We start from the raw sequence: 60,948 nt of genomic DNA, 5'->3' as shown, positions 1-60,948 counted from the left end.
TTGATCACCTTGGTAGGGAGGAGATGAAGGTGGAATTATGCCAAAAGAAGTGATCATATCCTCCTCTCTGCTGACAATAGAGATCTACCAAGCCCAACTAAGGTGTCACCTTGGATAATCACCTTGCCATGGAACACTGACCAGACTTACTTGGCCACACCCAGCACATGCCTCTGGGTATTCACTGAAACAGCAGACACTCCACTAAGCCACAGAGGAACAGTTCAAAGATAAAAACCATCAGAGAGGGAAAAAAACAAGTATTTCAATAAATACCTAAAAATAAATGCAGAAATTTAAGAAACAAGAATAAAGAAAACAAAGTGACTGCAATTAGGAACACAACACTTCAATATTAGAATGTGAAGATGAAGAGATTGATGAAATGCCTGAAATGGAATTCAAAATATATCATAGGATTACTCAGAAGCAAATAGAAGCAAATTCACAAGTTAAAGAAATCCATACATGACATGGAAAAAGAATTTTCCCTGAACTTGATATTTTTAAGATAAATCAAACTGAAATGTTAGAAGTGAAGAATTAAATATGTCAAATAAAAAATACAATGGAAAGCCTTAACAATAGACTTGGTGGGCAGAAGAAAGAAAATCCAAGTTAGAAGACAAATCTTTGGAAATATCTCAGTCAATGTTTTAAACAGCTTGAGAAGAATTGGAATTAGTTCTTCTTTAAATGTCTTGTAGAATTCAGTAGTGAAGCCATCCAGTGCTGGGCTTTTCTTTTGTGAGGTTCTTTTTTACTGATTCAATCTATGTATTGAAGAAAAAAAAGAGGAAGAAATTAGAAAAATAAAAACAGTGTTGGAGATTTATGGGATACTTTCAAGCAACCCAATATATAGGTCTTATGAGTAACTGAAGGTATGCAAAAGAAAATGTATTAGAAGGTCTATTCAGTGAAATAATTTCATAAAACTTTCCTAATTTAGAGAAAGAAAGGGGTGTGCAAATACACAAGGCACATAGAACTCCTAGTAGATATGCCCAGAAAAGATTTTCACAATGACACATTGCAGTCACACTTTCAAAAATAAAGCATAAAGATTCTAAAATGTGCATGAGAAAAATGCCAGATTTCTTTCAGAAGATCCCCATTAGACTCACAGCAGACTTCTCATCAGAAACCCTATAGGCTAGGAGAGAATGGCGAGATAGTTCAGATCTTTAGAGAAAAAGGCTGTCAGCTCAGAATACTGCACCCTGCAAAGCTCTTATTTATTAGTGAAGGTGCAATAAATACCTTTCATAACAAACAGAAATTAAAGGAACTTGTCACTGCTTGTCCAGCCTTACAAAAGATGCTTAAGGATGTGCTACACACAGAAACATAGAAACATAGTCATCACTATGAAAGAATGTGAAGGCAGAAAATCTCCCAGTAAAAGTACAAAAGAAATCCAAAATAAACAATGGAGTATTTATGGAAAAATGGCAGGGCCAAGTTATTACTTATCAAGGTTATTAACAATAACCTTGAATATAAATTGCCTAAATTCTCCAATTAAAAGACACAGGCTGAGGGATTCCAAGATGGCAAAATAAGGAGAGGGTATACTGCTTTATGCTAGGGGAAAACAGTAAAATACAAGTAGGAAATACATTCTCAGGGTTGAGTTGGAGAGAAAACTGCAGAGGAAATTCTACAGAAGGAAAAGTGATGCCGTGGATCAGTGTGGAAGGTGTAGACATGCAGCAACAAGCATAGACACAACACATGTCTCAGATAGCCAAAAGCCAGAGGAAGTGCCCACTTTGGAGAGTGGGGTGAGATCAGACTGCAGTGGCCTGTGCCACTGGTGATACAGCCAGAGGAAGAACCTGGCAGACTACACTGTTTTTCAGTACAGTCTGGGGATACCCATTCAACCAGTGAATAAAAGGAGCACATTTGGTTTTCCTCATTACCACCACAATGGCACCAATGGTAACTGGCTGAGAGAGGGGAGGCACTATTCAGCTAAACAAATTTGATACATCATGGGCCCAACTAACCAAACAACCAAGATCTAAATCAATTATATAAGATATGTAAATTGGGAGACCAGGAAAAGCACCTGGCTCCTGGCTCCTGCCATCGGATCAGCGCGGTGCGCCGGCCGCAGCGCGCCGGCCGCGCCGGCCATTGGAGGGTGAACCAACGGCAAAGGAAGACCTTTCTCTCTGTCTCTCTCTCTCACTGTCCACTCTGCCTGTCAAAAAAAAAAAAAAAAGATATGTAAATGGACATATAACAACAGATAGCACAGAAATAAAAACAATCATCAGGAATTACTACAAAGAGCTGTATTCCAACAAACTGGAAAATCTACAAGAAATGGAGAGACTCTTAGACACATACAATCCCCAAAATTGAGTCATGAGGACATAGAAAACCTAAACAGACCAATAACCAATACATAGATTGAATCAGTAAAAAAGAACCTCACAAAAGAAAAGCCCAGCACTGGATGGCCTCACTGCTGAATTCTACAAGACATTTAAAAAAGAACTAATTCCAATTCTTCTCAAGCTGTTTAAAACACTGAAAGGAGGGAATGCTGACAAACTCCTACTATGAAGCCAGCATTACCTTAATTACTAAAAACAAATAGATGCAACAGAGAAAGAGAACTACAGACCAATATTCCTGATGAACATAAATGCAAAAATCCTCAACAAAATACTAGCTAATTGAATCCAATAACACATCAGAAAGATCATTCACTTGAACTAAGTGAAATTTATCACTGGTATGCAGGGATGGCTCAGCATATGCAAATCAATAATTGTGATAAATCACATTAAGACACTGAACAATAAAAACCATGTGATTATCTCAGTCGATGCAGAGAAAGCATTTGATAAAAGACAGCATCATTTCATGAAGAAAACTTTAAGAGAATTGGGTATAGAAACTTTAAGAGAATTGGGTACAGAAAGACAAGGCAGTTTCAGAAACCTGAAACTAGATTTACCATGTGACCCAGCAGTTCCGCTCCTGGGAATATATCCCAGGGAAATTAAATCAGCATATGGATGAGTTATCTGTACTCTCATGTTTATTACAGATCAAATCTACAATAGCTAAGATATGGAATCAATCCAGATGTCCATCAACTGATGACTGGTAAAGAAATTATTATATATATATATATATACACACACACATACACACACACACACTATATGTACTACTCAGCATTAAAATATCCTGTCTTTTGCAACAAAATGGATGAATGCACCTGAAAACCATTATACTTAATGAAATAAGCCAATCCTAAAAAAGACAAAGTATGTTTTCCCTGACCTGTGGCAAGTAATGGAGCACCTAAAATGTAATGGATAGGAATGAAATTGGCATTTTGGCCGGCGCTGCGGCTCACTAGGCTAATCCTCTGCCTAGCGGCGCCGGCACACCGGGTTCTAGTCCAGGTCGGGGCACCAGATTCTGTCCCGGTTGCCCCTCTTCCAGGCCAGCTCTCTGCTGTGGCCAGGGAGTGCAGTGGAGGATGGCCCAAGTCCTTGCACCCCATGGGAGACCAGGATAAGTACCTGGCTCCTGCCATCGGATCAGCGCGGTGCGCTGGCCGCAGAGCACTGGCTGCGGCGGCCATTGGAGTGTGAACCAACGGCAAAAAGGAAGACCTTTCTCTCTGTCTCTCTCTCTCACTGTCCACTCTGCCTGTCAAAAAAAAAAAAAATTGACATTTTGAGATTCAAAGATTTTTTTTAAATCTCTTGTCTCTACTGTTGAGGAGCAGTGTTTTTTTTTTTTCTTCTTACTATTTGTTGACCTTTTAACTGAGTGTAGGGTTAATATTATGAGTATAATGTAACCTGAAAGTAGATCATTGTAAAAATTAAGAGAGTGAATAAGAGAGGAATGAGGAGGAAGGGTGATAGTGTGGGTGGGAAGGGGGGTAGGGTGGGAAAGTATCACTATGTTCCTAAATCTGTATATATGAAATACACAAACTTTGCCTTAAATAAAATAGCATAAAGTTTACTAGAGAATTCAGCTTGAACCTAAATTTTGTTTACCACAGAAATCAAATATATTTAAGGGCTTGGGGGATGAGGTAAGAGAGTCTTTGGTGATTAATGGAAATGTGCCTTTAAAAGATAATACTAAGGAAAGAGAGTCATAAAAAGCAATGTGGGCCTTAGGATGATGGGCAAGATCAGAACAGGAGGGAGAATTCTGATCATCTGAATTTATGATACAGTCCCAGAACCAAGGGGCTGAATCACAACAGCTGGGTGTCAATAGTGGCAGTTTTATTCCCAGCTGATAGAACCCCCTGCTCATGACACTTGCAGCAAAGGGGTGCCTTCTAGACAGGCACAAGTGCCCTATGCATGAGACCGGGGCAGCTTTTAGACAAACACAAGTTTGGAAAACATCAACAGTGAACCAGCTGCCAATTTCACCATTTACTATAGGAAGAGACTTTCCATTCTGATCTGTAGCAGAAGAGCAGATGAACATGGGTTCCACAAGGAGGCCAAGGGAGCTAGTTTATGGAGTCTTCATAAGACATTTCTTTGAGACTCCCAAGACCATCTGGAAGGAATCAGAGAGACTAAGATTCCAACAAAGTGTTAGATGTGGAGGCTGAGCTTGGGAAATTGAGTGTGGGCTCATTTTCTTTCAATTGGTATTAAGTAGACTTGTCATTTTGCAGTATTAGAAGATTTATGAAGTCTCACTCTATGTATAAAATGTGAAATAATTAATAATTTTTTTTAAATTCCAGAATCTCATAATCACAAACTACATGACCAAGTGAATTTTATGTTGAGTTTATCCGCTTGCCATATCACACAACTGTGTTAGCTATGAAGCAGAAATAATGTTCCTATTAGAATCTTCATACGCATTGTGAATTACACAAGTCTCACGAGCTTTGTTGCTATTGTATTCACCTATTCAAGGATGCTTGGCTTACATAGACTGTAAAAACAAAGAGATTGATGAATCAGATATAGCCATTGTAATAAATGAAAAAAGTGCCTTTTCATTCCATTCCAATAAAAAGTATATATAGAGAGTTGTTAATACTGTTATTCTCTTGCTGTTTTTGTATTTCAGTGTCTGTAGTGATTTTACTGTTTTGTATTAGATATTGGTGTTGTGTCTTTTTCTTTTTGTCTTATTAGAGGTTTGCTAATTTCATTGATTGTTTTAAACAACCTGCATTTTGTTTTACTGCTTTGCTCTATAGTTTTTTCTTTTCGTTTTCAATCATTTTTGCTCTTACCCTTCTTATTTTTTTCCCTTCTACTTTTTGGGCTTATTTTCCTCCTCTATTCCTGAGATCAGGAAGTATGATTTGGGGTTAGTGATTTGACTTACATCTTTGTGATGTAAGCATTTAGTGCTATATTTATGTGATTTTGTACAGTATTAGCTGTATTACACACATGTAGGTATATATTTTAATCTTTGATCAGTATAATTTTTTAAATTTCTTTTAAGTCTTACCCTGTGACTATCTAAAAGCATGTTGTATATATAAACACTGTTTTCAGTTTTTCTAATTTTTTCTTCTTCTTTTTTTTAATCTGAGATATTTCCAAAGCTGTGTCTTTGAGTGAGATTTTGTTTCTTCTGCCACACTACACTATTGTTAAGGCTTTCCACTGTGTTTTTATTTGAGATATTGAATTCTTTATTTCTAATATCTTATTGTTTTTTTAAATTAGTTAATTTATTTATTTGAAAGAGTGATAAAAAGGGAGACACAAAGAGAGAGTGGTTCTAGAGTTGGGGAACAGAGAGTTAGGCCACCTCCTGTGATGCCAGAATCCCATATAAGCATTTGCTTAAGTCCCGACTGCTCCACTGTTGGGATCCCATAATTTGTGGTCTTGGTTTTTTGTTCCCTTGGTTAAGTTAACAAAGCTTTTTCTCAGCTCAGTATGGAAGAAAAAGAAATGAAGAGAGGCAGGCATTTGGTGCAGCAAGTAAGTTAATTCTCGGGATGCCCGCATCCCATATTGTAATACCTGATTCAAGTCCCAGCTCCACTTCTTTTTTTTAAGATTTTATTTATTTACTTGAAAGTCAGAGTCACACAGAGAGAGGAGAGGCAGAGAGAGAGAATCTTCCATCCGCTGGTTCACTCCCCAGATGGCTGCAATGGGGAGCTACGCCAATCTGAAGCCAGGAGCCAGGAGTTTCCTCCAGGTCTCCCACCAGGTACAGGGACTATGGACTTGGATCATTTTCTACTGCTTTCCCAGAAAGCTGGATCAGAAGTGGAGCAGTCGGGACTTGAACCGGCCTCTATATGGGACAATGGTACTGCAGGTGGCAGCTTTACTTGCTATGGCACAACGCCGGCCCCCCAGCTCCACTTCTGATACAGATTCCTGCTAATGCACAGCTGGGGAGGCAGCAGGTGATGGTTAAAGTATTTGGGTCTCTACCACCTATGTGTGAGACTCAGGTAGAGTTCTAGGTTCCCAGCTTTGGTCTGGCCCAATTCTAGCTGTTGCAGGCATTTGGGGAGAGACATAGTGGATGAAATGTACCTCCCTTCCATCCCCTCCACATTCAAATAAATAAATAAATATTTTTAAAGTTTTTAAAAATGAGGAACAAAAAAACAAGACCACAAATTATGGATACAGTTCAAGCATTTAAGTCCATTAGGGTCACCAAAAATGACATGACCCCAATGGCATTTCTTCCCTAGGATTTTGCTTCTGAGACACACAGGGGTCAACATACAAGTGGGATCCCTAATTTCTAAATATATGAATAATCTGCTTTCTAGCAGTTTCTACCTTTGAAAACAATCCCTAGCTCCTAATGCCTTTGATGTAGAATTTTTTTAAGCCCCAATTCCTCTCCCTTAACTTAGAGTTCCTCTGTTTTCACTTAGGATTACAGAATTCCTTGCTAGATATTAACTCACTAATTAACAGAGTGCTACAAGGCTCAGGCCAGCCTGGTAGGACTCTGAGTCACAAGATTCAGAATTAAATTATCACCTCTGTAGTTAACATTCTGATGCTAAGCCCTGTTCTAAGATGCTTTATAGCGAATTCAGGCATGATCAAACAATATAATAAGCAATCTATCCAAAGACACCAGGCAGGCCAGAGCTCTCATCCTATCACAGCATTTTCAGAAGAACATGCCAGCTGCCTAGCATTGACCAACCTAAGGAAGGTCACAGCACTGTGGACCAACCAGCGACCTGCACATAAGCTGATCATGTTCTGCTCAACCTCAACTTTATGGTATTCACCACCCTTAATACCTTGTAGGGTTCAGGAGCTGAACAATAAATTCCTGAGTCCTTGTTCTGTGCATTGCGAAATAAACTCCCACTTTCTTCTACCATCCTGGTGTGAGTGATTTGCGTGCTGCGTGTTGGGTGAGTGGACCCAGGTTTGGTGTTGCATAACAAACTGGTGACCACAAAAGGACTCCAGAACTGAGAGAGTTCTCATGCGTGGCACACAGACCCCTACCTGAAAGTCACCGTTAGGGACTGTTCTGAAGATGCCGGAGCTCTTGGTAGCCTCAGGGATTCTCCTCTGGCTGAATTTTAGCCAGATATCATTGGTCTAAGATGCTGTTCAAGTGGAATAAACTAGACTTAGATTTAGCTTGAAATTTGAAGAAGTTTTTTAAATGTTTTTAAACTTTTATTTAATAAATATAAATTTTCAAAGTACAACTTTTGATTTATAGCAGCTTTTCCCTCCATAACCTCCCTCCTACCTGCAACCATCCCATCTCCCACTCCCTCTCCCATCCCATTCTTCATCAAGATTCATTTTCAATTATCTTTTTTTTTAAACTTTTATTTAATGCATATAAATTTCCAAAGTACGACTTATGGATTACAATGGCTTCCCCCCCATACCGTCCCTCCCACCCACAACCCTCCCCTTTCCCACTCCCTCTCCCCTTCCATTCACATCAAGATTCATTTTCGATTATCTTAATATACAGAAGATCAGCTTAGTATACATTAAGTATGGATTTCAACAGTTTGCTCCCACACAGAAACATAAAGTGAAAAATAATAGATGATTTTTTTAAATGATGATGAAATCAGAGCAGACCTATTGTCATGTTTAATCCCAGTGAGAGTCAAGTTGGGAACTGATAATTTCTTTTTTTTTTTTTTTTTTTTTTTTTTTACAGAGGATCAGTTTATTATGCATTAAGTAAGGATTTCAACAGTTTGCACCCACACAGAAACATAAAGTGAAATATATTGTTTGAGTACTCGTTATAGCATTAAATCTCAATGTACAGCACATTAAGGATAGAGATCCTACATGAGGAGTAAGTGCACAGTGACTCCTGTTGTTGACTTTACCAATTGACACTCCTGTCTATGGCATCAGTAATCTCCCTATGCTCCAGTCATGAGTTTCCAAGGCTATGGAAGCCCTCTGAGTTCTCCGACTCTTATCTTGTTTAGACAAGGTCATAGTCAAAGTGGAGGTTCTCTCCTCCCTTCAGAGAAAGGTACCTCCTTCTTTGATGACCTGTTCTTTCCACTGGGATCTCACTCGCAGAGATCTTTTGCCAGAGTGTCTTGGCTTTCCATGCCTGAAATACTCTCATGAGCTTTTCAGCCAGCTCCGAATGCCTTTAGGGCTGATTCTGAGGCCAGAGTGCTATTTAGGACATCTGCCATTCTATGAGTCTGCTGAGTATCTCACTTCCCATGTTGGATCACTCTCCCCTTTATTTACTCCATCAGTTAGCGTTAGCAGGTACTAGACTTGTCTATGTGCTCCCTTTGACTCCCAGTCCCTTCACCATGACCAACTGTGAACTGAAACTGATCACCTGGAACAGTGAAATGGCATTGGTACATGCCACCTTGATGGGATTGAATTGGAATCCCCTGGTATGCTTCCAACTCCACCACTTGGGGCAAGTCAGCCTGAGCATGTCCCAAATTATACATCTCTTCCCTCTCCCATTCCCACCACCATGTTCAACAGGGATCACATTTCAGTTAATTTTCAACACTTAAGAATAACTGTGCATCAATTACAGATCTAAACCAGTCATATTAAGTAGAACAGATAAAAAAACTACTAAGAGGGATAATGTATTAAGTTGTTCATTAACAGTCAGGGCTATGCTGATCAAGCCACCATTTCCCATAGCGTCCACCTCACTCCAACAGGTTTCCCTCTTGGTGTTCATTCAGTTGTCACCGATCAGGGAGAACATATGGTATTTGTCCCTTTGGGACTGGCTTATTTCACTCAGCATGATGTGTTCCAGATTCCTCCATTTTGTTGCAAATGACTGGATTTCGTTGTTTCTTACTGCGGTATAGTATTCTAAAGAGTACATATCCCATAATTTCTTTATCCAGTCTATCGTTGATGGGCATTTAGGTTGGTTCCAGGTCTTAGCTATTGTGAATTGAGCTGCAATAAACATTAGGGTGCAGACCTCTTTTTTGTTTGCCAATTTAAATTCCTTTGGGTAAATTCCAAGGAGTGGGATGGCTGGGTCGAACGGTAGGGTTATCTTCAGGTTTCTGAGGAATCTCCAGACTGACTTCCATATTGGCTTGACCAGCTTGCATTCCCACCAACAGTGGGTTAGTGTCCCTTTTTCCCCACATCCTCTCCAGCATCTGTTGTTGGTAGATTTCTGCATGTGAGCCATTCTAACCGGGGTGAGGTGAAACCTCATTGTGCTTTTGATTTGCATTTCCCTGATTGCTAATGACCTTGAACATTTTTTCATGTGCCTGTTGGCCATTTGGATTTCCTCTTTTGAAAAATATCTATTGAGGTCCTTGGCCCATCTCTTAAGTGGGTTGTTGGTTTTGTTTTTGTGGAGTTTCTTGATCTCTTTGTAGATTCTGGTTATTAACCCTTTGTCTGTTGCATAGTTTGCAAATATTTTTTCCCATTCTGTCGGTTGTCTTTTCACTCTCCTGACTGTTTCTTTTGCAGTACAGAAACTTCTCAATTTGATGCAATCCCAATAGTTGATTTTGGCTTTGACTGCCTGTGCCTCCCGGGTCTTTTCCAGAAATTCTTTGCCTGTGCCAATATCTTGAAGGGTTTCTCCAATGTTCTCTAGTAACTTGATGGTGTCAGGTCGTAGATTTAGGTCTTTAATCCATGTTGAGTGGATTTTTGTGTAAGGTGTAAGGTAGGGGTCTTGCTTCATGATTCTGCACGTGGAAATCCAATTTTCCCAGCACCATTTATTGAATAGACTGTCCTTGCTCCAGGAATTAGTTTTAGATCCTTGATCAAATATAAGTTGGCTGTAGATGTTTGGGTTGATTTCTGGTGTTTCAATTCTGTTCCATTGGTCTATCCATCTGTTTCTGTACCAGTACCATGCTGTTTTAATTACAACTGCCCTGTAGTATGTCCTGAAATCTGGTATTGTGATGCCTCCAGCTTTGTTTTTGTTGTACAAGATTGCTTTAGCTATTCGAGGTCTCTTGTGCCTCCATATAAATTTCAGCACCATTTTTATACAGAAGATCAACGTGGTATATACTAAGATTTCAACAGTTTGTACCCACACAGATAGGCAAAGTATAAAGTACTGTTTGGGTAGTAGTTTTACCATTAATTTGCATAGTACAACACTTTAAGGACAGAGATCCTACCTGGGGAGTAGGTGCACAGTGACTCCCGTTGTTGATTTAACAATTGACACTCTTATTCATGACGTCAGTGATCACCCGAGGAGGCTCTTGTCATGAGCTGCCAAGGCTATGGAAGCCTCTTGCGTTCACAAACTCTGATCTTATTTAGACAAGGTCATAGTCAAAGTGGAAGTTCTCACCTCCCTTCAGAGAAAGGTCCCTCCTTCTTTGATGGCCCCTTCTTTCTACTGGGATCTCACTCACAGAGATCTTTCATTTAGTTTTTTTTTTTTTTTTTTTTTTTTTTTGCCACAGTGTCTTGGCTTTCCATGCCTAAAATACTCTCATGGGCTCTTCAGCCAGATCTCAATACCTGAAAGGCTGATTCTGAGGCTAGAGTTCTGCTTAGGGCATCTGCCATTCTATGAGTCTGCTGTGTATCCTGCTTCTCATGTTGGATTGTTCTCCCCTTTTTAATTCTATCAGTTATTATTAGCAGACATAGCAGACACTAGTCTTGTTTATGTGATCCCTTTGACACTTAATCCTATCAATATGATTAATTATGAACTGAAACTTACCACTTTTCCTAGTGAGATGGCATTGGTACATGCCACCTTGATGGGATTCATTTGGAATCCCCTGGCTCATTTCCAGCTCTACCATTAAGGGTAAGTCCGACCTTTGGAAACAGTCTTTGCATGATGATGCCAAGGTGTTGATCTGATTCAGCCATGACTGGGCATTGGACTTTAAAGGAGCTTTACTTTTTTGGAGCTAGAGAGATCCCTCCCTTCTCTTATGAGTACTCTCTCAATATTTTGTTTCATGTTACCATGTCTTATTTTTTAACTTGGAAAACTTGTTTTGTGATTTTACAAGCTTGTTTTGTAACTCAAAAAAAAAAAAAACAGTAATTTTAAGTTGGTTCTGTGTTGAAGGTCTTGCCATAATAATGATGAGTAATCAGAGCTCTATTCGTACAGCTGTCTAGGGTGTATTTCACAAAATTGAGAAATTTTACCTATGGATACATGAGTAAAAAGAAAACGAATAATGAGGTCTCATTGCAAACATTGCTTGGCCACAGGTACTCCCTGATGCTGAATAAGAAGAGATCGCTTAATGAATCTCTGAGTTATGTCCCTATTTTCTAGCAAGGGTTATTTTATAACAGAAAGGAGAAATAAGAGAAAAATTCACATTTCAAGCTTTTATGCTATTATATCAAAGAGAGTCAATATAGAGGGAATGAAATTTACATAGAATAATGGGATAGAAAGAATTAAGTGGATAGAAATCCCTGTTGGTGCACGGTGGCCTCAGAATAAACCCTTAAGGCATTCAGATCTGGCTAAAAAGCCTATGAGAGTTTCTCAGGCATGGAAAGCCAAGACACTCTAGCAAAAAATGACCTAAATGAAAGATCTCTGTGAGTGAGATCCCAGTGGAATGAACGGGCCATCAAAGAAGAAGGTACCTTTCTCTGAAGGGAGGAGAGAACTTTCACTTTGACTATGACCTTGTCTAAATAAGATCGGAGTTTGTGAACTCAAGAGGCTTCCATAGCCTTGGCAGCTCATGACAAGAGCCTCCTCGGGTGATCACTGACGTCATGAATAAGAGTGTCAATTGTTAAATCAACAACGGGAGTCACTGTGCACTTACTCCCCATGTAGGACCTCTGTGCTTAATGTGTTATACTATTAGAATTAATGGTAAAACTAGTCTTCAAACAGTACTTTATATTTTGTATGTCTGTGTGGGTGCAAACTGTTGAAATCTTTACTTAGTATAAACCAAGTTGATCTTCTGTGTATAAAGATAATTAAAAATGAATCTTGCCCTGCTCTCTTGGGCACCTCTTGCACTGGGCCATTTCCCAGCTTCTCGTGCCTGCTCTCCTGCACCTCTGCCAGCTACCGCACTCCCGCCCATGCGCAGTCTCACTTGCAGTCTCTGGGCTTCTCCCTGGAAAAGGCAGAGCTGCTAAAGTTAAGACAACAAATGAGTGCCTTTGGTGATCCAGAACTGGCATGGGGACAAGATAAGAGCTCTGCGTTATTCAGAAAAGAAGAGGAAGCTTGAGCTGCAGGTATGGAAAGGTGGCCTCCCTCCCAGCAGCCCCCTGCCACATCTCCTGAAGCCGGAACATGGGCTGTACAAGCAGCCTCCACCCACTCGTTCATTTGGAAAGTTTGGAATTCTTTATAAGGAGAGTGACACACACCAAAGAAAGAGAGAGAAAGAGAGAATCTTCTGCCCACTGGTTCACTCTCCAAATTGCAGCATCAGCACATCAGCCAGGGCTGGGCCATGCTGAAGACAGAAGCCTATAATTCCATCCCAGTCTCCCATGCGAGGTAACTGCATGAGCAACATCACTCTGCTAGTAAGTTACACTGCCAGGATCTGAACGAAGATCTCATTGATTCCAAAGCCTGAGCACACAAGAAACTGTTAAAACGTCTAAATAAATTCATGAATAGTAAAAAAAAAAAAAATCTTAATGAAAAAAGAAAGAAATCCCTATTGCTTCAATGACTTAAATCTTTTATAAATAACCTACTTTAAGTTTGTTAAAGAGCAAAAAAGATAAAGATATTTTTGGAATGATTAGCATGCATTTGTGTCTGGGTTGGCTGGTTTATTTACATTTACTTTTTGATAGCTACTCAAAATCATAAAGGTATAAATTGTTACCAAGAAGGATGGATAATGATATTGGCCTCATAGAATGAATTGGGAAATGTTCTTTCTTCTTCTATTTTTTGGAAATGTTTGTGAAAAATCAGTACTAAATTTTCGGTAGATGTTTGGATGAATTCACCAGTGAAACCATTCAGCATTGGGCTTTTCTTTGTGTCAAGTTCTTGATTACCATTTCAATCCCTTCTCTTGTTATATGTCTATTAGATATATTTATCTTAATAGTAGTGTGTGTGAGAGTAGGCAGGTTTATTTTTTTAACTTTTATTTAGTAAATATAAATTTCCAAAGTATAGCTGTTGGATTACAGTGGCTTTTTCTCCCCCATAACTTCCCTCCCACCCACAACCCTCCCATCTCCCACTCCCTCTCCCATTCCATTCACATCAAGATTCATTTTCAATTATCTTTATATACAGAAGATCAATTCAGTATATATTAAGTAAAGATTTCATCACTTTGCACCCACAGAGAACATAAAGTGTAAAATACTATTTGAGTACTAGTTATAACATTAATTCACATGGAACAACACATTAAGGACAGAGATCCTACATGAGGAGTAAGTGCACAGTGACTCCCATTGTTGACTTAACAAATTGACACTCTTGTTTATGGCGTCAGTCATTTCCCTAGGCTCTTGTCATGAGTTGCCAGGGCTATGGAAGCCTCTTGAGTTCGCCAACTTATTTAGACAAGGTCATAGTCAAAGTGGAAGGTCTCTCCTCCCTTCAGAGAAGGGTACCTCCTTCTTTGATGGCCCGTTCATGCCACTGGGATCTCACTCACAGAGATCTTTCATTTAGGTTTTTTTTTTTTTTTTTTTTTGCCAGAGTGTCTTGGCTTTCCATGCCTAAAATACTCTCATGAGCTCTTCAGCCAGATCCGAATGCCTTAAGGGCTGATTCTGAGGCCAGAGTGCTGTTTAGGACATCTGCCATTCTATGAGTCTGCTGTGTATCTCGCTTCCCATGTTGGATCGTTCTCTCTCTTTTTGATTCTATCAGTTAGTATTAGCAGGCACTAGCCTTGTTTATGTGATCCCTTTGACTCTTAGACCTATTAGTATGATCAATTGTGAACTGAAATTGATCACTTGGACTAGTGAGATGCATTGGTATATGCCACCTTGATGGGATTGTATTAGAAATGTGCCGGGCTTATTGTATGACAACATTTGCCTCTGTGATTGCTTAATACTTACCTTACTCTTCAAGCACAATTTAAGATGGTGATTAGTGTTTTTTACATGAGCATTTCAATTATAGTTTAGTTGACTAAATTAGGAAAAAATAATTTGTATAAACATTTATAAATGATCTCTGACTTTCAAATAACTTTTCAATAACTTGAAACTTAAAGTCCTGTGTTATTAAATTAAGTAACACATATTGAGATTGTCTAGTTATTCTTTAGTCAGTTTTGGTAGTTTTCACTTTTTCTAGGAATTCATCATTTCATTTGAGTTATACAATTTTAATACAGTGTCTTCAATTTATTTACTTATTTGAGAGGCAGAAACAGGTGCAAAAAAGACACATATTTAAATGGATGTTGTTGCATAAATTTTACATTTCCAACTAGGAATATTTTTCACATAATCTAGTTTGTAGCCAAAATAGAGCCAAAGAATCAACTCATTATCCTCATGTGAAGATTTTGTTTAATGGGGCTGGCATTGTGGCGGGTAGGTTAAACTGCTGCCTGCAATGTTGGCAACCCGTATGGGCACTGATTCAAGTAAGCCTCAATCATTGCAGGTTTTTGGGGAGTGAACCAGTTCACTCTGTCTCTGTGTGGATGATCTTTCTCTGTGTGTGTCTCTGTCTCACCTTCTTTCTTTTTCTGTAACTCTGTCTTTCAAATAAATAACTCTTTTAAAAAAAGATTTTATTTAAATGATGATTTTTTTTCTTGAAGCTTGCCTATTACTATTCCCTCTTTTCATAGTTTGTAGCTGATAGAATGTGTGCACCAAAACTTGTAAAGCATGAGGAAGCTGAACCTTTGAGAAATATACAGAATGGCAAAATGGGCCTAGGATTCTAACCACAGCTGAGCAGCCATCTGCTAACAGGAGGTTTCGTGTGTACTCTGTTTGGCTCTGGGTTATTGTGACCCTTGCCCAGGCATGTTCCTGTTTTCAACTGCTGAGACAAATAGACTTTAAACATATTGTTTTGCAACCTGGACCTGAGCAGTGAACTGTGATCTGCAGTCACTTTTAAATTTCAACTAACTGTGACTGAGTGCTTCCCACCTGCAAACTTATATCTAACATCCTTCATTTGCATAGTGGACTGGAGTCAAAGCTGGGTATGAACCTGTTCTGTAAAAGACAAGTTCTCCTTTTTGTTCCTTTGGAGTACACTTTAAAAAAAAAAAACAAAACTGAAGGTTGCATCTCCCTGGTTTGCAAACTTCTTCCTGAAACAGAGCCTTCCTTTTATCCTAAGTTCTATTTTAGTGAATTTTGGCAGATTGCAATAAGTTTATGACAAAATTACATGTGTAATCAATGTGGCCCTATATCTCTTTACATGCAAGCTGAGGCAATGGAGCAGAAAAAGAGAATGATTCAGCTCTACCCTAAGACTGCAGGCCTACCCAGGGGAAAATAGCATATTGAAAAGAAATAGGCAAGATATATTTCTGTTTGTGAAGGGCAGGTGAGACTGAGTGTTAAGAAGTTTGATTAATTTTGAAGCATGGTTAATAGCAGCACCCCTTCCCATTCCATCACGACTAGGAAAATTTGGCCCAACGTATGTGAGGCTCCAACGCCTACAATTGGTCACCTGCCTTCCCAGCCCTTGCCCAAGAAGGCAGACTATTGGGTGATTCTTTCTGAGGCAGGTCAGCTGAGCACATGTGGAATGGAGAAGCATTCCATACTATAAATGCATTTTTAATAAATACAAGCTGAATTGAGGCCTATTCAAAGTAAAACAAATTTAAAGTCAGACAATTAATGTGGATGGAAGACCCTTCCATAAGTAACTCATCCCTTTTTCTTCAGGCTTTAAGTTGAAATGTAAAAATGAATTCAAAATAGTTAATTTTATTATAATTGATTCATTTCTAAAAATTCTGCAAGAACCCTCTTTGCAATTTTGGACTTTCTTTTTTTAATTTCTGGATCTCAGGAGTTACTAGAGAGTTTTTTTTCATTTATTTATTTATTTGAAAGTCAGAGTTACCGAGAGGGAGAAACAGAGAGAGAGAGAGATAGAGAGAGAGATCTTCCATCTGCTGGTTAACTCCACAAATCGCACAATGACCAGGGCTGGGCCAGGTCAAAGCCAGGAGCCAGGAAATTCATCTAGATCTCCCACGTGAGTGCAGAGTCCCAAGCAATCTTCCATTGCTTTGTCAGGTGCGTTAGCAGGGAGCTGGATTTAAAGTGAAGCATATGGGATGCCAGTACTGCAGATGGAAGCTTAACCCTCTGCGTCACAGTGCTAGCTTTAATTTTGGGCTTTCTGTACTATAATTAAGTTGTCAAGGAGGTGGGAAAGGCAAAAAAAAAAAAAAAAAAGAGCATTGCTGAGGATACTTGTGCTCCATTTTCATCCTCTGGGGTCTCAAAACAAGAGGACACAACGAATGCTGAAACACAAAAAAGTTCAAATATTCAAACAACCAACTTGGCAGGCCAAATGCACATCATACAAAATAATTACAGCACATGTATTTCAAGGTAGCAAACTGTCTGCCTACCCCCATTTTGTATCTTAACTGTTAACTCCCTTGCCCCCAACCAACACTCATCACCAAAAAATGTCTCTGCAATCAAGTTCAGTGGGTAACTGGAAATCTTAGGATCAAGAAACAGAGATAAAATAAGGCAAGAGGGAGAGTCATCAGGTCCAACCAGTCATTCATATAGTTCCACAGTTACAGGGTTACAGGGTCTGCTTCTCTCCATGAATTCTGATCAGTCTTTAGCTGGCCTTATGTTGATATGCTGGTAAAGGAAGGATTCCCATAGACGCTTTATTTTCAAATTGCAGAAAGCTGCATAAAGACCATGGTATATTCCATTTCAAATGTCAGGTGTTTTCTTTTGTTCTTTTTCTCCTGTGTTGTTACGGTTACTAAGCTGTGTATAGGTATAACCTATAGGTATAACCTATAGGTATAACCTATAGGTATAACCTATACTCATAATAGCTGTCAAGCTGTTTTTTTCTGTTTTAAGAAGAGTAATATACATTATACATTGTATATAGGTAAAATCTCTAGATGTGTGCAGTTTTCTAAATCCAGTGGTCTGATGCACTTGCATTAAGGACATTAAGGATGTTTGCTCATTTTTCATGTTGGTATTTATTCATTTATTAAACAGAAATTTGTTATAGAGCAATTGCATTTGATGCTAGGGTTATAATGAAGAATGTGATATTCAAGAACTCATCAGACAAATAACTAACCAGACAATTACAATGCAATATTAGATATCTTGGGGGGGGGGGGTTGAGGGTAGAAGGGAAACAGAGAAGTACATGTTTCCTAGATTTCTGGGCGCTTAGAGAGTATGCTAAATGGAGTTGGACATTGCCTGGCAGCTGAAAGAGACAAGAAATGTGGTGCAGGTCGGGTATGGGCATGGGTGGGCTCCAGAGCAAGGAACTACAAGTGTGAAGGCTAAGAGATGGGGAGCTTGACATCATCCTTTAATGGATAGGGTTTGAGGAAAGCATGAAAGAAATTTGTTGTGACCGAGGCATTGAGTGCTGGAGAGAGCAAAGCCGAAACATGAGAATAACATGAAAGACTCGTGCAGAGAAAGGAGTGGTGATATTCCAGGAGAGTCTACTTAAGTGGTAATTTGCTATGTGATCCTGGACGATGTCTCTACTTCCTTGGAGCTTCATTTGGTTCTCCATAAATGAAGGTGAAAGCCAAGTGACTTCAGAACTTACATCAGCTCATAATCTATGAAAGCTAGGTTTAAAAAGTCCCAATGCAAAAAGGTTTCTCCAATGGTTTCTATTAGTGAGGTTGAGGCAAGTTAATACTGTGCTAGCCAAGAATTTCTGGATAAGCCCCAGAGGCTTGGTCTACATTTCCTTTCCTCTGGAAAGTTCATCCAGGTACTTCCACCACATTTTGTTTTGTTACCACACACACTGCTAATGTTAAAAGTGCAAGATTAATTTTTTAGCGCTGGTGCTAAAGTCTAATGTTCCTAAGTCATAAATAATTATCAAGCCAGTTCTAACAAGGTGGATTGAAAGGGAAGTAATGTTTCCTGGTAGTCCATTTTAGCAATGTAGTGATTTTCATTATTATGAATAAGTTGGTGAAAACTGCCTTCTTTCAGGGTTAAATTTTGGAATTAAGCTTCAAGGTAGGGAAAGTGGTTTAAAATTAATATATGAGGCTTATTTGTGGTCAGAAATTATAAGTCACAATTAATGTGAAGCATAGAACTGGCGGTGTTTCTGTTCTTTTTATGTGCTTGTAACTCTGCAAAAATGGCCATACCATAAATAAATTCATTCTATCCATCAGATGGGCATTAAGGCCTGTTTCATTTCCATAAACAGTTAGATTCAGCTTTGTCTCCAGTACTCCCCTTTTGTCTTTAAATTTTTTTGAGAATTCTGCATTAAACGCATGAAAATGCATTGTATATTATTGTATGAAACTTGTTAGCCTGATGATTTGAATGGAGAAGAATCCCTACAATTTTGTTCAATTCTCATCATGCTTATCTTTTTTCCAGCCATGTAGTAGCTGTATTTTGTTTTCCTAGGACTTGCAATTGATGGATTTCAATAGTTTCTCACTATTGGTGGACAATGGAATGCATTTATTTGACTAGTGCTTGGGTATAGGAGTGAAATATTTAGCTAAAGGTTTTTTTTAAAGAAAGCTAATTAAGGGTCAGTTTTAAAATATAAGTAACCCAACAACTATATTTTTCAGATGCTTTGGAACTTGGTTGATTTCAGTTGCCCTACTCAATGTGCATAGTAATTCTAAGCAAAACTATTGTTGATTTATGCTAGTCCCTATTAGGTGGGATTTTATAACAAAATCGTAAATTTAGACTCCAGAAAGGCCAGCTAATATCCTAGGAAAATCCAGTTCAATTTAGATGGAAAACGTCTTGCACTCTTATTAACTTAGAGTAATATTTAGAAAATTTATACAATCAAGACCTTTAAACTTGCTATTTTAACAAGCACAAATTGTTCCTTGTAAACTGAATTGTTTGCCACTTGCTAAATGTGAACTTTGTTCCCCCTCCTGTGAGTTCTTGTACACAGCTCCAATGTCCACAGTATCCTTTGCCCACATGTTCACTGTGCAGATCTGTAAGCTCCCAGTGCCCAGATCAGTGGTGACTTGCTCTTCCAGGGAGCTCTAGTCAGTAAAAAATGGGATTTCCATACCATGAATCTTGAGACTTAGATATTTTAGCCAGACATCAGATCCTGCCTCTACCGCAATTATTGTTGTACAAAGTATATTATACTCTAGGGCTGAACCATCATCAGTGTAAAGACAGGGATAACACTGGACTCTGTTTTGCCAGTGTGTCTAGTACAATTTTGTTATTAGGTGCTTTGTTAATATAGGCTGAATAGATATACTACTAAAACTTCAAATAGCAAATTTCTTACAAATGTGTGGGGTATTCAAAACGTTTGTGGGCAATGAGTATTGTGAAAAAAAATCTATGCATTTATTTCAAACTTTCTTTTCCACTAAAATAAACACTTTTTCATGAACTTTTTACACTTGATCTTAGCCAAAAGATCAAGAAGCAATTTTCATGAACTTTTTGAAGTACTCTCATAAATCCATAAAAGCACAAACTGTGCTTTGTAAATAAATAAATAATTTCCTGGTAGATGTCAGATCATTTTAAAACTGTGGTAGTCTTTGCAGGTTGCTGCTCAACTTATAATTTTATTTTTTTTAAGGGAAAGAGTTTATTGGGGGAAACCCGACAGAGTGGAGAGAAGGGGTGAAGAAGGAAAAGAGGGAAAAGGAGAGCGTAAGAGAGAGAGACAGAGACAGAGGTCAGGAGACAGAAAGAAAGAGAGCAAGCGAGAGAGAGGAGGAGAGAGAGCCATGTGTTCAGGAGCAGGTCCTTTTAAAACTTTGCGGCGGGGGGGGGGGGGGGTGCGGGCAGGGAAGTAGGAGCAGTGAATCCCATCAGGATGAGGGTGGAGCTTGACAATGGTGGTTGAGCCCTGTGGCCACCTGGCTTCCAGCAATGGCGGCAGGGGCTAGAGTCAACTTACAGTTTAATTTCTTAGTAATATATTCTAGTTCTCAAGCTAATGATAACAAAAACTTCATTATAACATACTCTAGTCACACTTTGCTTTTCCCTGGTGTTTCATTTTGATTTTCTCATTTGACCTTCATAGCAGTTTCTTTTTAAAAAAAAATATTATTTTATTTATTTGAAAGAGTCACAGAGAGAAGTAGAGACAGAGAGAGAGGTCTTCCATCCACTGGTTCACTCTCCAGATGGCTGCAGCGGCCAGAGCTGCACCAATCCGAAGCCAGGAGCCAAAAGCTTCCTTCTACTGCTCTCCCAGGCCATAGCAGAGAGCTGGATCAGAAGTGGAGCAGCCAGGACTTGAACCAGCGCTCATATTGGATGCTGGCACTTCAGGCCAGGGTGTTAACCTGCTGTGCCACAGCACTGGCCCCCATAGAGTTTCTAAAGAGAGAAGGTATCATTTACAAAATGAGAATAGAGACATGGGCCAAGATAGCCATTTTGGGTCACATGGCAACTGAGTATGGAAAGAGTTGAGTTTCCTCACAACTGACTCAAAGCCCTTTTATTGTTGTTTCCTAAACTGTTTCTCACAACTGCTCACATTTGTACTTGGCTGTCTTATTTTTCATAAAATTTTGGATGAGAGAGATTGTCATTGTGGCATAGTGAATAAAGCCACCACTTGCAACACTATGGGTGCTGGTTTGTGTCCTGGCTGCTCCACTTCTGATCCAGCTCTCTGAGAATTCCTGGGAAAATCAGCGGAGCATGGCTTAAGTGTTTGGGTCCCTGCCACCCATGCAGGAGACCTGATGAAACTCCTGGTTCCTTGCTTTGTCCTGCCCAGCGCTGGCCATTACAGTCATCTAGGATGGCTGCATCTAGTGGATGCATGATCTCTCTCTCTCCCTTCCTCCCTTGCTCCCTCTCTAACTCTGCCTTTCAAAGTAAATCAAATCAATCTTCAAAAAAAATTTTTGGGTGAAAACCACATGCCATTTCTTACACAGAAGCTTTTTAAATACCACACACACACATACACACACACACTACTCACACACAAATACTCACCAAGGTCCATTCTGGAGCAATTTAAATGCCTCATTGATTCTTTCAAAAGGCAACTTATGGGTTATAAGTGGGTCTATATTGATTTTGTTTTGTAGGTAGTCAGTAACCAGCTTTGGAATACAGTCTCTGGTTTTATACACTGTAGAAAGAACAATAACAGGATCTGGATGATATACAAACTAATCAAAGAATCCAACAATCTACCTATGTTTGTGAGCAAACCCCCAAGTGCTGTTATGTCACTGCCCTGGAGTCTGTAGCTCTCCTGTATCTTCAGAACATGAACGATACCCCATCACAGCTGACCCCCAGCTGGCTTGATTCACCACATTCTCTCTCCACTGAATGCTGTAGTTGTATCTGCTGCACACACTCAGCTTTTCACCCTGGGAATTAAGTCTCAGACTCTGTAGCAACTTTTTGGAAGGTGGTGCAGTAGAGTAGCTGTGTAAGATGCTGTTGGAAGCTGTTAGTTCCTACTGACTATTTGATCAACAGGAGTAAGGCAGACACAGGGATCTTCCTCAATGTGATAAATTCCATCAGACTGAGATTTATAGAGAAATATTTTTCACTCATTGTATTAATTATGCTTTCAATTTTCTGTAGTTTATCATGCTCTGACATCTTGGGGTTTTTGGGACCCAGGGAGGGACTCTCCCTTCCAAGGTAACTAATTCCTAAAGATGGTAAATAAGTTGTCTGGGAGCATGCCTTTGACATGCATACTAACCAACGTTGAATTTGTACAGTTGTTTCCCTCTTTGATCAGGTTACAACAGTTCAAGTCACTATTCCCTACTTTAAATCACCTCTGGGCCAGTTCCCAGAATCCATCAGTATTACTTAAGCTACTTAATCCTAAACTTGGTTGGCTTATCTACCCAGCCTTGCCAGTTCTCCCTGTGAAAACCACATAAAAGGCTCTGGCCTTATGCTTTCCTCCTCATTCGCTCTGCTTCCTGAAGGAGCCTGTGCTTTCCTGTGTGTTCTTGCACGATGTGGAGTAGCTGACCTCTGGGGAACTGGAAGGAATAAGCTCTTCTTTCGGGGCAGTTTTCTGTGAGTCTGTCATCTTGCCAAACCTGACTGAAACAAATCCTGGACACCTTTCAAAACACAAATGCACAACTTGAAAGTAGCAAAGCTGAACCTAGGACTCAGATCTTTTTATTACTAGAAGAGTTATTTATAGTCATTTAAAAATTCACTTAAGGCTACTATAAAATGTTAATTTGGGATTAAAAAGGAAGGCTGAGTTTTACATATACAAAAAAAGACATCAGGTAATCTTTATCAGACCCCTGGTTACAAATATTTTATCTTGCTTAACAGGACTATTCGTATTAAATATCTGGGAATTATGTAACTAGTATTCAGGATTTTGAGTAACAGAAATCTGGCAACATGGAAGTGAATGAAAGGAAAAGACAATCACAGATTTTCCCATCCAAAGTGAGAATCTTATTAAGTATGGTTTTCCTCAGTGTGTTTATTGTGGAGGAAGGAGACATGGCAGATACACAATGAAAAGTTTTAGAAAATGTAAATAAATCCTCCAGTGAAGCCAAGGATGGTGCAATAGTTTGAGTGTGACACAAGGGTTCCTGTGTTGAAACTTAAAAATATTGTTTGTTTAATTTATTTTTAAGGGAGAGAGAGTGTGTGTCCACTGATGCACTCTCCCGAATGCCCACAATAGCTAGGACAGGACCAGGATAAATTCAGGAGACAAAAATTCAATCTGGGCCTCCCACATAGGCGACAGGGACCCAGCTACTTGGTTCCTCATCACTTGCTGCCTCCTAGAGTGTGCATTTGTAGGAAGCTGAATTTGGGAGCAGAGCTGGGACTGTAATCCAGGCACTTGATATGGTGTGTAGGGGGTCCCAAATAGCATCCTACCCACTGCACCAAATACCTGACCCCAGGTTTTGTAATTTATCCCCATTTGAGATATTCAGAGGATGGAAGTTTCTTGTTTTCGAAGTAGATCCTTTGGGAGGTGATTAGGATTAGATTAGGTCCTCAGAATGGATTTTTCATAACTGAATACTGTTGGCTTTATACAAAGAGAGAGTCTTGAAGACATGGACTCCCTGTCTACGGTCACGTGGTGTCCTATACCCCTAGGGACTCTGCCATATATCTGTGTCAATTATGCTTAGGCATTCTCTGCACCAGCCCAATTACTTGTTTTTTTTTTTTTTTTTAGATTTATTTATTTACTTGAGAGGCATTGTTATAGAGGGCAAGACAGAGAGAAAGGTCTTCCATTTGCTGGTTCACTCCCCAAATGGCCTCAGTGGCTGGAGCTGGGCTGATCCAAAGCCAGGAGCCAGGAGTTTCTTCCAGGTCTCCTACATGGGTGCCAGGACCCACACACTGGGCCATCTTCTGCTTTCCCAGGCCATCAGCAGGGAGCTAGATCAGAAATGGAGCAGCCAGGACATGAACCTATATGCATATGGGATGCCTGTTGCACAGGCGGATGTTAACCAACTGTGCCACAGCGCCATCCCCTAGCCCAGTTACTTCTGAAATGACTTAATTTTTAAATTGGGTTTTTATTCAAGTTGGAAAATTTAGATGTATAGTTTTTGGAAGAAGGAACTTCATAATGGAAGTTTGGTCAACGGCAAAGTTTTTTCTTATATTTTATAACTAGGCACTAATCTAATTTTAATGATGCAAGGCTACCTAATGAATAAATGAAGATATTTCAATATAGCAAAATATATCTGTCAGTTATATTTTGCAGTATATGGCTTTCATTCCCTCCAGCTTTTATTGGGGCCAATAGCTCCTGTAATCATTGTCGTTATTGCATTCCATGTATTGTTTACTTTAGTTCTCACTGTAATATACAAGAAAGGAACTATTGTTAATCCCATTTTTCAGATGATAGACCTGAAAATTAAGAACTTTAAATAACTTGGTTTAGGTCACGTTAGAGAATGTTTTTAAGCTCCATACTATAGTTCCCTCAAGCTAGCTTTTTATATTTGAGCATTCTAGCTTAAGTCAGAGAACAAGATAAACTCAACTGTGCTGTCTAATAAGGTAGCCATGGAGTCATGTGTGGCTATTTAAATAGTTAACTAAATTAAATGTAATTAAGTCAGTTTTCTAGTCCTGCTAGCCACACTTTGAATGTTCAATAGCCACAGGTGGTTAATGTCTACCATATTGGACAAAAAACTGAAGAATATTTTCATCATTGCAAAAATGCTCTCTTGGATAGTTCTAGTCTGGAGGCACACTGGCAGTGGGTGTAAAGTGTGGCAGAAAAGGAACTCAGGTATTATTAAGATAACACACCATTTTAGAGTTATCTGATTCATTCTTAAATAGCAAGTTTGGATTATGTTTTGGTGACAATTGGTGGTCAATACAGTGAGAGTTTCTCCTAGTCTTAGTCTGTACTGGGGAGTGGCTCAGAGACATAAAATGCCATGTTCCTGCCCTTCATTTCTTTCCAAAGAGCGTGAAGGGTGTCTAGATTTCTGTGAAAGGCAACAAGAAAGTGAAAGACCTACCTCCCAGAATGCCACCTTTCAGGGTTCTCCCAGAGAGAATCAGCATGGGGTCAAAGGAGAGTTTTGAATTTGAGGGTGCTGCTCCAACGATCACACACACTCCATAGCTCAGATTGCATGATTCCAAAGCTGCAACCTAATTTAGGAAATAAATTGCATAGCTTTTCAGTACACCCAAAATATGTTTTCAGGGTAGCTATAAGAGAGAAGTAATAGGACAGTATGTGGTATAATTCACATGAGATCTTGGGCAAACGGCTTAAATTAACTAGTTACATTTTCTGATCTTTGGAAAGAGGATTATGTTAGCACCTGAATTTTAAGGAAGATATAGAGACAAAAGAGCACAGAATGTGTAAGTAATTCAGCATGGTACAAGGCAGCTAAGCTCAAAAATTCCACTTAAAATTATAGTAATTTTATGTTTTATGAAGTTAATTTAATTTATACCCAGATGTTGACAGGCAGTACCTCCTGACTGAAGACCCATAGCCCAAAGACCACATACCATGGTATCAACGAGTCCAATGGCCTCAAAGGCAAAGTCAACACCAACACCTGTCATTTCCACCACCACCTCCTGGACAGGCTTCTTGAGGTTCCGAGGGTTGAGACAGTCAGTGACCCCTAAAGCTCTCGCCCGAGGAAACTTCTGCTCATTGATGTCAACCCCAATGATCCTGGAAGCACCAGAGGCTTTGCAGGCCATCACAATGGCTGAACCAATTCCTCCAAGTCCAAAGACCACACAGGTGGAACCTGGAGTGACCTATAAATTCAGAGGATAAACTTAGCATCCTAAGTGGATGTTTCAGTGTTAATAGGAAGAGGGAAAAAAGTATTGGTTTTATGTGTAATGGAGGAGGCTATCTGGCTTCTTGGCTCTGGGTTTGACCTTATGTGGATGGTCACTGAAAACATCACACAAATAGGTTTTTACCTTTGCAGTGTTAAACACAGCTCCAAAGCTTGTAGGCACCTCACAGCTCATGATACAGACTTTATCCAAAGGAGCAGCAGCATCGATTTTCCCCACTGCTATTTCATGCACAACAGTATATTCAGTGAATGTGCTTGTACGATAAAGATGATAAATCTTCTTTCCCCTGCAGGTAAATCTGCTGGTTCCATCTAACATTAATCCAGTTGGAGAGAGAACACTGTTCCAAAGATTCAGAGTTACAAGGAGAGAAATAAAGAACTTTAGCTCTGAGTCAAATATCTGTACCAATGAAAGCAAATGGGATGAAAGGAAGGCAAAAAATTGAAACTAACTCTCCCTTCAAGCAGAGGTTGCCCTTGGGGTTCAGGCAAGAGTCGCATTCTCTGCACTCTGGAAGAGGGAACATTAAGACTTTGTCTCCTAAGGAAAAAGAATAAACAAAATGATTACCAGCTTGGAATTTAATCAATACCATGTTTATTCACAGGAAATTGTTTCAGTTTGTTACAATAAAAGTTATCATTACTTTTATTTATATCATCAAATTATTTTTTAGGAAACAGAGAAGTAAGCAGAGAGAGAAGGAAAGCGAGAGAAAGAAAGAAAAAACAAACAAAAACAAACAAAATCTGCCGGTCCACTCTCCAAATGCCCACAAAACTGAGGATTGGCCAGGCTGAAGTTGGGAGCTTGGAACTCAATCAGGGTCTCCCAGTAGGGTGGCAGGGTCCCAACTCTTAAAGCATCACTGCTTGCCTCCCAGGGTTTGCATTAGTAGGAAGTTGGAATGAACAGCAGAGCTGAGACTTGAATCCAGTTACTCTTCATTTGGGATGTGATGTCTCAACCGGAACATTAACCACTAGGTCATACTCCTATTCCTATCATTATGTTTGAAATTATCATTTCATTTGGAATGGAAATAAATCAATTTTCATGCAACGGGACTTTCAGAGTACAAAAAGAGTTTGCATATTTATATTGAGGTTCAAAATTAATAGCTAAGTCTGAGTTGTATTGATATTCGTGGCATAATGCTTTTCTGCATTGGTCAGTGTTCTACATCAGAAGCCTCAAATACAAAATTAGAACATTATGAGTTCTAAGCTGCCTGTTTTTTATAACTGGTATGAGAATACATTCTAATTGTTTTTTTTTTTTTTTAAGTGTATGATGAGTTTTGCTATCCTACCAGAGCCCATGGGAAAGAATCAGGAAGTGAGTCGGGAAAGGAGGAGGCACTGTTTCTGTCTAGGTACTTACCTGGTTTCACAGTGGTTACACCTTTTCCAATGCTCTCTACAATTCCAGCCCCCTCGTGGCCCAAGATTATAGGAAATGGGATTTCGTTTTTTCCTTCCAGGATGTGGTTATCAGTACCACAGACGCCAGAAGATATAATCTGAAAGGTGATTAAATGATTAGAGATGAAATGCTTTGTCATCAAAGGGATTGTTTAGAAAAACGTGATGTTTCCAAGTCTAGAGACAGAATATATTTCTTAAAGTTTGATCTGTACATTTGATCTGTTATTGATTGTGCCCATGTAGTGTAGCTGTTTCAGAAGAATAAAGCACTTAGTTTGTTTCTGCATTTGTAAACCTCTTCAATATCACAAACACTTAGTGAATTATTTTCTGGCTGTTTGCCAAGAAGTGTCTGTGGGATATGATAAAGCAGATAACCCCCAGTTTAGCATCCATTTTGATACATACACTGAAACACGTGGTGATAACATAGTCATTCTTCTCTCCCTGCATTGCCTTCTACCGACCAGTAGGTGAGGCTAAAACAGATTTTTCATGGTAAGTTCCCTGTTCTGATCTTGACATGTTAGCCCTTGACTTGCAGCATATATAAAAGGAAAAGTAGAATGGGCTTTTCTTTAAAGACTGCCTTGATTCATGGTTTTCTTTCTTTTTCTCTTGCAATTTGTGTCTTTCTTCAGCTATTCAAGTACAAAAGGCCAGTTAGCTTTCCTCCAGGGTAAGAAGATTCCACAGTTGAATGGAGTTGGAGTCCAATCACAAGTCCAGATCTCTTATTACACACTTAACTCAGTACATGTTGAAACCACTAACAAGTTCCATCAAGATATTCTCTTTGCTATTTTTTTCTAGTCAGTAGACATTGATACCTTGAACTGTGTACTTTTTGTGAATCCAATTTTTAGTTCAGTGTTAGCTTATTTCATTTATTCTTTTCTTTTCTTTGCAGGAAGGCGAAATTTCATTCCGGGGTTTCTTGTGCTGTTTGATTAGGCTTCTAGCCAAAATAGTTCTCCAGGCAAGCTCATGTCTTTCCTATAGATTTTGTCTGTGGGAGATCTCTGACTAACCATGCATCCTGGTTATTGGTGTTCAACACGCTATTTGGTTCTTTGAGAGAAACAACTTGCTGGCTCTGTCACTCCATAACTAAAATTATCTCATTCTCCATCCCTTTTTGTTTTCTGAACCATTTTAGGCTGTTCTCTCATCCTTTGTACTCTGAATGAATGTTTTGCTATATTTTTCTTATTTTAGTGAAGTAGTTCAGGCATCCCTGGTTGTCTAGTGATTAGGATTCAGCTCTCTCAATGAAGTATCCAAAAATATATTCACATCAAGTATCTTATTGCTGAAACCAAAGCAATAGCACTTAACTAGCAAGATTGTTGTCAAGTATGACTTAGCAATTATATGTAGTTAGTTCAGCTTCCATCTGTGGCAAGATACGTTTTTTTCAGATTCAACTTTATTCTAAGGAGAAGTAGAAAGCTCAGCACAATTCATGCAAACCACTAGCAACAGAATAAATAAAATCAAGTATCAATAAACTGGTAGGATGTAGTGATAGAACTTAAGTAGTTGTATCCTTCTAGAAATGCATAACTTGAATCTATTTGGGAGGTCTTGTAATAATTGAATTGAATGACATTCTATAAAATAAATGCAAAATTTCATATTCAGATATATATATTTTGGCCTTCTATTTTGTACCTTTATTCAAATATGTCTAATGGTCTAATGTAATTTCTGATGACAAGTTATGAGATGAAAGAAGAAGCTGTGAGGCCCAAGTTTACAGACGATTATGAAACTATTTGTGATGAAGAATTACAATATTCTGTGACATTTCAATGCAACAGAGCAGAATTCCAAGGACAGCCAAAGAAATTTTGTAAGATATCAAGACTTGTAATAAGACTATAATTCTATGACCATTTGGCTTTGGTACAAGGATAGATAAATATGTGAATAGGTAGTTGGCCAGGTTAAAACAAATCAAGAAATAGGGCTATACATATGTCACTTGATTTATGATAAAGCTCACACTGAAGTGTGTGTATGTGACTTAGGAAAGAAGACAGACTTTTCAATTAATGCCAGGTTAATTTGATGTATAAGGATACTTCAAAAATTTGTAGAAAGATACTAATATTTTTAATTAAAATCCATTTATTTTGATGACAAAAATGTTTGTAATCCATGAATAGTTCTTTTCATAACATGCATTTTATGTGACCTTTTAAAACATCCTTCATATGTATGAATTGCAAATGTTTTTTGCATACACAAAAACATATCTTTTAATTTCATTTTCCAAGGATGTTTTGAAGTACCTTTGTATAAGATAGAAGAAAATGAGTTATGGATCTCTACTCTGCAACAAACAAGGAATCTCTACTAGGTGATCTTAATTTGTGTGAAATGAAAACCAGTTAAGATTTTAGACAAAAACAAGGAACTTACCTTCCTGACTTTAAGGAAGGCATTGGATACTTAATTGGGACAGAAAAGCCCCAATCATTCGGGGAAAGATTTATAGATTGGACAGTGGTGAAATGATGAATTGTGCTCATAAATATAAACAATTAAGGGGATGAAAAGGCAAGCCACAGACAGTGCTATGGATACAGCCAGATTTGTCTTGCTAAAACTCATGAAGATGCTTAAACTCTGATATCTTAACGTTAATGATTTGTTGTTAAGGGTATAGGCCTGATAACATGCTGGTTTCTGAGAGGTGAGGCTGGTGGGAGGTCACGGGTACCCAGAGGGTGGTTCTCACAAGAGGCTTGATTATTTGAGTTGCAAGTTTGGCCTAGGCTCGTTCTCTTCCTCCTTCCTGATTCCCCAAGAGATCATGTCTCCACACTCACCATGACCAGCCTCCATCAGACAGTGGAGTATGGGGATATGGGGACACCTGATTTTGAACTGCAATCTCCAAAACTGTAGGCTGAAATCAACCTTTTCTTTCTCAAGAAGCTCCTCTTGGATATTTTAGTTAAAGTAAAACACCAACTAATACAGGAGGGAAAGATATATTTACAAAATAATCATCAACTGAGAGGTCATATCTAAGGTCTACATATTGAAACACTACAAATAGGTGCGGGTGTTTGGCCTGGCAGTTAAGATACTGCTCAAGACACCTGCATCCCATATCAGAATATCGGTTTACTAAATCTTTTTTTTTTTTTTTTTGACAGGCAGAGTGGACAGTGAGAGAGAGAGACAGAGAGAAAGGTCTTCCTTTGCCGCTGGTTCACCCTCCAATGGCCGCCGCGGCAGGTGCGCTGCGGCCGGCGCACCGCGCTGATCCGATGGCAGGAGCCAGGTAATTATCCTGGTCTCCCATGGGGTGCAGGGCCCAAGCACTTGGGCCATCCTCCACTGCACTCCCGGGCCACAGCAGAGAGCTGGCCTGGAAGAGGGGCAACTGGGACAGAATCCGGCGCCCCGACCGGGACTAGAACCCAGTGTGCTGGCGCCGCAAGGTGGAGGATTAGCCTAGTGAGTCGCAGCGCCGGCCAGTTTACTAAATCTTAATCTTTGATCATATATCTCTTTATTATTTTGTGTGATGAAATTGAAAGTTCACAAAAAGAATTCATATTTTATACTGAAATATGCAAGTCTTCTCACTACTTTTTGTTTTGGAAATATACATACATTTTCAATAAAAATGTTTATATTAACATCTACTGTGTTGTGTTATTTTTTATTAAATTTCTTCAAATTTTTTTGCGTTTCAGATATGATAAATATGAATAGATGTACCCGCCTGTCACACACACACACACACACACACACACAGAGAATGATGGTTCTAGTCCTGACTATGCTCTTGATTCTAGCTTCCTGCTAATGTGCATTTTGAGAGGCAGCAGGTGATGCTAAAGTGAGTCTCTGACATCTGTGTGGGAGTCTGAGCTTGAGTTCTCAGCTCCTGGATTTGGTCTGGCCCACCTTGGGCTGCTGGAGGCATTTGGGGAAGTGAACCAGCATATGAGTTTTATTCCTTTCTCTTTCTCTCTCTCTCAAATACATAAATGAAAATTACACTAGGTGAAACTTTATTATCTACTACACAAAAAGGATACCCCATATGACCAAACAGAATATGAAACATGACCAAACTCATTCATCACCAGGAAAATGTAAATTTAAATCTTAAGATACTGCTATATATCCACTGGATATACTAAAAGAAAATAACTTATAATTCCAGATGTTAAATGTGAAGAAACTAGACTTATCTTGTATTTCTATTTAGAATGTTATTTTATGCCATATCAACTGGGTGTCAGTTCTCCTTGGTGTGTTGGGCACTGGGTCTGGGTAGCAGATAGGCTACTCCATGCCATATGGATGAGAAAGATGGAAGAAGAATACTTTTTATTTGTGCAATGTTCACAAGGTGATGGTAGTAAAGAAGGAGACTATTCCTCTCCTAATCATTTTAATGAATGCAAAGCAATTTTAACACTTCACTAACTAGTTTAGACTATATCTTACCTGTTAAAAGTTTTAAATTTTATCAATGTTTAGTTAATGAATAAAAGGATTTTGACTCTGTATATATAACCTGATAAAGTAAAAGGCAACAAAATCCCTTAAATGCTGCTATTGAGAACATAATGAATGACATTTCACAAAATACCACAAAAAAGGATATTTAAAAGTCAAATATCCATGAAAGAAAAAAAGATGCCAGTGAGAAAAAAAAACAATGTTCAGGAAAGAGAGATGAGAAATTATTTACCCCGGTTAACCCAGGTAGCCAAATTTCTGTATTATGTTTTGGATAAATGTAAATTTTTTCTGCAAAGCAATAATTAAAAATTGATCAGCCTATCAAAAGTTTCACATTGGAAAATAAAAGTAGGGATAAGAGAGGGAAGAGATGCACAGTTTGGCACATGTTCCCATGGATTTAAACTTAAGGGTAAAGCTAAAAACTTGCCATGGGACTTTAAATCCCATTAAGTTGGCAGGTACTAATGCCATCATAGTAGGTAAAATGATCCTTTTAAGTGCATAACTGATCATAAAGATAGGAATAAGTGTCAAAAAGATCACATAAATAAGGCCAAGTGTTTTCTAATAACAATAGATAGAATTAAAAAGGAGAGAATCATCCAAAATAGGAAGCAGCCCACCCAGCAGACTCATAGAATGGCAGACACCCTAAACAGCACTCTGGCCTCAGAATCAGCCCTTAAGGCATTCTGGTCTGGCTAAAAAGCCCAGGAGAGCATTTCAGGCATGGAAAGCCAAGACACTCTGGCAAAAAATGGCCTACATGAAAGATCTCTGCAAAAGAGATCCCAGTGGAAAGAAGACACCATCAAAGAAGGATGTACCTTTCTCTGAAGGGAGGAGAGAACTTCCACTTTGATTATGGCCCTGTCTAAATAATGTCAGAGTTTGTGGACTCAAAAGGCTTGCATAGCCTGGCAGCTCATGACAAGAGCCTCTGGTGATCACTGACATCATAAATAAAAGTGTCAATTGTTAAATCAACAGCAGGAGTCACTGTGCACTTGTTCCCCATGTAGGAGCCCTGTCCTTAATGTGTTGTACTATGAGAATTAATGGTAAAACTTGTCTTCAAACAGTACTTTTTACTTTGTGTGTCTGTGTGAGTGCAAACTGTTGAAATCTTTACTTAGTATAGAGTTGATCTTCTGTATATAAAGATAATTAAAAATGAATCTAAATGAAGAATGGGATGGGAGAAGGAGTAGGAAGTGGGATGGGAGTGTGGTTGGGAGGACGGGTATGCGGGGAAGAACTGCTATATTCCAAAAGCTGTACCTATGAAATTTATATTTATTAAATAAAAGCTTTTTAGAAAAAAATAAATTAAATAAAGAACTTCCATACAATGAAAAAAAATTAAAGAAAGTAAAAGCTCCACATTGAGCAATTGCCAGTTGAAATCCTGAGAATTTATTATGATTTATAAAGGTTTCGAAGGAAGACAGACACATAAGGTCAGATTGTACTGGTCACGATAGGACAACATTCAGTAAAGTCCTCTGAAATATGGTGGAAAAATCCTGGCTGGGGCAACACATTCTTTTAACCAGTATTGAAAGGTACAGGGAACAACAGCCTAAGAGTAGACTCTTATAGCTCATTTATTTGTAGTTAACAACATATATGCACTTTTCAAATTTTGGAACGTAGGTTCAGTTATTTTGAACTAACAGCCTACCTAGTGTATTTGACTAAAGTGAATAATACTTTTTAAACATTCTTTCGTTTACCTAAAAGTTTGAACTTTCATCATTTGGTAATCCTTTAGTTATATTTAGTTCTTAAAATTTTTTATGATGATATTGTTGCATAAATTGTGCAGCAATCAATAGTTGAATTTTAATAAAAGTGAAACAGCTACAAAAGTTTGAATTTATACAGTTATTAAACTGTCTCATTGATGGACATTTTATTTTCTTGGTTTATGATTTACTTTTAAAGCAAAAGTCAAACTACTATAAAAGAAAAAATATCCATTTGTAAAGGCAGTTAGTAATGGTGAAGACATCTAGAATTTAGGTATGGTGAAATATTTTATATATGAAGTAGTATTTCAACTTGATCAGAATTAGTGTGTCTTGTAGTTTAGCTGGAAGAATTTCTTAGACTATCTCAGGTAAGTCAACTTTTTCAGAAGCAGATTATCTCAGTCTCCTAAAATACATGTGAATAGCTTTATTTCACCTTCGTGTTTGAAAGGCAGTTTTGCTCGATTCTTGGTTAATAGTTTTTTATTAAAAAAAAAAAGATTTATTTGAAACTCAGAGTTAGAGAGAGAGAGAGAGATATCTTTCATACACTGGCTCATTCCCCAGATGCCTGCAACTGAGCCAAGCCAAATCCAGAAGACAGGAGCTTCATCTGGTCTTGCACATTGATGACAGGGGCCCAAATACTTGGGCCATCTTTTGCTGCTTTTCCCAGGCCACTAGCAGGAAGCTGGATAAAAGTGGAGCAGCTGGGACACAAACCACTGCCCATATCGGATGCTGGCATCTCAGGCAGCCGCTTTACCCACTATACCACAATGCTGACCCTAATAGTTTTTTTTTTCTTTAATTTCTTTGAGTTTGTCACTGCATTGCTCTCTGAAGTTTATTGCTTCTAATGTTATCAATCTTTAGTCTTACTGGAGTTCCCTTGTATAGGTTATTTTTCTCTTTTTATTTCATTTTACTGTGGTAGGAACATTTACCATGATTTCTATCCTCTCAGCAGGATTAAAGTTTACAATACATTATGACTGACCCTAGGTGCCATATTATGCATTGTTTCTCTAGCACTTAAACCATCTTGTTTGTCTGAAACTATGCCTGTGGGTTGTTAACTCCCCAAATCACTCTTTCCCCTATCCCTGGAAACTACCATTCTAGTCTTTGATTCCATGAATTAGACTGTTTTAACTATTTCATACAAGTGGAATCATGCAGTATTTGTCTTTCTGTGACTAACTTATTTCATGCAACAATGTCCTTAAGATTCAAACATATTATTCCATATTGTAGAATTTTTTTAAAAAAGCTAAACAGTATTCCACTGTATGTGTATACCACATTTCCTTTGTCTATTCATCTGTTGATGGATATTTAGGTTTTTCCCACATCTAGGCTATTATGACTAGTGCTGGAAGGAACATGGGAGTGCGTATATCCGACATACTAATTTTAATTGTTTTGCATAAATACTCTGAATTAGATTGTTACATCATATTATTATTGTTCTTTTTAGTTTTTGGAGAACTCTCCATCCTGTTTTTATTGTGATTGCACCATTTGAATTCCCAAAGGGTTTCCTTTTCTCCACAACTTTGCTAACCACTGGTATCTTTGTTTTTTGATAATAGCTTCCCTAACATATATAAGGTGTTATCTCATGTGGTTTTGATGTACATTCCTAATAATTTGTGACATTAAGTATTTTTATATAGATGTTGGTCATTTGTATGTATTCTTTGTAGGAATGTCTATTTTAAACTTTTTGCCATCAAATTGTTAAAGTTCTTTATATACTGTAGATATTAACCTCTTCAGATACATGGCCTGCAGATATGTTCTCCTATTCTGTAGGTGATCTTTTCATTATGTTACTAATTTCCTTTGAGCTCTTAAGCTTGATATAAGCTTTCCTGTCTGTTTTTGTTGTCGTATCTATGAAAACCTTTGCCTTGATCCACGTCATGAGCTTTTACCCAATGTGTTCTTCTATTAGCTTTACAGTTTCAAGTCTTATGTTTAAGTGTTTCATTCATCTTGTGTTGATTTTTGAGTGTCATATGATGAGAGTCCAATTTTATTCTCCTGAATTTGGATTATCTAATTTCTCCAACAATATTCATTGAACAGAAAATCTTTCCTCCGTTGAGTATTCTTTGACTCATCAAAGTTCAATGCTTTGTAATTTTCCATACAAAAATCTTTCACTTCCCTAGTGAAGTTTTTTCTTTGTCAGATATTTGTGCTTTTAGAGCTAATTTAAATGAGATTATTTACCTAATTTCATTTTCAGATATTTTGTTGTTAACTTATATAAATATAGCTGATTTTATTTGTTGCTTTTGTATCCTGCAATGTCACTGAATTAGTAAGAAGAGATATCAGACAGATTGCTCATTTTCTTTCCATTGTGAGAGGACACAGCAAGATCTGGAAGCCAGAAAGAAAGCCCTCACAAATACCAAACCATACTGGAACCTTCATCCTGGATTTCCAGCATCCAGAGCTATGAGAAATTTTTTTTTTTGCTTAAACCATACAATCTACAGTGTTTTACTATGATAGCCTGAGAAGACTAACATGGTTTTTCTCATCTTGCCCTGCCTGGTTTGAAATGCTGCTTTCTGAATTAGAAGGAGCTGGCACATGGGTGAATTGGGCCCTGGTATTCTAGGTCTCCCTTGTCTAGAATGGAGCCTTAAAGGGAGGGAGCTGGGTTAGGAAAGGGAGCCCAGTCTTCTCAGCCACTCCCACTAGGAGTGTCTGCTCTATTATTTTCTTCACTTTCTGATGCTACAACAGAATACACAGATTGAGTAATTGATGAACAATAGAACTGTGTTTTGCTGTCGTTGTAGAAGCTGGAAAGTCCAAGAGTATGGCACTGACCTTTGGTGATCACCACCACCTGTGTCATAATATGGTGGAAGGAGAAGCAAATGTGTGCGATAGAGAAGGGGGTGGGGGGCTGAATTTGTCCTGTTATTAGGATCCCACTTCCATGATAAGTAACCCACTTCTGAAATAACAGCCTTAATCCACTTATGAGGGTGGGATCCCCATGACCTAATCATCTCTTAAGGGTCTCACCTCTCAACACTATTATAAGGAAATTAAATTCCAGCATGAGTTTTGGAGGAAGTATTAAAGCCATAGCAAGTATATAACTGTATAACTTCATCATTTCAAAAAGATCTATGAATCAACAATTATATTGGCTTTCAAAATATTTTTAAAAAGCAATGTTTTGTGACACTTTAATAAAAAGCCATAATCTGATAAATATGGTAATATATATGTAGTTATAAATCATAGAAAGCCTTAATTATCTTTGCAGAAAATATGCTGTTTTTCTAAAACTGTGAAATCATTGCCACCATATATTCCACATCCATAGCCACTAAAAGTTGCATTCATATTTACCTTAATTCGAACCTCCCCAGTCTTTGGTGGATCAACTTCAACCTTCTCAATGGACAAAGGAGCATTGGCTTTCCAGGCAACAGCTGCTCGACATGTGATAACCTACACGTATATACACAGAAAGATGCAATGATGAGGTGGGCCTATGGTCCTTAAACAAACCAGGTGAGGCATATACTTAAACTCACATCTACTAGACTCACTAGTCATTCTGTTTTTGATACTTTGAAATATAGATAGTCTATTTATTGAAAATAATATTGTGTATATTTTTATTAATTTTTGTTCTTTCTTTGAAAGGCAGAGTTACAGAGAGGCAGGGGCAGAGGAAGAGAGAGAGAGAAAGTCTTCCATCTGCTGGTTCACTTCCCAAATGGCCGCAATGGATAGAGCTGGGCCAATCTGAAGCTAGGAGCCAGGAGCTTCTTCTGGGTCTCCCACATGAGTGCAGGGGCTCAAAGACTTGGGCCATCTTCTACTGCTTTCCCAGGCACATTAGCAAGGGGCTGGATCGGAAGTAGAGCAGCCAGAACTCGAACCAGTGTTCATATGGGATGCTGGCACTGCAGATAGTGGCTTTACCTGTTACACCACAATGCCGGCTCCTCTTGTATATACTTTTAAATATTTCTGAATAATTACATAATGTGTTATAGTGTGAAATCTGCAATCTCTGTATCTACATATGTATTAAGCCACTCTAAAATGAAGGTACTTCAACAAGTTCACAGAAAACCAAAATTAAAAGTTAAGTTCATTTGGGTGCAAAAAAATTTAAATCTATGCATAATTTATTCATAATTAGCATTTTCTATGAACTTTTTGAAGACCCTCAAATACACATAAATATAGTTTAAAAAATTGTTTTGTCCCAGATACCTGATTATACTCTGTATTTGTAAAGGATTTCTTCTCTGAATTCCAAATGTCACAAGATGTTAAACTTGGTCAAGTGACTTATGGAGTCCAGTTCAATTTACACAGCATAAATTTCTGCATGATAATGTCTAACAATAATCATTTATTTTAAATGGAGAAGATTAGAATCCATCATACAAAGAATATTTTAGTAAGTGATGGCTATTACTTTGGAAATAGGGAAGGAAACAATATTAATTCTGCTTCTGTAGCCAAAGTTCATTGTAGTCAATAGCATGTAGAACATTATATTCTACCTTGATACTTAATTCCAGTGTGTTATAACCCTTATTTGTTTATGACATTTTTAGTTTTAAATCTCTACACAATAAAACCTTTGATACTATCTATCAATTTTTCTATATTAAAAGATGACTCCTTATAAAGTATGATTTAGCTTTTTACAATAATTTACTTAAGAGAAGCATTGCCTACACTGTTTCTTTAATAATAGTTCTTATTTTATCATGACTACGATTCTATTTCTTAAATATTGACTTGCAAATTACCAGGACTACTCCTTCCATGTAAAGTACAGCACACAATATCCTCCCACGGTGTGCACATCACTGACTTAGATAATAAAGTTGTAACTGCCACTAAGATCATACATGAGATGACATTTCGAGAGCAAACCATACTTACTTGGTTAGCTGTTTCTGTGGAGAGTTTAGCTGGCTCCATCTTTCTTTCTGGCTGGTGCACAAGTGAAAGCTCCTCTGTCTCTTCTTCTCACCAACCCAGACTGAATATTAGAGCTTCCTCGCACCTCAGAATGACTCACAGGCATCATGAGCCAATCAAGGAGAGAGGGAGGGAGGGAGGGAGGAGAAATGGGAAAATGAAAACTTGAGGGAGAGAGGAAGGAAAATGGAAGCTGTGAAATGGAGGGGAAAGGGTAAGAAAGGGACAGCACAGTGGAGAAAGGAAGGAGGGTTGGTGAAAGCAAAAGAGGAATGTAAGTCAGGGTTCAAGAAGGAAAACGAAAAGAAATGAAGGGAAAATAGCCTCCCCCAAAGGATGTATCATGGTTTATGGTTGGAAGTTGCTCTACATCATCATCTCGTTTGTCCTTTGCAGTCTTCAGAGCAATTGTTCTTACTCCTCTCTACAGGAGACTGGGCTTCACAGAAACGGCAGATTAGTTTTAGGTTTCTGATTTCAATTCTCATAGTTTGGGTGGGCAAGAATGATGAAGAGAAATGTAAGAAATGATGAGAAGAAAAACTTTAGAAGGAATGATAAAGATTGGTGAAAGGGAGAGCAAGAATGATTCTTAGAGAAGGAATAGAATTAAAGAGGTTATTTAGAAAAGAATTATATTTTTCAGAACAGAAATCTAACTCAAGCTGGTTAATGCAGCATAAGAAGGTTTTTGCTGATTCAAGTAACCACATGATCCATTGGTTTTCTGGTTTTAAAAACAGAAGAATCTAGAACACAACTGAAACTTGGTATTCTATAATACATATCTACTGGCTGCCAGCTTTCTCTTTGGTACTTGCTATGTTGATCCAAACAGTGATAGGTAAAAATTTGATATTTTGAAACTTGCCTCAGTGTTGGCTTTATCATAAAATTCATTGACTTCATCTATTTTTTATTTGACATTTTATCTGTCTCAAAATTTTTATTTAAAATTTTGTTCTCTTTTCCTTTGATTTTTCAGCACTCACTTATTTTTCAAAGAAAAAATTTAAGTGCTTAAAATTATTTTCTTGTTTATGGAAAATTGTACATGATCATTGCATAAAAATCCAATGCATAATTGTGCAGTAATGAGGGAAAGGGAGGCTGAAATGTCACAGCACTGACATAGGCCCTACTGACTTTTAAAAAAAAGTTTATTTATTTATATTTGTTAAGTATCTGGGAAAACTTTGAAGAGCTGATATTTGAATGAAGCCAGAATGATTAGAAAGATGCAGCCTTGCAAAGTTCTTGGAGAAAGCATTTTAGGAAGTTTTCCCTTGATGTTTATTTAATGTTCTACTTTCTCAGTCATTTTTAAATGATTTATGTTTTCTCAGAAAACTCATGAGGAGTTTCAGACAGATTTGCATGACAACTTATATACCATTTTTCTATAATAAAAATAAAATATCTATCTGGGTTAGTTTCCTTTTCTCACTCCTAATCCTGTGTTTTTGTGTTTTCTCTTTCTCTGGAGTTGTCTTGCTCAAGGTTGCTAAGGTGATTGTAGGTGCTGGAGAAAAACTGCCTTTCAGACAGTCTAGAAAGAGAAATATAGCTCTCAGTGTTTATGTGGGATCTGTATTGACATTTCACACAGGCCTGAGAGTGGAAATTTGTGCAAATTTCTTTCTCTGTTTACAACCCACGTCCTGCCAGGTTTGTCTGTCACCCTGTAGGTGTAGGTGTACTTTTGCACAATACAGGAAGAGAAGAATATTCGCAGCATTTAGATGGTCCAGTTGGCAATACTCCAGCATCCAGTTGTCACTATTGTGCACTTAAGAGTGGAACAGAGACTGCAGTAGCCGAAATGCTATCCATGTTGTGAGGATGCCCTGCAGCTTGTTCCCAGGCAACAGGGCCTTCCAACAAACTACCTGTGACCAAAGAAACATCTACTGTACTTAGGGAGTGAGCTTTCTATGGGCATTGTAGGAAGACTAATGATCTCATTGTTTGCCTCTCCCTGCATATGTGGTGTGAGAATGTAGCATACATCCCTAATCAATAATTAAGTCTGTTGGCAAGAACCAAGTATTCTTTGATTTTTCAATGTGATTGATGACCACACAGAAGTCTATTTTGTTTAAACCTGACTCAATGTATGTGCTCATCCTGTAAGAAAAGTATAAAACCTGTAATCAAAATCAGGCTTGTGGAGCAGTCAATCCATGCAACTGACTGCTGGTTTCTGGGTTTAAATCCTCAGTTTGACTAGCTGAATAAACTTTGACTTTCATTGTCCAACCAAACTCGGTTTATTTAGTCAACCATCTTGGCTACTGAAAAAGAACCCAGAGCAGACCACTTGAAACTGACCAAAATACCATGTGCACCTAGTGCCTTGGTACCAGCAAGGCCTCCTTGTCATCTCACCGGCTTCTCTGGAGCCCCAGGTGGCAGGGTGAGTCTCTCCTGGGTCATAGATCTCCCACTTATTGGTTGAAGATCCTGTGTTTATTCAGATAGTAGACCACATCCCAGGTATGGGGCACAGGAGCTCCTTTGAGAGGTAGTAGGGAAAGGAAGTCTATATTTTAATGTATGGATAGGGACTTAGAGGAGGGGACTTAGCTGGGAGAAGATAGTCAGTGCATTTTCCCTTTGTTCAGGACAAAGCCTCAAAATCCAATTCAGTGAAATGAAAACATGAAACAAATAAAATCCACTGACTCCAAAGCTAACAAACATCTTTGCTCCCTCCGATCAGATTACTTGCACTTCCAGGTGGCTGGAGGCTTAGAGGAGGAGTCCAAGATTCATCTGAAGATAAGCAGCAGTCTTATAGGGAATTCCCTACACATGAATAATAAATTGACTCATCCATGGAGGCCCCATAGGGCTAATCACTAGCACTAGGTCATGATAGACAGTTGGTGGGAGAAACCAAGACACATCATGAGCAGATAGTTTACGTGTAAAACACTGATCCTGTACATTGAAATCCATAGACTTTGTCTCAACAAACTAGAGTAAGAAGCAATGGATTCAATACCAAAATCACTAGGATATCTATCAGTCCCTTGCCAGCAGTCCAGCAGGATTCAGATACAATACCTTTGGAGCTCAAACTGTCTAAATGGGAGACTGATACTAGAAGTGATTCAAGCTTGCAATGACCAAGATGGGGTACCTTTGATGTATCTAAACTGGTGTTTTGTGTATACAACTTAGAAAGCCAACAATAAAATTGAGAAACCAGAACAGGACAATTATTTTGATTGATACTTAGAAGCATCAAAGAGGGAAAATGATAGGATTGTTTCCTTTTAAGAAATTAACAGGACTGTAATTGAAACTGTCTCAGAAATCAAGAAGGCAGCCAAGGCAAACTTGGTAATGGCAGGAGCCTTAGGACTGTTGCAACTACTGCAGCCATACTAACGGATCTTCCGCCTGCAACTCCTCCTCCGTATCCTTCAGATGCTCTGCTCTCTGAGCTGCCGGAGCCAGGTTCTATTCTCTTCTTCTCTTGCTTCCTTTCCTAACTCAGAAACGCTGGAAAAGATCCAGAGCCTAATATACTGCCATCTGTTCTCAAGGAGAAAGCTGTTAGAGGGAAAAACATGGCTCTTGCACTTGAGCTGAATTAAGAGATTTGATACTAAGAATTCCCAAATATGACTTAACTGTTAGGGTTTGTGAACCAGGGTATTCGGGTTTATACCAATTGATTCAAACACTGATTTCTGAAAGTAAAGCAAATGAATGGATGAAACCAGCTGACTGCATAAAAAGAAAAATCCTCACGATGATAGGAAACAACACCAGGAGTTAGCCAACTACATGGAGGAGCTGGCTGCTTCATTCAAAGGCACAAGTTTACCTGGAGAGTTTTGCACTCAAATGCCCTCGTGACTCTTACAAATCTGTTCTCCAAGGCTTGTGACTCTAGCTCTGTTACTTGTTTAAAATCGTAAAAATAGGAGTTTGACCCAATAGCAAGTGAATCACAAAGAGAAAAAGGAGACACAATTTATAAATGTACTTGTGAAGTGATAATTATGTTTCACTATGTTTTTATGATTTCTTGGGTAACTACATTCATATAGTTTTACTAAGCTAAATTACATGCTCAATATTTGCCAAGTATCTGGGCCATTTCTAAATAAAATAGAATTATAAACATTGATTACAAACTATGTGTTTAGGTATATCCACTTTGGGCTTCCTAAGTCTTATAAAAAGACAAAACATATTTGAATCTATTAATAAATATATCCTGTAGCACATTAACAACTGTTGTATAAACATGTGTTTCTAAGAATTATAAAATATTCACAATTCAAGTATGCCTTATTAGGTTTCCACTAGAGGTTAACGTTACTAAGAGTTATTTTTTTAATTCTGAAGTTAAAATTTTTTCAAGATGTAGTTAAAAAGAAATAAAAAGGCAAAAAGTAATCAATATATAAGAAAAAATGTATAAAGTATAAGGATACATTTTATTTATATTATAAAAATAGTTAAAATGAAAGAATAATTTTTGTATGTAAAATAGTATCATATGATAAAAATGATAAGAAAAAGAAAAATAAGTTTTATGCTAAGGCAAAATGATTTATTCTAAGAAAAAAATATTTAGGACAAAAATCAATGTCTGATCATGTTATAAAAATGTTTATAAGCAACTAAATTTTTTAAAAAGATTTATTTATTTATTTGAAAGCCAGAGTTACACAGAAAAATACGGAGAAACAGAGAGAGAGGTCTTCCATCCACTGGTTCACTCCCCAGTAGGCCACAATGGCTGGAGCTGTGCTGATCTGAAGATAGGAGACAGGAGCTTCTTCCAGGTCTCCCACGTGAGTACAGGGGCCCAAGGACTTAGGCCATCTTCCACTGCTTTCCCAGGCCATAGCAGAGAGCTGGATTGGAACTGGAACAGCCAGGACTTGAACTGGTACCCAGAGGGGATGCCAGCACTTCAGGAGGTAACTTTACCCACTACACCACAGTGCAGGCCAAAAAAAGCAACTAAAATTTAAATGGAACAGTTTATAGTTTTTTCTTAAAAATCAAGCTTTGATATTAAACACATGTGGCTGCAAAATTAAAATATGGTCCTTTTTGTTAAAAACATAAAGTTTCCTTAAAATATTATTTTACGAACTTAATAAAACATTAAAAGTCTTCATTTGCCTTTCAGTAACTAACTTAGCTTATACTTCATCCAAATAACTTTCTGTGCTTCATGTAGATTTTTGATTGATTAGACAAATAGAGCCATCTCTGTTTAAAAGGTGCAATGCTTTTTTCTTCAACTGTGCAACTTTCTTTATGTGCCTTTAAAGGTGTTTTAAAAAATGTTATTTTGGGTAAAGGATTAACTAAGTAATGTGGCAAAGAAGACTTGTGATCTAATTTAAATTAAATGCTTTAGTGCCGGCGCCGCGGCTCACTAGGCTAATCCTCCGCCTTGCGGTGCCGGCACACCAGGTTCTAGTCCTGGTCGGGGCACCGGATTCTGTCCCGGTTGCCCCTCTTCCAGGCCAGCTCTCTGCTGTGGCCAGGGAGTGCAGTGGAGGATGGCCCAAGTCCTTGGGCCCTGCACCCCATGGGAGACCAGGATAATTACCTGGCTCCTGCCACTGGATCAGCGCGGTGCACCGTCCACAGCGCGCCGGCCGTGGCAGCCATTGGAGGGTGAACCAATGGCAAAGGAAGACCTTTCTCTCTGTCTCTCTCTCTCACTGTCCACTCTGCCTGTCAAAAAATAAAAATAAAAAATAAAGAAATAAATTAAATGCTTTAAACCTTTGAAGAATTTTTGACAGATTTGTGTGTGTCAGATCCTAAATTGGTTTTTCTGACCAAAAGTTGACTTTGGGATTTTCCAGTTGGGCTCCTGGAGAATAAGCAAGGTTGTTTATTTCATTTTATAATGATTTTAAAATAGGCTCAGGGCAAGTGTTGTGGCTCAGCAGGTTAAGCCACTGCTTGGGACACCAGCCATCCCATATTGGAATGCTGGATTGAGTCCCAGATACTATGCTGCCCAACAAGTTTCCTGCTAATGCATCCTGGAAGGCAGAAGATGATGGCCCCTGACACCTGTGTGTAGACCTAGGTGGAGTTCTAGGCTCTTGACTTTTTTGGCCTGGCCCAGTCCTGTCAGTTGTGGGCATTTGGCGAGTCTACTAACATATGGAAAATCTCTCCCTCTAACATTCTCAGGTAGATGAAAATTAATAAACACTAAAAATTAGACTCATTTGAGATGCTACATTTGATAGGAAACAATGTCAAATAAGACATGATAGATAACTTTCTTTGAGTTATATTTATATAACTGTTACAAATATGTGTTCTAAAACCATGAAGAATTCTTAAAATCAAATATGTCTCCCCCTGACAAAGAAACCTTTTATTTAAGGAACACAAGCTTCATATATTTCACAAATACAACACTAGGAATACACTAATTCTTCCCACCATACCAGCCCTCCCACCCCTTCTCATCCTCCCTCCCCCATCCCCTCCCCATTCTCCACTGAGATCCATTTTAGATTAACTTTATACGCAGAAGACCAGCTCTATACTAACTAAAGAGTTCAACAATTTGCACGAAAAACAAACAAACAAACAAACAAAAACTGTTCCTCAACACTCAAGACAAGGGCTGTTTAAAGTCTTTGCATCTCAAAGTCAATTTCAGCCCCCCCCCTTTTTTAGACACTTAATTAACTTTAAGCAGCACCCAATAATGATACATCTTTTGCAAGCACTTACATCTAATTATACAACTCTTTGAAGACAGAGGTCCCCCATGGGAAGTTAGTGCACAGGGATTCTTGTTGTTAATTTAACAACCAGCACTCTTATGTATGATGTCAGTGATCACCTGAGGCTCTTAATATGAGCTGCTTAGGCTATGGAAGCCTTTTGAATCCACAAACTCCATCAATATTTAGACAAAGCCATGAGCATAGTGGAAGTTCCCTCCTTCCTTCAGAGAAAAGTACCTCCTTCTTTGATGTATACTTCTTTCCACTGGGATCTCACCCACGAAGGTCTTTCATGTAGCGCATTTTTAAAAAATATTTATTTATTTATTTGAAAGAGTTACACAGAGAGAGGAGAAGCAGAGAGAAAGAGAGAGAGAGAAATCTTCCATCCGTTGGTTCACTCCCCAATTGGCTGCAACGGCCGGAGATGTGCCGATCTGTTGCCAGGAGCCAGGAGCTGCTTCCAGGTCTCCCACTTGAGTGCAGGGGCCCAAGTACTTGAGCCATCTTCTACTGCTTTCCCAGGCCATATCAAAGAGCTGGATTGAAAATGGAGCAGCCAGGTCTTGAACTGGTGCCCATATGGGATGCTGGCGCTTCAGGCCAAGGGCATTAGCCCATTGCACCACAGCACCAGCCCCGACATTTTTTGCCACAGTGTCTTGGCTTTCCATGCCTGAAATGCTCTCCTGGGCTTTTCAGCCAAACCAGAATTCCTTAAGGGCTGATTCTGAGGTCAGAGTGCTATTTGAAATGATTGTCATTCTGTGAGTCTGCAGTGTGGACTGCTTCCCATGTTGGAGCATTCACTCCTTTTTAGTTCTATATATTATTATTATTATTACCAGACCCTTAATCATATCCATATGAGCACTTTAATACTTAAGATGGGATTCCAATCTTAAGGGGAATCCCTGCTTAAGGGGATTTAGGGCCCCATGGCAAGTTTTTTAAACTGTACCCTTAGAAGTAAGCCTGTAGTAATATCTGAAGAACTATACAGCTTTACAGTTACAAACTTCATACACTTCATAGTTACAACTTTAGGAACATGGTGATTCATCCACTGTCCCTGCCCTCCCACCCATACCCCCACCCCTCTTCCTCCTCCCTCTCTTATTCCCACTCTTATTTTTTACTGATATCTATTTTCAATTGACTTTATACACATATGTTGAACTCTATGTTAAGTAAAAAGTTCAATAAATAGTATTTAAAAAAAACTTCCTCAAGAGTCAAGACAAGGGCTGTTGGTCTTGACTGTCAAGAAACACTTTATTATTTCACTTTATCTATTCATTTATTCTTTTTTCTTCTCTACTTAATACCAATGGCTGAACTCTTACTTAACATAGAATTAATCATAGATGTATTAAGTCTATTGAAAATAGATCCCAGTTAAAAATAAGAGTGGGAGTGAGAGAGGAGGAGCTGTACAGATCACCACACACTCCCACAGACCTACCCCTAAAGGTGAAGCTAAAAACTTGCCATGAGACTTCAAGTCCCATTTAGCTGGGTGGCACTAATCACATCTTATGAAATAAAGTGATCATAATAAGTATGGAATTGATGATATACATAGGACCATCGGTAAAAGGGATCATATAAATAAGACAAAGTGCCTGGTATTAACAATAGATAGCATTACAAAGTAGAGAAAGTTCTAACATGGGAAGCAGTCCACACAGCAGACTCATAGAATGATAAACACCCTAAACAGCACTCTGACCTCAGAATCTGCCTCTAAGGCCTGACTAAAAACACCATGAGAGTATTTCAGGCGTGGAAAGCCAAGACATAGTGTCAAAAATGGTTCTGCATGAAGTATCTCTGTGAGACCCCAGTGGAAAGAAAGGGCCATCAATGAAGGATGTACTTTTCTCTGAAGGGAGGAGAGAACTTCCACTTTGCATATGGCCCTGTCTAAAAACCAACACAGTTTGTGAACTCAAAAGGCTTCAATAGCTTTGGCAGCTCATGTCAAAAGCCTCAGGTAATCACTGACATCATAAATAAGAGTGTCAACAGCAGACTCATAGAATGGCAAAAGCCCTAAAGAGCACTAAGGATCAGCCCTTAAGGTATTTGGATCTGGCTAAAAGGCCCATGAGAGTTTCGCAGGCATGGAAAGCCAAGACATTGTGGCAAAAAAAAAATAACCTAAATGAAAGATCTCTGTGAGTGAGATCCCAGCGGAAAGAACGGGTCGTCAAAGAAGCAGGTACCTTTCTCTGAAGGGAGGAGAGAACTTCCACTTTGACTATGGCCTTGTCTAGATAAGATCGAAGTCAGCGAACTCAAGAGGCTTCCATAGCCTTGGCAGCTCTTGACAAGAGCTTCGGGTGATTACTGACATCATAAATAAGAGTGTCAATTGTTAAATCATCAACGGGAGTCACTGTGCACCTGCTCCACATGTAGGATCTCTGCCCTTAATGTGTTGTACTATGCGAATTAATGGTAAAACTACTACTCAAACAGTACTCTATACTTTGTGTGTCTTTGTATGCAGTCTGTTGAAACCTTTACTTAGTATATACGAAGTTGATTTTCTGTATATAAAGATAATTGAAAATGAATTTTGATGTGAATAGGATGGGAGAGGGAGCGGGAGATGGGATGGTTGCAGGTGGGAGGGAAGTTATGGGGGGAAAAACTGCTGTAATCCAAAAGTTGTACTTTGGAAATTTATATATATTAAAGAAAAGTTAAAAGAAAAAAAATAAATAAGAGTGTCAGTTGTTAAATCAACAACAGGAATCACTGTTGCTGGACCTCTGTCCTTGATGAATTGTACTATGAGAATTAATGGTAAAACTTGTCTTCAAACTGTACTTTATACTTTGTGTGTCTGTGTGGGTACAAGTAATTGAAATCTCTCCTTAGTAAAGAGTTTGTCTTCTGTATATAAAGTCAATTAAAATGAATCTTAATGGAAAATGGAATAGGAGAGGGAGTAGGAGGGGGGTAGGAGTTCAGATGGGAGGGCGGAATGTGGGGAAGAAACACTATATCCCTAAAAGCTGTATATATGAAAATTTGTATCCATTAAGTAAAAGACTTCTAAAAAAAGACAAGAGCTGTTCAAATAATTGCTTCTCAAGGTGTCAATTTCACCTCTACAGATTATTTTTAGGTGCTCTATTAGTTATTACAGGTCAGGGAGAACATATGGTACTTGTCCCTTTGGGACTGGCTTATTTCACTAAGTATTATGTTTTCCAGATTCATCCATTGTGTTGTAAATAACCAGATTTCATTTTTTTTACTGCTGTGTAGTATTCCATAGTGTACATATCCCATAATTTATTTATCCACTCTTCAGTTGATGGGCATTTGGGTTGATTCCATGTCTTAGCTGTTGTGAATTGAACTGCAATAAACATGGAGGTGCAGATCACTCTTTCATATGCTGATTTCATTTCTCTTGGGTAAATTCCCAGGAGTGGGATGACTGGGTCGTATGTGGGTCTGTATTCAGATTTCTGAAGTATCTCCATACTGTCTTCCCTAGTGGCTTTACCAGTTTGCATTCCACCAACAGTGGGTTAGTGTCCCTTTTTCCCCACATCCTCTCCAGCATTTGTTTTTTGTTGATTTCTGTATGAAAGCCATTCTAACTGGGGTGAGATGAAACCTCATTGTGGTTTTGAGTTGCATTTTCCTGACGGCTAGTGATCCTGAACATTTTTTCATGTGTCTGTTGGCCATTTGGATTTCCTCTGTTGGAGAAATGTCCGTTTAAGTCCTTGGTCCATCTCTTAAGTGGGTTGTTTGTTTTGTTGTTGAGTTTCATTATCTCTTTATATATTCTGGTTATTAATCCTGTATCAGTTACATTGCTTGCAAATAATGTCTCCCATACTGTTGGTTGCCTCTTCCTGAGTGTGTTTTTTTTTTGTTTGTTTTGTTTTTTGTTTTTTTGCAGTACAGAAGCTGTGGGGATAGAAGAATCCCAGTTAGGACTTCCCCTCTCCTCTCATTGCCAGAGAACTGGTGTAGTGCAACTGGCATGGAAGGGGAAGGAATTCTTCTTAATTGTTGTGGCCCTTATTGATTGGGTGGGATGCAACCTCTGTTATTTATTGTTGGGTGTGCACAGGTAGTGGGGTGGCAGCTACCTGCCTGTGTCCAAAAAACAAACAAAAAATGGCATGAGCGTGTGAGCTCTTCCCTTGCTGGTTGCAGGTCTCTGCTATAGCAGGGAGTGGGGAGAAGGAGAGATACACAGCCTCTCTCTCTCTCTCCCTCTCTCTCTCCTTCTCCTTTCTCTCTCCTTCTCCTCTCTCTCTCTCCTTCTCCTCTCTCTCTCTCTCTTTCTTCCTGCTTCTGCTCTCTTTGGGGATTCATGTGGAACTTTAAAAGCAGTTCACCCAGATGGATAGACCAATGGAACAGAACTGAAACACCAGAAATCAATCCAAACATCTACAGCCAACTCATATTTGATCAAGGATCCAAAACCAATCCCTGGAGTAAGGACAGTCTATTCAATAAATGGTGCTGGGAAAATTGGATTTCCACGTGCAGAATCATGAAGCAAGACCCCTACCTTTCACCTTACACAAAAATCCACTCAACGTGGATTAAAGACCTAAATCTACGACCTGACACCATCAAATTATTAGAGAGCATTGGAAAAACCCTGCAAGATATAGGTACCGGCAATGACTTCTTGGAAAACACCCCAGAAGCACAGGCAGTCAAAGCCAAAATTAACATTTGTGATTGCATCAAATTGAGAAGTTTCTGTACTGCAAAAGAAACAGTCAGGAAAGCGAAGAGACAACCGACAGAATGGGAAAATATATTTGCAAACTATGCAACTGATAAAGGGTTGATCACCAGAATCTACAAAGAAATCAAGAAACTCCACAACATCAAAACAAACAGCCCACTTAAGAGATGGGCCAAGGACCTCAATAGACATTTTTCAAAAGAGGAATTCCAAATGGCCAACAGACACATGAAAAAATGTTCAAGATCACTAGCAATCAGGGAAATGCAAATCAAAACCACAATGAGGTTCCACATCACCCCAGTTAGAATGGCTCACATTCAGAAATCTACCAACAATAGATGCTGGAGAGGATGTGGGGAAAAGGGGACACTAACCCACTGTTGGTGGGAATGCAAACTGGTTAAGCCACTATGGAAGTCAGTCTGGAGATTCCTCAGAAACCTGAAGATAACCCTACCATTCAACCCAGCCATCCCACTCCTTGGAATTTACACAAAGGAAATTAAATTGGCAAACAAACAAGCTGTCTGCACATTAATGTTTATTGCAGCTCAATTCACAATAGCTAAGACCTGGAACCAACCCAAATGCCCATCAACAGTAGACTGGATAAAGAAATTATGGGACATGTACTCTATAGAATACTATACAGCAGTCAAAAAAAATGAAATCCTGTCATTTGCAACAAAATGGAGGAATCTGGAACACATCATGCTGAGTGAATTAAGCCAGTCCCAAAGGGACAAATATCATATGTTCTCCCTGATTGGCGAAAACTAACTGAGCACCAAAGGGGAAACTTGTTGAAATGAAATGGACACTATGAGAAACAGTGACTTGATCAGCTCTTGTCCTGACGGTTGATGTACAATGTAATACTTTATCCATTTTAGTATTTTTTTTTTGTTCTAGTACCATTGGTTGAACTCTGTAATTAACAAACAATTATTCTTAGGTGTTTAAATTTTAACTGAAAAGTGATCCCTGTTAGGAATTTGGAAAACATATGCTGAGTGAAATAAGCCAATCCCAAAGGGACAAATACCACTTGTTCTCCTTGATAGGTGACAACTAAGTGAGCACCAAAAAGGAAACCTGTTAAAGTGAAATGAACACTAGGAGAAATGGTGACTTGATTAGCCCTCACCCTGACTGCTGATGAGCAGCTTAATATGTTATCCCTCTTAGTATTTTTTTTGTTTGTTCTACTTAATACTTTTGGTTGAATACTGTAATCAATACACAATTCTTCTTAAGTGCTGAAACTTAACTGAAAAGTGATCACTGTTAAATATAAGAGTGGGAATAAGAGAGGGAAGAGATGTGCAATTCGGGACATGCTCAAGCTGACTTACCTCAAACGGTAGAGTTAGAAACATACCAGGGGATTCCAATTCAATCCCATCAAGGTGGCATGTACCAATGCCATCTCACTAGTCCCAGTGATCAATTTCTGTTCATAATTGATCATAATGATAGGACTAAGAGCCAAAGGGATCACATAAACAAGAATAGTGTCTGCAAATACTAGCTGATAGAATCAAAAAGGGAGAGAACGATCCAACATGGGAAGTGAGATACACAGCAGACCCATAGAATGGCAGATGTCCTAAACAGCACTCTGGCCTCAGAATCAGCCCTAAAGGCATGCAGATCCAGCTGAAAAGCCCATGAGAGTATTTCAGGCATGGAAAGCCAAGACACTCTGGGGAAAAAAAAAAACTAAATGAAAGATCTCTGTGAGTGAGATCCCAGTGAAAAGAATGGGTCATCAAAGAAGGAGGTACCTTTCTCTGAAGGGAGGAGAGAACTTCCACTTTGACATGGCCTTGTCTAAAAATGATCAGAGTCAGTGAACTCAGGGGGCTTCCATAGCCTTGGCAGCTCTTGACAAGAGCCTAGGGTGATTACTGATGCCATAAACAAGAGTGTCAATTTGTTAAGTCAACAACAGGAGTCACTGTGCACTTACTCCTCATGTAGGATCTTTGTCCTTAGTGTGCTGTACAATGAGACTTAATGCTATAACTAGTATTCAAACAGTATTTTTCACTTTATGTTTCTGTGTGGGAGCAAACTGTTGAAATCTTTACTTAATGTATGCTAAACTGATCTTCTGTATATAAAGAGAATCAAAAATGAAGCTTGATGTGAATGGAAGGGGAGAGGGAGTGGGAAAGGGGAGGGTTGCGGGTGGGAGGGACATTATGGTGGGGAAGCCATTGGAATCCATAAGCTGTACTTTGGAAGTTTATATTCATTAAATAAAAGTTTAAAAAAAATAAAATAAAAGCAGTTTACCAAGCTTTCTCTCAAGCTGTATCGGCAGCACGTGGGCCCATGGAATCCCCTCTTACCTGGTTTGCTGGGGTGGGTGTCTTCCTCCCAGTATCCAAGCTTCCATTGTTTTCTGATGTTTATTTGCTGTCTTGGTGCAGATCTGGAGTGTTTCTATTGCTCGCACTGGGTCTCCTGCTGGGGTTCCCCTTGAGCTCTATCTACCAGTGTATTTACTGCCCTTTTTAAACATTAATTTTGCCCCATAAGTCAGACCATTCTATTGCTATTCTGCTATCTTGGAACCCTCTGGTCAACAATATATCAACAATTTAAAATTATTTATTTATGTATGATATAGGCAGTGACTTACTTCAGCAAGGTTGGGCTCACTGTTGAGGAAGTAGCTGGTGAATGGAAGTACAATGCCTCTTTTTTTCTTTTCTATTTATTTATTTGACAGGTAGAGTTATAGACAGTAAGAGAGAGAGACAGAGAGAAAGGTCTTCCTTCTGTTGGTTCACCCCCAAAATGGCCGCTATGGCCAGCGATGTGCCAATCCGAAGCCAGGAACCAGATGCTTCTTCCTGGTCTCCCATGTGGGTGCAGGGGCCCAAGCACTTGGGCCATCCTCCCCTGCCCTCCCGGGCCACAGTTGAGAGCTGGACTGGAAGAGGAGCAACTGGGACTAGAACCCAGTGCCCATATGGGATGCCGACACCACAGGTGGAGGATTAACCTAGTGAGCCACGGCACCAGCCCCAGTACAATGCCTCTTAAGGTATTTTATTATTATTTCTTTTTGCACAAAAATTTAATGACTCCGTTAAATAGAAAATCAAGGGAAAATTTATGCAATTATTCATACCATCTGTTACATTTACATAACTATGTCTAAATGGAAATTAGATTAGACAGTCACCCCAAAACTAACCGATAAGAATATACAAGGAAAACCTCTCTATGACCTTTTTAGCTGCCTACTCTCAGGTCTAAACAAGCTTTTTTTACTCAGGATTACAAATGGTTGTCATGATCCTCATGGGAATTCTGACTACTCTCATTGTTTCAAAGCAATCATGTTTTGTATTCCTAAATATTTAAAACAGACCCCAACTAAGATCATGTTGCTTACTGTCACCATTGCAATCATGCTATCATTTTATGGTTCTTAGGAAAAGGCAATAAAAATGGGAAATCCAGGTCATGTTAGCTAAAAAATTAGAGATAACACATAATGCATCTTGTAATATTCGGTAGGGAAACATAAAGCTTGAATCTCTTAATGTTACAGTCATACCCAAGATCAACATGATGATGAGAGTGCAATGACATGTGGTCATGGTATACAACTCTAAGCTGCCATATGAGCACAAAGGTAAACTTGTGGTCCTAAGAGTGGATTGGTGGAGCAGACCTTGTGGTTCAGTGGATTAAGCCACTGATTGTGATGCCTGCATCCCATGTTGGAATGCCTCAGATCAATCCCACCTCTGCTTCCATTCTAACTTGCTGATGCACCTGAGAGGCAGCAGATGATGGACCAAGCCCTTGGGCCCCTCAACCTGCGTGGGAGAAATGAATGAGTTCCTGGCTTGTGGCTTTGTTTTGGCCAGCCCAGGCTATTGTGGGCATTTGAGGAGTCAGCTGGTGGATGAAGGCTGCAGCTCTCTCCTTTTCTCTCTCCCTACCTCCCTCTCTTCCTGCCTTTCAAGAAAATAAAAATGAGTAAATGAACATTTTTTCAAGGAGTGGAATGGTAATTGCAGGGCCTATGTTAGAGGGGATACTGTCCATGTTGTGAAGATGCCCTCAGCTGGTTCCCAGGTATCAGAACCTTTCAACAAACCCTGTGACCAAGTAAATATTTACTATACCTTCACAAGGAGTGAGCTTTACATCTCAGGGTTGTAGTAGGAAGAGTGATTAATGATCCCATTGTTTGTTTCTCCCTGCATATGGATCATGTGGAGTATAGGAATATAATGTATAGCCTTAATTCATAATCAAATATGAACATTGTTATTCAGTTTACAATGTGATTGATAGCCACGTACAAATCTTTCTGTTTAAACCAAACTCAACACATGTACTCTCCCTGTAAGAGAATCATAAAACCTATACCCAGACTCAGGCTTGTGAACAGCCAACTCAGACAACTGACTTGGTGTTTTGGTTTCAAATCCTCAGTTTGATCAGATTGATTGTCCAAGCAGACTGATTATTTCAGTTGCCACAATGAAGGCACTGTGTCAAACGGGGCCCAAGAATAATATACTTTTCAAATGTCCAAATCTTTCAGAAATAGTGAAATGGGTCCTGTTCCCAGGTAACCCACTAAGACTTGCTGGGGCGAGAACTGTGGGGAAAATGTAGAATGGGTTAGAATGGTTAGGAAACTGAGAGACCATAGGTAGGGGTTGTAGTCCTGACATGAACTGCAATATGGCAGCCATCCAGATAGGTTTTATTTTCTTAGTTTCTCTGTGGTAAGAAAGGTAGGGAAACTGTGGAGGAGCTTTTCCTGATCACACATGTCCAAATGGATCTGTGAGATGCAAGGGGCAGACTATGGTGGGAGGGAAGCAAGTTCTCAGATCTTCCCAGTAGAAACTGCTGATCAACATCAAGGCACTGGCTATCAGGCCAGCTTCTGTGGACTTTCTACAACATATACATGTTTCAAAACAACATGCTCTACACAATAAATATATACTTTTTGGTCAGTTAAATAGTAAAAAAAAAAAAAAAGGAAATCAAGGTGCTTTGGTTTGGAGTCTGATGAAGGCCTGCTTTTTGATTCATAGACGGTGAGTTTCCAGGCTAGTGGCACTAATCCGAATCTTGATGGTTGTTCCTACCACCATCTTGGAGTTTGGAATGACAGCATATGAATTTTGAGGGGACACAAACATTAGCCCAGAGCAGACAGGAACAATATGACCTGCAAAGCCTATAATGATTACTCCCAGGCTATATTTCTTTCCTATAATGAAGTACTATAAACCAGGTGGCTTAAAACAACAGAAACTTATTGTCTTACAGTTCTAGATGTTGTTAAGTACAAAATCAGGCTGTCAGGAGGGCCATTCGCCCTCTGAAAACTGCAGAGAAGTTTGTTCTGGCATCTTCCTATCTTCTTGTGGTTTGTTAGCAAGCTTTGGCCATGGTTCCTTGAATTGCTGCCAAAAATTATAGTCTCTGCCCTCTTCGTCACGTGATGTTCTTCCTGTTTGTCTTAACTTCCATGCGGCTGTCCACGATAAGCAAGAAAGTCACTTTAGGTAAGGGGCTTACCCTACTCCAGTATGACCTAATCTCAACCTAGCCAATCACATCTGCAACTGTCCTTGCAAATGAGTTCACATTCTGAGACATCAACAATTAGGAACTTAGCATATCTTTTTTTTCTAGAAGGCCCCAAGTCAACTCATAACACTGGTCCCTTCAGAGAAAGTTTTCCCAGCCGTTGCTAAAATGGGCAACTTTTCACTGGGAACTGCCCATTGACATGCCTGTGGTTTTCTTAAAGCTCTCCTGTGATAGGATGCTACTCCCAGTCAATCCTTCCTACCCTCTCTCCTCTAATAGATCAGCATTGCATTCTGAAGGCCTGCTGCTCCTTTCCACTTTATCTTTCATAGGTATTTCCCCAATAAATAGCTAATACTTCTCATCCTGTGTTGCTAACTATTTTGTTTGAGGACCCCAAATGACATACACACTACAATTTTCAAATTAAATTTGAGGTATTTATGATATTGATGAACAATATTCGTAATATTTTCTGGCTCAATGTACTTTTGTATGTTGACAAAATTGGTTTTGTCTAATGACAAATTACGGATTATAAGTGGATTTATGCTGATTTTCAGGGGGGGACAGCTAGTCAGCTTGGTAACATAGTCAATGATTTTAACACTTTTGAAAGAAAAAAGCACACATTAACACAGGTGGAAAATAAGAGACATACAACAAATCAAAAGTACTATATTATATATTAAATTGGCAGTCATTCATGAGAGATGAGAGGAACAGTCTACTTTAATCCTCATGATAGAGGCTGATTTCTTTTTTGATGTTTGCTAACCACTTTCAAGTTTACCCATCCCTACTTGCTATATACGCCACATGTGATGAAGCTTATAATAAATTTTGCACACTCTGTCCTTTAGTACTGGTGAACAGTACTAATTACACACACTGGCCTGCCCTGGCCCTGACCCAGCCCTATGCTGCAATAAAGCCACAGCTTCACCTTGCTCTTTCAAGCCACTTTTGGACCAGCTTGAGAGCATGCTGATTTCTCTTCAGAAGCCTCATTATGTCAGTAAGACATCTCTTCCTACCCTCCTGGTATGTGTGTACCATCATCCATCCCAATTTCAACCAATTTGTGTAAGGGGAATCATCCCATCACTCTAGAGTGGACGATGAGATCAGTTGGTACTGCATGAGTATGGTTTGGCAATGACCTCTGCCACCGGGGTCTTTTCATGCTTTGGCTTGATAACTGGCCCTGCTGCCTACTTGCAAGCTTGCCTATTGGACTACTGTTCCATAGCTAACATTCCATTAGCTGTTTTGCCTACTGGCTAACTTGTGCTTTGAGCTATGCTGTTTAGTGCCACATTTGCTGAGTCCTGTGAAAACTCTGTTATAGATTTGACAGGCCTGTCAAAAAGTTTTGGTAACTCATATTTGGGGACATGGACATGGAATTATAGCCCCCCTTAAAGTGGCCCTGAGATGTATCCAGAACTAGCTATATATATCAAATTGAATCTTTTGTCTTGATTCCAGCTTAAGCCATGACTGATCAGTGGTTTGTTTCATAAAGGAAAATTTTTGGGGTTTCCACAATTGAGTATGATGTTAGCTATGGGGCTTATCTCATATGACCTTTATTATGTTGAGGCATATTTCTTCTACATCTAATTTATCATGAAAGGATTCAAATTTTGTTACATGCTTCTTTACATTTATTGGGATGATCATGTAGTTTTGTTCTTCATTCTGCTAAAGTGGCATATCACATTTACTGGTCTACATATATTGAACCATCCTTGCATCCCAGGAATAAATCTCACTTAATGATGGTTAATGATTCTTTTAATGTGATGTTGAGTTCAGTTTGCTAGCATTTTGTTGAGAACTTTTGCATCTATGTTCAACATGAATGTTGATCTGTAGTTTTTTGCTTTTGTTTTGTTTTGTTTTTGTGGTATCCTTATCTGGCTTTTGTACCAGGGTAATATTTCTTTGTAAGATGAGTTTAACAGTATTAGTTCCTCTTCAATTTGGGAGAGGGATTGGCATTAGTTATGTTTTAAACATTTGATGTAACTCATCCATCAGCGACTCTATCAGGACTCTAACTTTTCTTGGTTGCAAGTTTTTTGTTTTCTTAACTGATTCAATCTCCTTACACATTATTGGTATGTGCATTATACATTATTGCTATGTTCAAATTTTTTGTTTCTTTATGATTCAGATTTTATATTTCTAGAAACATCCATTCCTTAGATTATCAAATTTGTTGGCATACATTTATTCAGAGTAGTATTTTGTGATCATTTCTATTTCTGTTGTATCATTTATAATGTCTCTTCTTTCATTTCTGATTATATTTATTTGAATCTTACCTCTGTTTCTTAGTCTAGCTCAAGGTTTGTAGAATTTCTTTTTGGAAAAAGTTCAACTCCTAGCTTTGTTGATCTTTTCTAATGTTTTATAGTTTGTATTTTATTTATTTTTGCTCTATTATTTATTATTTTCTCTCTTCTACTGACTTTGGGCTTTGTGGGGAGCAACTCGGACTAGACTAAGTTACTGGAATTAAGACTTATTCTATGCATCTGCTCTCCCACAATATGGCGCTGAGAAGGGAGAAACAGCTTCTACACAGCTGCCTCCAGTTCAACCAATAAACTGTAGGACTTACTCCTGATTGGTGGAGAGCAGCGTACTCGGCATGTGGGTAGCAGAGTTGGGATTGGTGGAAGAGGACTATAAAGGAGGAGAGAGACAACATGCACCAGGAACATCTAAGGGGAACATCTGAAGGAACACCTGTGCAGCCCCCGAGAGAGCCGGCCAGCAGTGTGCCGCTCCCCTGCGGAAGTGGGGAAAGTGGCCAGGGGGAACCGCCCTTCCACGGAGGTGGAAGGGACAGTAGCCAACCTGGGAAGAACCAGCAGCAAACCCGGGGAGGGCCGAGCAGACAAAAGAACAGCGCAGGGTCCTGTGTCGTTCCCCCACGAAGAGGGGGAGCGACATAATGGTGCTGTGACTCAGATATGAAGCCTAGGCAGGGTTTAGTGTCGTTCCTCCATGAAGAGGGGGAGTGACATAATGGTGCCGTGACTCGGATATGAAGCCTAGGCAGAGTTTAGTGTTGCTCCTCCATGAAGAGGGGGAGCGACAGGCTTAGTTTGTCTTTATTTTTTTTTAGTTCTTTGAAGTGTAACATTAGCATCCTACACATTTTTTCCCAGAAAGCCATTTATTGATTTTTTTTGACAGGCAGAGTGGACAGTGAGAGAGAGAGACAGAGAGAAAGGTCTTCCTTTGCCGTTGGTTCACCCTCCAATGGCTGCTGCGGCTAGCGTGCTGTGGCCAGTGCATCGGGCTGATCCGAAGGCAGGAGCCAGGAGCCTCTCCTGGTCTCCCATGCGGGTGCAGGGCCCAAGCACTTGGGCCATCCTCCACTGCACTCCTGGGCCACAGCAGAGAGCTGGCCTGGAAGAGGGGCAACCAGGACAGAATCCGGTGCCCCGACCAGGACTAGCACGCGGTGTGCTGGCGCCGCAGGCAGGGGATTAGCCTATTGAGCTGCGGCGCTGGCCACCATTTATTGATTATTTAAAATCAACTAAACAAGTGTTAAAACACAGAAGAAATCAGCTGTAGTGTTCCAGAACCCAGTGGGCTACTACAACACATAGTAACCTATTACATATTTTATGAACAAATAAAAGATAGGAGTTCAGTGGTTCCAAACATAGTTATAACAAGGAAACTGATTTGATCAGTTTATATTACATATATTTATTAAAATATACTATATACCATAAATATGTATATTTATAAATGGTAATCAAATTTTTTTAACTTAAGGATATGATATTGTAAACTAATCTGATATGATCATCATATGTTGAATACATGTTTCAAATTATCATGCTGTACTCTATAAATATGTACAACGAAAAACTTTAATAACTGAACATAAAATAAACTGAAACATTTAAAAATATTTATTTATTTGATTCCAGGTCTTAGCTATTGTGAATTGAGCTGCAATAAACATTAATGTGCAGACAGCTTGTTTGTTTGCCAATTTCATTTCCTTTGGATAAATTCCAAGGAGTAGGATGGCTGGGTTGTATGGTAGGGTTATATTCAGGTTTCTGAGGAATCTCCAGACTGACTTCCATAGTGGCTTGACCAGTTTGCATTCCCACCAACAGTGGGTTAGTGTCCCTTTTTCCCCACATCCTCACCAGCATCTGTTGGTGGATTTCTGCATGTGAGCCATTCTAACCGGGGTGAGGTGAAACCTCATTGTGGTTTTGATTTGCATTTCCCTGATTGCTAGTGACCTTGAACATTTTTTCATGTGCCTGTTGGTCATTTGGATTTCCTCTTTTGAAAAATGTCTATTGAGTTCCTTGGCCCATCTCTTAAGTGGGTTGTTTGTTTTGTTGTTGTGGAGTTTCTTGATGCCCATCAACAGTAGACTGGATAAAGAAATTATGGGACATGTACTCTATAGAATACTATACAGCAGTCAAAAACAATGAAATCCGGTCATTTGCAACAAAATGGAGGAATCTGGAAAACATCATGCTGAGTGAATTAAGCCAGTCCCAAAGGGACAAATATCATATGTTCTCCCTGATCGGTGACAACTAACCATGCACCTAAAAGGAAACCTGGGACACTATGAGAAACAGTGACTTGATCAGCTCTTGTCCTGACTGTTGATGTACAATTTAATACTTTATCCCTTTTAGTTTTTTTCATTCTAGTTAATACTATTGGTTGAACTCTGTAATTAACATGCAGTTATTCTTAGGTGTTGAAATTTAACTGAAAAGTGATCCCTGTTAAATATAAGAGTACGAATAAGAGAGGGAGGAGATGTACAATTTGGGACATGCTCGACAGGACTTGCCCCAAATGGTGGAGTTAGAAACATGCCAGGGGATTCCAATTCAATCCCATCAAGGTGGCATGTACCAATGCATCTCACTAGTCCAAGTGATCAATTTCAGTTCACAATATATCACACTGATAGGTCTAAGAGTCAAAGGGATCACACAAACAAGACTAGTGTCTGCGAATACTAACTGATAGAATAAAAAAGGGAGAGAACGATCCAACATGGGAAGCGAGATACACAGCAGACTCATAGAATGGCAGATGTCCTAAACAGCACTCTGGCCTCAGAACCAGCCCTTAGGGCATTGGATCTGGCTGAAGAGCTCATGAGAGTATTTTAGGCAT

At 39.0% G+C, this 60,948-nt stretch overlaps 1 protein-coding gene across 2 annotated transcripts; it reads right to left on the bottom strand.

The window, feature by feature from the left end:
* Positions 1 to 14,312: 14,312 nt before the first annotated feature.
* On the bottom strand, positions 14,313 to 38,739 carry LOC100350426 (alcohol dehydrogenase 1). Of its 2 annotated transcripts, XM_051820150.3 has the most exons (9): positions 38,638 to 38,739; positions 37,075 to 37,176; positions 27,390 to 27,528; positions 26,459 to 26,546; positions 26,124 to 26,343; positions 25,692 to 25,952; positions 25,184 to 25,319; positions 21,645 to 21,783; positions 14,313 to 16,930 (listed from the first exon to the last, which is right to left on the bottom strand). In XM_051820150.3, the coding sequence occupies exons 1-9, from the start codon at positions 38,674 to 38,676 to the stop codon at positions 16,906 to 16,908; spliced, it is 1,149 nt and encodes a 382-aa protein (XP_051676110.3). In that variant the 5' UTR covers positions 38,677 to 38,739; the 3' UTR covers positions 14,313 to 16,905. The 2 variants fall into 2 exon arrangements, with proteins under 2 accessions (XP_051676110.3, XP_089158726.1); XM_089302600.1 differs by lacking the exon at positions 14,313 to 16,930 and having other exon boundaries at positions 21,641 to 21,783.
* Between the last annotated feature and the right edge of the window lie 22,209 nt (positions 38,740 to 60,948).

Source organism: Oryctolagus cuniculus, chromosome 8 (assembly GCF_051225735.1).
Source record: "Oryctolagus cuniculus isolate XC-2025 breed Fujian yellow rabbit chromosome 8, ASM5122573v1, whole genome shotgun sequence".
In the NCBI taxonomy this organism is placed as follows: Eukaryota; Metazoa; Chordata; class Mammalia; order Lagomorpha; family Leporidae; genus Oryctolagus; species Oryctolagus cuniculus.
The sequence above is the reverse complement of the archived record's forward strand: the minus strand, read 5'-3'. Positions and strand labels throughout refer to the sequence as shown.

What these genes read in the sequence shown, in the direction of transcription:
- LOC100350426 (XM_051820150.3), bottom strand. Translation starts at nt 38,676, where the DNA reads ATGGAGCCAGCTAAACTCTCCACAGAAACAGCTAACCAA. An exon ending in CTGGGGAGGTTCGAATTAAG is followed by an intron (nt 27,529 to 37,074) that starts GTAAATATGAAT and finishes ATCACCTTTCAG; the next exon opens with ATTATATCTTCTGGCGTCTG. An exon ending in AACCTCTGCTTGAAGGGAGA is followed by an intron (nt 26,344 to 26,458) that starts GTTAGTTTCAAT and finishes TCTTTGGAACAG; the next exon opens with TGTTCTCTCTCCAACTGGAT.